A 72,089-nucleotide genomic window follows, 5' to 3' on the forward strand; every position below is an offset into this window, starting at 1 on the left:
TCGACGTCGAGCACACTCCGTTGCGCTTCCGACCAAATCCAAGCCCGGTGAGCACCTGCAGCCTTCCCCGGACCTTTTGGTGCTAGTTTGGTTAGGCTGTAGCCCTGGAGCCTTGGAAACACCACGCGCCAGCAAGCTTCATCGCGCCGAACCGCCGCCGCAGTCGCCCCCGACGCGCAGCGCCTCTCCGTGCCCCGCTCTTGGCCCCAGTGAATTACGCGAGTCACGATCGTTCCTTAGCACCAGACCACAACCCTTTTGGCTCCCTAGAGCACCGGGACGGCCATCTCCGGCCACGCGCCACCGCGAACAGAGTCGCCGGCGGTAGCGCACCGCCGCCCCGCGCGCCCAAAGCCCCAGGACCGTCCGATTTGTTTCGGACGCACGCGATTAGATCTGGAAGCCAACGAATCTGATCCAATAGATCGAGATCTGACGGTCCACGTGCGTGGATACCGGTTCGCCTGTCCTTTTTGCATAAGAGCCCCTGAGTTTGTCCTAAATCAACCCGCGGTCCAGCTGTATAGAAAACTAATTACGGTTTGGCCCTGTTTTATTCACTTAAGCCCCTGAGCTTTTTAAATATCAAACCCGCCGTCCAGCACCTGGTCTTTTGCATGTTAGACCCGGGAACTAAGGTTTATTTATGTTTAGGCCCTTGGTTTTTGCAGAAAACCCCCTGGAACTTAGTTTTTCTCGTAGATAAGCCCCTAGAACTTGTTTTTGGCCTAGATTATGCGTTTTAGCTCCGTTTTGGGCGTTCTTTATATCCACGCGATCGTTGTAACACGTAGAATAGTTTTTAGACTAGATTAGTGTGCTGTTTTTATGTATTGATGTACTGTTTCTTAGTTTTTGTTAGTGTTTGCTTGTATGCTTATTGTTGTGCCTCGTTTTGGCCATGTGTTCGTGAGTAGACGTCGAGCTACCGGAGGAGCCCCAGTACCAGTACCCGGAGCAGCCGTCTTCCGAGCACTTTGAGCAGCAGCAGGAGCAGTACGAGGAAGGCAAGTATAACATGAACACCACCTATCACTTTTAAATACATTTTCATACTGCATTTTAATACTGTATGCCTATAAGGATTTCCTAGCCACTTTATATCCTTTATATATATCCCTTGGGTTGCATATTGGTTAGTTGTGCTAGGTGCCACGCTATAACACATAATGGTCCTTTTTAATTAATTTGATTAATGGTTTACTTGAACTTAATTCTGGGAGTGGCCCTCTGTGTGGATGAGTGGTTCACGTCTCGTTAAAAGATGGTTTTTGTAGAAACATGGTTTAGGGGGCCAGCACGGTGCTTAGTGCTTGGTTGGCCACTCTCCATAAGGGCCGGTTCATAGAGCAACAACCTGGGACAACAGCGCTACCACAAGGCTAGAATGGGATAGACTTGGCTTACTAATTAGGTCTTTTTGGTTTGGAGTAACTTACCTGCGGGGCAAGAGTAGTAAGCTTCAATGGTCCCTGCTCCTCCGGCTGGTCTGTGCTTGGTTTGCGCACCTGTGCTTGTACCCCCGTGAGGTGGGCCCCATCGTCGCTGACCTAACTCTCGCGGTTACGCCTTACCAACGAGATTCTTTGTAACGGCCTTGTAGTGAGTCGCTAGTCATCTCACCTAAGGAAGTGTGATGAACCTCTAGCGTAGCTCACAACTTGTGGGTAAAGATGTGCAACCTCTGCAGAGTGTAAAACTGGTATACTAGCCGTGCTCATGGTTATGAGCGGCTCAGATCCTCCTTTTGATTAGTGGGGTTGTCTCCTTCCGAAGAGGGAGGTGCCTCTCGGGGTTACCTTGGTGGCTTGGTTTCGGTTTGGTTCTCAGTAGTTACTTAATAAATTCTGATTAATTACTATGTAATTGGGTTAATGGTAATTCATCAACTCGTAGTAAATAGCTTAAATAAAATCTTGCCAACACTTAAAAGCTAATGCAGTTGAGTCAGCCAACCTTAGAGCCTCATAGTTTGTGTTATACTTGTTGAGTACAAGTTGTGTACTCACTCTTGCCTCTTCTCTACTTTTTCCTCTTGGATACGCAACTGCTGCTCAGTTCCTGCCGACACGAGGGAGTTTGCTCAGCGCTACCAAGACTACGAGGACTTCTAGGTGTTCGTCTCCCAGTCGACGTCCCTGTGGCGCCCTGCTCAGCTTCGGAGAGCTTTACCGTATTTTGTAGTTCGCTTCCGCTGTATCAGATATTCTTATCATTAATGTAATAAATAACATTCGTATTCGCTTTAATATGTCTTTTTACGTGATATGTGCTATGATATACTGTTCATTCTGTTGTATATACGTGTGACTTGATCCTGGCACGTATATGATTGCTCGGTTTATGTCCTTTTATAAACTGGGTGTTACACTGTAACACCCTAATTTAAATTCCAGTATTTATTAATAAATTTAATTGGCTTTATTTAATTTCTAGGGATTTTTTTTTGTGCTAGTCTTGCATTTAATCCAATTTTTGTTCTAGAAGTAATTAAAATTTATCATAGGTTTTAAATTTTGATGCATTCATGCTGGTGCATACTTTAATTGTTTGAGTGTGGTTGAATTCGAATTTGTATTTGAATTCAACCTTTGTTTGACCTAGATTTGAAATGAGAGAGTAAATAGAATTAGAAAGAGAAAAATAGGAAACCCAAACCCACAACCAAAACCCAACCCAACAGCAACCCAACCCGGCCCTTTCCTTCTCCCGCATGGGTCCAGCCCGAGCCGGCCCAGCCCGCAGTGCCACTCCCCGGCCCGCTAGCGCGCCACCCGGCCTACTCCCGCATCGCCCTCTTGCGCTGCCAGCCCAGCACGCCCGCTCCACAGCCGGGCTCGCTCCGCGCGCGACCCTCCTGAGCCGCCGGCCCCACCTGTCGGCGCCGCGAGCGCCCAGCAGGCCCGCATCGCAGCCGCCCCGCCGCTGACCAGCCGGCCCCGCGTGTCAGCCCCCTCTTCTCCCCTTCCTTCCCTGCTCCGCAACGGCCCCGAGATCACCGACGAGGTCGCCGGGATCCTAATCCCGCGGCGCCCCGCCGCAATCCCCGCCCGGGCCCCTTTAAACACCCCAGGCCGCACCCCTGGAACCCTATCCAACCTAGCGCCGCCTCCATCCAGCTCCGCCGTGCTCCTCCACGCCGGTGAGCCCCTGTTTTGCCTCAATTCGTCACCTCCGGTGACCACCGGACTAATTCGGCTCTGGACCACCCTCGCAGGACCCGCACGGACCCCCTCCGGCAGATCCAGCGCCCGGAGCACCCCCGTACCGGCCCCGCCACCGAGCTCTGCGCCGACCCGCCGCTTGGACACCGCCGACGATCTCCCTGCACGGTCTCCCCGTCCGAATCCCAGCCTTGGTAAGCACCTCTAGGTCTCCGCGTTTCTTTTGCGCTAGATTGTGGAAGCTGTAGACCACCCTGGGGGCCAGAACATCGCACGCCGGCGAGTTCCCGGCGCCCAGGTCCGCCCGCACCTCAGTCTCGCCATGGCGAGGTCACTGCAGTGCGCCATAACCCCACACCGGTCTTGCCTAGTCATGCCTTGGTCACGTGCACACTCCCTGACCCGAGTTTGAGCCCAGCAGGGTGCAACCACGCGCGCGCCGGCGAGCGCCGCCGCACAAAGCCACCGCCGCAGTCGCACCCAACCCTCCAAGCCTCCCCGAACCCCACCAACGCCCCATGTGAATCACGCATGGCCTAGCGAACCTTCCCGACCCGAGCGCTGGTTGATTTGACCCCGGGAAGGCCGATTTTGGCCTACTCCGGTGAGGCGCCGCCATGGGGGCTTCTGCTCCGACGAGCCGTTCCGCCGCCGCGCGCCAAAAGCCCCTTCGTCCGTCCGATCCGAAACCGACGCTCCAGATTAGATCGTAGGCTGATCAAATCCAAACCGCCATATCTGAATCCTGCGGTCGAGATCTGTAGATAACGGTTCGACCCGTTCTTTTTGCATAAGAGCCCCTGAGTTTGTCCTAAATGAACCCGCAGTCCATCCCTTTTCAAAAATATTTGCGGTTTGACACAGAATTTAGCAAACAGCCCCCTGAGCTTTTTAATTATCGAACCCGCGGTCCAGAGTTGTAGTTTTTTGCGTGTTAGACCCTAGGTTTATCCTTTAATTACGTTTTAGCCCTCGGTTTTAGCAGAAAAGCCCCTGGAACTTCAGTTTTCTTACAAATAAGCCCCTGAACCTTGTTTTAGGCCTAGTTTATGCGTTTTAGCTCCGTTTTTAGCATTATTTTTATCCACGCGATCGTTGTAACGCGTAGAATAGTTTTAGACTAGTTTAAGGTGCTGTTTTTATGTATTGATGTACTGTTTCTTAGTTTTTGTTAATGTTTGTTTGTATGCTTATTTTCTTGCATTGTTTTGGCCATGTGTTCGTGAGTAGACGTTGATCCATCTGAGGAGCCCCAGTACCAGTACCCGGAGCAGCCGTCTTCCGAGCACTTTGAGCAGCAGCTAGAGCAGTACGAGGAAGGCAAGTATAACATGAACAACCCATCACTTTTAAATACATTTTCATACTGCATTTTAATACTGTATGCCTTTAAGGATTTCCTAGCCAGTTTATATCCTTTAAATATACCTTTGGGTTGCATTTTGGTTAGTTGTGCTAGGTTGCTGCGCTATAACACCTTGGTCCTTTTTAATTAATTTGATTAATGGTGTACTTGAACTTAATTCTGAGAGTGGCACTCTGTGTGGCTTGAGTGGCTCACTTCTCGTTAAAACTGGTTTTGTTAGAAACATGGTTTAGGGGGCCAGCACGGTGCTTAGTGCTTGGTTGGCTACTCTCCATAAGGACCGGTTCATAGAGCGACAACCTGGGACAACAGCGCTACCACAAGGCTAGAATGGGATAGACTTGGCGTAATAATTAGATCTTTTTGGTTTGGAGTAACTTACCTGCGGGGCAAGAGTAGTAAGCTTCAATGGTCCCTGCTCCTCCGGCTGGTCTGTGCTTGGATTGCGCTCCTGTGCTTGTACCCCCGTGAGGTGGGCCCCATCGTCGCCGACCTAACTCTCGCGGTTACGCCTTACCAACGAGATTCTTTTTAAAGGCCTCGTAGTGAGTCGCTGGCCATCTCACCTAAGGAAGTGTGATGAACAACTGGCGTAGCTCACGACTTGTGGGTAAAGATGTGCAACCTATGCAGAGTGTAAAACTGGTATACTAGCCGTGCTCACGGTTATGAGCGGCCCAGATCCTCCTTTTGATTAGTGGAGTTATCTCCTTCCGACGAGGGAGGTGCTTCTCGGGGTTACCTTGGTGGCTTGGTCTTGGTTTGGTTCTCAGTAGTATCATAATTAATTTTGATTAATTACTATGTAACTGGGTTAATGGTAATACATCAACTCGTAGTAAATAGCTTTAATAAAATTTTGCCAACACTTAAAAGCTAATGCAGTTGAGTCAGCCAGCCTAGAGCCTCATAGTTTGTGTTATACTTGTTGAGTACAAGTTGTGTACTCACCCTTGCCTCTTCTCTACTTTTTCCTCTTGGCTACGCTACTGCTGCTCAGTTCCTGCCGACACGAGGGAGTTCGTCCAGCGCTACCAGGACTACGAGGACTTCTAGGTGCTTCGTCTCCCAGTCGACGTCCCTGTGGCGCCCTGCTTCAGCTTCGGAGAGCTTTATTCGTATTTTTGTACTTCGCTTCCGCTGTATCAGACATTTATGTCATTATTGTAATAAATAACATTCGTATTTGCTTTATTATATCTTTTTAGTGATATGTGCTATGATATACTGTTCATTCTGTTGTATACACGTGTGACTTGATCCTGGCACGTATATGATTGCTCGGTTTATGTTCTTTTATAAACCGGGTGTTACAGAGTGGTATCAGAGCCGTATCGACTGTAGGACGAAGCCTAGATAGAACTGGTCGAGTTTTAGGACTTCTTCTCACCAATCCTTATCTGCTGAAACTATTTTACTATTATACCCCTTGACTTCTTTGACTTTTTACCCTTCTTGCCTTGATTTTTCTCTCTGAAGAATAGTTTCGTAGATTTTGGCCTGAATCAGTCATCTAACCACCATGAGCATAGCTAGGAGACCTTTTTATAATAACACGATAGCACGTTCTGCGACGCGTTGTGTTAGTCGAGTCTATTGCTAAACTCGGCTAAGTTGTGAAAATTGTCTGCTTGTTATTATGCTACATGTTTGATTTGGATTTTTGAATGATTGCATAGCTTAGTAGCTTAATTTTGTTTAAAGAAAATCACTCTGATGTTAAAGTTAACTAATTAATAAAACGAGTTAGATCGTTGGGGGGTAAAACAGTCAACTCTATCCTGTCTACTTTATCATGGCTGAGTCTTTTTCCGCAAAGAGTTATCATATCCATCTGAATTTACTCCTGCAATATCCTTACTCGTGAAATCTTTTGTTCAAATCAGATGGTGAACACCAGGAGCACCGGTTCCGGTTCTGGCCAGCAGCAGGGTCAGAACAACCAGGGTACCGGGATCCCGATGCCTCCGCCCTTGACTCCGGAGCAGTACTTCCAGCTCCAGATGCAGATGATGGCTACCCTGAACAACACCGTTCAGGCTCTTCAGCACGCTCACACTCAGCCTCCGCCTCCTCCACCGCAGCAGCCTCGCGACAGGCGTGCTGAGTTCCTGAGGGGTCACCCGCCGACGTTCTCTCACATGTCCGACCCTCTTCAGGCCGACGACTGGCTCCGTGCAGTGGAGCGTCAGCTGGACATCGCCCAGTGCGATGATCGTGAGCGCGTCTTGTACGCAGCAGGACAGCTGCGAGGGGCAGCTTTGGACTGGTGGGAGTCCCACCCAGTTCACGACCGCGAGGCTCTCACTTGGCTCCAGTTCCGAGAGCGTTTCCGCAGCCACAACGTCCCCGCGGGCATTATGAAGATGAAGCAGAAAGAGTTCCTTGCACTGAAGCAGGTAATCTTAAGTATAATCATTCAGCGGTTTCTTTTGAGCTAATGCCCCCTTGTTCTATCCTTATGAATCTTGAGTTAATCTTCCGATATCTATCTGTCTTTGTGAATTCAGGGGACTATGTCGGTCACGGAGTATCGTGATCGCTTTCTTCAGCTGGCTCGCTACGCCCCTGTCGAGGTTGCGGATGACCGCAAGAAGCAGGAGCACTTCATGGAGGGTCTTGAGGACTACCTCCAGTACGCGCTGCTCAACCTCCGCTTCGACGACTTCAACCATCTGGTTGACAGCGCGCTCAACACTGAGCGCAAGCACTTGGAGATGGAGGACAAGAAGAGGAAGGTTGTCCCCGTTGCTTCCGGCAGCAACACTCGTCCACGACTCCAGCAGCCTCAGCCGTACCAGCAGCAGTACCGGCCTCCTCAGCAGTACCAGCAGAGGCCACCGCAGCAGTACCCGCCTCGACAGCAGCAGGCAGGTCAGGGCCCGAGGTTACCGGCACCTCCGGCTCGTGCTCCACCGGCACCACAGGCTCCACGTCCGGCAGCTCCTACCGGACAGCAGGCTCAGGGACCTCCTCGCACCTGCTTTCACTGCGGCCAGCCGGGGCACTACGCCAACGCTTGCCCCCGGAAGGCGCAGGCGGGACAGCAGGGACGCCCAGCTCAGCCCAGGGCACCACTTCAGGGCAGAGTGAACCACGTGACGGCCGAGTCAGCGGCCGAGGCTCCCAACGTGGTTATTGGTACGTTCATGGTTAATTCATATCCAGCTACAGTGCTTTTTGATACTGGTGCTACGCATTCCTTCATTACTCAGTCTTTTGTCGAGCATCATGGTATTCATACTAGCACATTAAAGAGGTGCCTGTTAGTATCTTCACCGGGAGGACAGTTGAGGTCTCACACTTACTGCCCGAGAGTCAGTGTTTCTTTGAGGGGAGTAGAGTTCTGTACTGATCTGATGGTGCTAGACACCAAGGGCATTGATGTCATTTTGGGAATGGAGACTCTGGCCAAATGGGGAGTTCGGATAGATTGTGCTCAGAGGACAGTCTTGCTATCAGCTTCCAGTGGCCAAGAGGTTGTTATCAGTGCAGTATAGCCTTCTGGATTTCTTCATCAGATGGAGGCTAGACCCACGGACGGTATTCGCGTGGTGTCTGAATTCCCGGATGTCTTTCCGGATGATCTGCCAGGTATGCCGCCTGAACGCGCCATTGAGTTTTGTATTGATCTCTTGCCTGGCACAGCTCCTATTGCAAAGCGGCCCTACCGTATGGCACCTATAGAGCATGAAGAAGTTAAGAAGACTATTGATGAGTTGCTAGCCAAGGGCTATATCCGTCGCAGCTTCTCTCCTTGGGCTTTTCCATTATTGCTGGTAGATAAAAAGGATGGCTCGAAGAGGATGTGTGTGGATTATCGGGAGCTGAATGCAGTTACTATCAAGAACAAGCATCCACTGCCCCGTATTGAGGATCTCTTCGATCTGCTTCGGGGTGCTCGTATATTCTCAAAGATTGATCTTCGTTCGGGATATTTTCAGCTGAGGATCCATCCTGGGGATATTCCGAAGACGGCATTCACCTGCAAGTACGGGCTATATGAGTATACGGTCATGTCCTTCGGCTTGACTAATGCCCCGGCTTACTTCATGCATCTGATGAACATGGTCTTCATGGATTATCTGGATGTCTTCGTGGTGATTTTCATTGATGATATTCTAATCTTCTCCAAGATAGAAGAAGAGCATGAAGAGCATCTGAGGCTCGTGTTGCAGAGGCTGAGAGAGCATCAGCTGTATGCCAAGTTCAGCAAGTGCGAGTTCTGGATTGACGAGGTTCCATTCCTCGGTCATGTTATCTCTCAGGGAGGCATTGCTGTTGATCCGAGCAAGGTGAAGGATGTGCTAGAGTGGGAGACACCACAGACAGTAAAGGAAGTCAGGTCTTTCTTGGGCTTAGCTGGATATTATCGGAGGTTCATTGAGAATTTCTCCAAGATCGCGAAGCCTTTGACTTCTTTGCTAGAGAAGAATGTGGCTTTCATGTGGACTGATGAGCGTCAAAAGGCCTTTGATGAGCTGAAGAAAAGGTTGACTACGGCGCCAGTCCTGACTCTGCCAGACCAGACGAAGAGGTTCACGGTGTATTGTGATGCTTCGAAGGATGGTCTTGGGTGTGTTCTGATGCAGGACGGCAGAGTGATTGCTTATGCTTCACGGCAGTTACGTCGGCATGAGCTGAATTATCCTACTCATGATCTTGAGTTAGCCGCAGTTGTGCATGCTCTGAAGATTTGGAGGCATTACTTGTATGGGCAGCGTTGTGATATCTACACTGATCACAAGAGCCTCAAGTACATTTTCACGCAGAATGAGCTGAACATGCGGCAGAGAAGATGGCTAGAGTTAGTCAAGGATTATGATCTGGAAATTCACTATCATCCGGGCAAGGCCAATGTTGTAGCAGATGCTCTGAGCAGAAGAAGTTATGTCAACATGGCCGTGGCTTTCCAGATGCCTCCAGAGTTATGTGAGGAGTTCGAGCAGTTGAGTCTGGGCTTCTTGCATCATACTCCCAGTGCAGCATTTGAGGCAGTACCGACTCTAGAGTCAGAGATCAGGCAGCATCAGAAAGATGATGAGAAGCTGCAGGAGATCCGTGAGTTGCTCAAGAAGGGCAAGGCTCCTCATTTCAGAGAGGATGATCAGGGTACCTTGTGGTACAAGAACCGGATCTGTGTGCCAGATGTGAAGGATCTTCGGAAGTTGATTCTGAGTGAGGCCCATGATACAGCTTACTCTATTCATCCGGGCAGCACGAAGATGTATTATGATCTGAAGGAACGTTTCTGGTGGTATGGGATGAAGCGTTCAGTGGCAGAGTACGTGGCTATTTGTGACACCTGTCAGCGTGTCAAGGCTGAGCATCAGAGGCCAGCAGGTCTATTGCAGCCTTTGAAGATTCCAGAGTGGAAATGGGAGGAAATCACTATGGACTTCATTGTTGGATTGCCTCGTACTCAGAAAGGGTACAACTCCATTTGGGTAGTAGTGGATCGTCTGACGAAGGTTGCTCACTTCATTCCAGTGAACACTACCTACTCCGGTGCTAGACTTGCAGAGTTGTACATCTCTCGGATTGTCTGCTTGCATGGTGTGCCCAAGAAGATCATATCTGATAGAGGGTCTCAGTTCACTTCTCGGTTCTGGGAGCAGCTCCATGACTCATTAGATACGAAGCTGCGTTTCAGTACGGCTTATCACCCTCAGACAGATGGGCAGACAGAGAGAACCAACCAGGTGTTGGAGGATATGTTGAGAGCTTGTGCTATCCAGTATGGTACTAGTTGGGATAAGTGCCTGTCATATGCTGAGTTCTCTTATAACAACAGCTACCAGGCCAGTCTGAAGAAGTCCCCCTTCGAGGCATTGTATGGCAGAAAGTGCAGGACTCCTCTCTATTGGGATCAGATTGGTGAGAAGCAGCTCTTTGGCCCTGAGATCATAGATGATGCAGAGCAGATGGTTCAGGCTGTGCGAGAAAATCTGAGGATTGCACAGAGCAGACAGAAGAGCTATGCTGATGGCAAACGGAGAGACCTGACTTTCAGTGTCGGTGATTATGTGTATCTGAAGGTGTCTCCGATGCGTGGAATCCGCAGATTTAATGTCAAGGGAAAGTTAGCACCTCGGTATGTGGGGCCATTCAAGGTGCTAGAGCGGAAAGGCGAAGTTGCTTATCGCCTGGAGTTACCTCTCAGCCTCTCAGGAGTTCATGATGTCTTCCATATATCTCAGCTGAAGAGGTGCTTGCGAGTACCCGAGGAGCAGGCACCCCTGGATGGAGTCGATGTGCAGGAAGATCTGACTTATACCGAGCATCCGGTGAAGATTCTGGAGACATCAGAGAGGGTTACTCGGAACAAGCGCATCAAGATGTGCAGAGTTCAGTGGAGTCACCACAGTGAAGCTGAGGCAACTTGGGAGCGAGAAGATGAGTTGAAAAAGACATATCTAGATCTCTTTGCTAGCCAGCCCAGCTAAATCTCGGGGACGAGATTTCTTTAAGGGGGTAGGGTATGTAACACCCTAATTTAAATTCCAGTATTTATTAATAAATTTAATTGGCTTTATTTAATTTCTAGGGATTTTTTTTGTGCTAGTCTTGCATTTAATCCAATTTTTGTTCTAGAAGTAATTAAAATTTATCATAGGTTTTAAATTTTGATGCATTCATGCTAGTGCATACTTTAATTGTTTGAGTGTGGTTGAATTCGAATTTGTATTTGAATTCAACCTTTGTTTGACCTAGATTTGAAATGAGAGAGTAAATAGAATTAGAAAGAGAAAAATAGCAAACCCAAACCCACAACCAAAACCCAACCCAACAGCAACCCAACCCGGCCCTTTCCTTCTCCCGCATGGGTCCAGCCCGAGCCGGCCCAGCCCGCAGTGCCGCTCCCCGGCCCGCCAGCGCGCCACCCGGCCTACTCCCGCATCGCCCTCTTGCGCTGCCAGCCCCGCACTCCCGCTCCACAGCCGGGCGCGCTCCGCGCGCGACCCTCCTGAGCCGCCGGCCCCACCTGTCGGCGCCGCGAGCGCCCAGCAGGCCCGCATCGCAGCCGCCCCGCCGCTGACCAGCCGGCCCCGCGCGTCAGCCCCCTCTTCTCCCCTTCCTTCCCGGCTCCGCAACGGCCCCGAGATCACCGGCGAGGTCGCCGGGATCCTAATCCCGCGGCGCCCCGCCGCAATCCCCGCCCGGGCCCCTTTAAACACCCCAGGCCGCACCCCTGGAACCCTATCCAACCTAGCGCTGCCTCCATCCAGCTCCGCCGTGCTCCTCCACGCCGGTGAGCCCCTGTTTTGCCTCAATTCGTCACCTCCGGTGACCACCGGACTAATTCGGCTCTGGACCACCCTCGCAGGACCCGCACGGACCCCCTCCGGCAGATCCAGCGCCCGGAGCACCCCCGTACCGGCCCCGCCACCGAGCTCTGCGCCGACCCGCCGCTTGGACACCGCCGACGATCTCCCTGCACGGTCTCCCCGTCCGAATCCCAGCCTTGGTAAGCACCTCTAGGTCTCCGCGTTTCTTTTGCGCTAGATTGTGGAAGCTGTAGACCACCCTGGGGGCCAGAACATCGCACGCCGGCGAGTTCCCGGCGCCCAGGTCCGCCCGCACCTCAGTCTCGCCATGGCGAGGTCACTGCAGTGCGCCATAACCCCACACCGGTCTTGCCTAGTCACGCCTTGGTCACGTGCACACTCCCTGACCCGAGTTTGAGCCCAGCAGGGTGCAACCACGCGCGCGCCGGCGAGCGCCGCCGCACAAAGCCACCGCCGCAGTCGCACCCAACCCTCCAAGCCTCCCCGAACCCCACCAACACCCCATGTGAATCACGCATGGCCTAGCGAACCTTCCCGACCCGAGCGCTGGTTGATTTGACCCAGGGAAGGCCGATTTTGGCCTACTCCGGTGAGGCGCCGCCGCGGGGGCTTCTGCTCTGACGAGCCGTTCCGCCGCCGCGCGCCAAAAGCCCCTTCGTCCGTCCGATCCGAAACCGACGCTCCAGATTAGATCGTAGGTTGATCAAATCCAAACCGCCAGATCTGAATCCTGCGGTCGAGATCTGTAGATAACGGTTCGGCCCGTTCTTTTTGCATAAGAGCCCCTGAGTTTGTCCTAAATGAACCCGCAGTCCATCCCTTTTCAATAATATTTGCGGTTTGACACAGAATTTAGCAAACAGCCCCCTGAGCTTTTTAATTATCGAACCCGCGGTCCAGAGTTGTAGTTTTTTGCGCGTTAGACCCTAGGTTTATCCTTTAATTACGTTTTAGCCCTCGGTTTTAGCAGAAAAGCCCCTGGAACTTCAGTTTTCTTACAAATAAGCCCCTGAACCTTGTTTTTGGCCTAGTTTATGCGTTTTAGCTCCGTTTTTAGCGTTCTTTTTATCCACGCGATCGTTGTAACGCGTAGAATAGTTTTAGACTAGTTTAAGGTGCTGTTTTTATGTATTGATGTACTGTTTCTTAGTTTTTGTTAATGTTTGTTTGTATGCTTATTTTCGTGCATTGTTTTGGCCATGTGTTCGTGAGTAGACGTTGATCCATCTGAGGAGCCCCAGTACCAGTACCCGGAGCAGCCGTCTTCCGAGCACTTTGAGCAGCAGCCAGAGCAGTACGAGGAAGGCAAGTATAACATGAACAACCCATCACTTTTAAATACATTTTCATACTGCATTTTAATACTGTATGCCTTTAAGGATTTCCTAGCCAGTTTATATCCTTTAAATATACCTTTGGGTTGCATTTTGGTTAGTTGTGCTAGGTTGCTGCGCTATAACACACCTTGGTCCTTTTTAATTAATTTGATTAATGGTGTACTTGAACTTAATTCTGAGAGTGGCACTCTGTGTGGCTTGAGTGGCTCACTTCTCGTTAAAACTGGTTTTGTTAGAAACATGGTTTAGGGGGCCAGCACGGTGCTTAGTGCTTGGTTGGCTACTCTCCATAAGGACCGGTTCATAGAGCGACAACCTGGGACAACAGCGCTACCACAAGGCTAGAATGGAATAGACTTGGCGTAATAATTAGATCTTTTTGGTTTGGAGTAACTTACCTGCGGGCAAGAGTAGTAAGCTTCAATGGTCCCTGCTCCTCCGGCTGGTCTGTGCTTGGATTGCGCTCCTGTGCTTGTACCCCCGTGAGGTGGGCCCCATCGTCGCCGACCTAACTCTCGCGGTTACGCCTTACCAACGAGATTCTTTTTAAAGGCCTCGTAGTGAGTCGCTGGCCATCTCACCTAAGGAAGTGTGATGAACAACTGGCGTAGCTCACGACTTGTGGGTAAAGATGTGCAACCTATGCAGAGTGTAAAACTGGTATACTAGCCGTGCTCACGGTTATGAGCGGCCCAGATCCTCCTTTTGATTAGTGGAGTTATCTCCTTCCGACGAGGGAGGTGCTTCTCGGGGTTACCTTGGTGGCTTGGTCTTGGTTTGGTTCTCAGTAGTATCATAATTAATTCTGATTAATTACTATGTAACTGGGTTAATGGTAATACATCAACTCGTAGTAAATAGCTTTAATAAAATTTTGCCAACACTTAAAAGCTAATGCAGTTGAGTCAGCCAGCCTAGAGCCTCATAGTTTGTGTTATACTTGTTGAGTACAAGTTGTGTACTCACCCTTGCCTCTTCTCTACTTTTTCCTCTTGGCTACGCTACTGCTGCTCAGTTCCTGCCGACACGAGGGAGTTCCTCCAGCGCTACCAGGACTACGAGGACTTCTAGGTGCTTCGTCTCCCAGTCGACGTCCCTGTGGCGCCCTGCTTCAGCTTCGGAGAGCTTTATTCGTATTTTTGTACTTCGCTTCCGCTGTATCAGACATTTATGTCATTATTGTAATAAATAACATTCGTATTCGCTTTATTATATCTTTTTACGTGATATGTGCTATGATATACTGTTCATTCTGTTGTATATACGTGTGACTTGATCCTGGCACGTATATGATTGCTCGGTTTATGTTCTTTTATAAACCGGGTGTTACATACACCTACTCTTTATTGCTTTTCAGCAAAAGGAAAATCAGAGCCTCACAGAACCCTGCATAGTCTAGTTAGGTGGCCTACGTATACCCGTTGACGGTTAAGTCTTGCTGAGTATTAGAATACTCAGCCTTGCTGTTGAAACCCTTTTTCAGGTATGAGTCTTGAGGATCAGATCGCTAGTTTGTCTTGGCCCTGCTCTTTGCCTCCTGACTGGTCCGTAGAGTGGGATCTGTCTTCGGCCTGCAATGACCCTGACGAGTGATACCTTGCTTGGGCTAGCTTGGTATACTTTTGCGATGTGTTGTAGCCATCATGTTCTCTTTCCGCTGCTTTCCAAACTTTGAACTTAAAGTTATGGCTTGTATAACTGTTTTACTAAGTTTGGTTTTGTAATAATGTCTTGAACTGGTTGTAATCACTTCTGAGCTTGTGTTGTAAAATATGTGGTTGTAATATCTCTGGACTCGCCTTCGTGTGGGGTATGCTTGTTCGATCCGAGAACCGGTGGTTTTATCGGGACGTTACCCAATAGACCAAGAATTGTTCCGTTTGAAGTGCGTTTGAGCCGGTGTTGCCTTTATGGTGATGGCCTGCGCACTTGAGCCGGGATAATTCAGGTGGTTCTGCCATAGTTGTGCCCACGGTGGTTGTTGCGACTTGGTTGAGGCCCAGGAGCTTGGTTTGCCGGTGGCTGGCCACCCCTGGGGTGATGAAAGCTTGCGACTTCCTGGTCCTCCTGGTTTCTTTGATTTTGCTGATCTAGCTGTTGTTGACGATGATGGCCTCCAGAAGTACGGCTTGCTTGAGGTATGACTGTTGCGGTGGCCCTCGACCGGGTGCCATGAAGTGAGGACAACGGGTTTTGTCTTTCGAGTTGTTTGACAGTGTTTTTAGCAAGGTGTATGACACGTTCCATCTCCGGGTTTTGAGGCATCTGCATGAGCCACAGGGTTGCTTCTGTCATTGCGGCGATTGGGGTTCTGAAGACTGGATCCGCGACGTTGTTGAATTCATTATTGGGGTTATGCGGGGGAAGGCGAGCTTGCTCGGCAGCTCGAACCCTGCATTCTCCTTTACATTGATTTCTTGCCCTACGAGCTATGCGAGTAGCTTCATCCTCATCTCATGGAGCGTCTTGTGTCAAATTGTCTTCTGAAATCTGATCCAAAGCTTCATTGGGATCGTGCTGGCTAGGAGCACCTCCGGCTTGTTGGTTGATCACCGAAACCAAACGTTTGGGAGAGAAGCTTTCTAGATCTAATTCGTAATCAGCTAGGACAGTTTGCCCGGAAACCGTTTCCCTCTCGGTTATAAGGGTAGTACCGTGTTGAAATGGGAAATCATCAATGCTGGCAACTTCTCGAAGGTTATCGAGTAGTTCTGTGAGAGTATGACTTTGGCAGGACTTGAGTTGGATTTTTGCCAGCGCATTGGTGATGAAATCCAAGCTGTCTTGAGATGACTCGACTGGATTTGGATATACATCGAAAACAGGTGCCTCCCGGCTAGCGGTGACTGAGTGGTTCTCGACGTAGAGGAGGTGATCCAAGCTATTTTCATAGATAGATCTGATCATCTGTTTGTAAGTAGATGATGCATTGCGCAACCCAAAGATGGGTTGAGCAAGAGGAGTCTCAATCCGAGTAGAATTCAGTTTGAGATCAATCTGAGTCCGAGTAGAACTCGAGTCGCCTTTGAGTTTCATCTCGATCTCCTTGGCAAGGTCGGGAAGCAACATGACGCCATGATCATCTGATCCGGCGAGCTTGTGGGAGCTTTCTGACGTGGTTGCCTTCAGTGTGGGTGGATTGGTTAGGTGGCTGTCAAAGCCGCTCGAACCATTGGCGACGCAGACCCATGAACCGAAGACGAAGGTGGCACCTTGAGGAGGTGCCATGGTGGTGAAAGCAAAAGTGGCCATCGAACTCGCCGATGAACTTGCCGAGTCCCCTACCTGGTGCGCCAGCTGTCGGTGTTTACCACCAAGCCTGCTCAGGGATACCCTCAGAAGTAGGGTTTGTAGGTAGGGATCGACTACTCTGGAACTCGATGGTGCAAGGAACACAAAGATTTAGACAGGTTCGGGCCGCGAGTTGCGTAATACCCTACGTCATGTGTGGTTGTTTGTATTGCCTTAGGTATTGATGATCTTTTGAGGGGGTCCCTGCCCGCCATTATATATCAGGGGGGACAGGGTTACATGGAAAGTCCTAGCCGAGTACGGTTGGAGTCCTACTACAATACAATAGGGTAGTTTCCTTTGTACTGCAGCTAGTTCTACGCCTATTCGGGTAGTTACAAGAGAGATAAGGTACATCCATGAGCTATCCCTTACTCTAGAACATTCTATGCCTATAAGCAGTCCCACTGCCCCGGGTCTGACACCTTGTACCCCTACGGCTCCTGGTCTATATAAAGAAGACGTGGGAAGACCCATAGAGACTTCTTCTTTTGGCAGCATTCCACAAACCCTAATACAACCCCGAACACAGGACGTAGGGTATTACGCTCATCGCAGCCTGAACCTATCTAAGTCCCTGCAACTTCGTGTTACCATCGAGCTCTTGGTCCTGAGATCCCCCTTCTGAAACTCTATCGCCGGGTACACCCCTAGTGGACTGGACGGAATAGCAATCTGACAGTTGGCGCGTCAGGTAGGGGACTCAGGGCTCATACATCGAGTTCAATGGCAGCTAACACCAGCATCGTCTTCTCCACCAGCATCACCGCCCAGATGGAGGCGACAATTGGCTTCTCCTTCACCTTCGGGAGCTTCCCGGACGTCACGGTTCCCAGGTACCCCACCTCTGGCTCCTCAGCCGTCGGGGGCGACGTGTTCGCCGGGGTTAGATCCGATCTGACCCCCAGGCTTCCGTCACATCTCGGATTCCTGAATCCGAGAACTTCGATCTGACGACCACGCTAGTCAGGGTGAACCGTCGCCCTGCCGAATCTGCTAACGATCTGATCTTCCAGATAGATCGCGACGGTAGATCCATCGCTGAGTGTATCCAACTTGGCGAACACGCGCTTCACCACCAAGATGACCCTGACTGAATCCTCCGCGGACTCGGTAGTGTCTCCACCAGGACCAGATCCGATCTGGCCACCCCGAGATCCGTCACACCTTGAGTTCCCGAACCCGAGGCGGACTACGTGATGGTCACCCCTTCCAGGGCGACCCATTGCCCTGCCAGATCTGCAGACGACTTCATCTCTCAGATAGATCGAGTCAGCAGATCCATCGCCGAGTGCATCAGGCTCGGTGAGGGCACGCTTCGACCCGGATCGGGTCCCCTTTGGACTCCGCAACGCCGCTACAACGTACTCGGATAAGATCCGAGTGCGACTCTCCGACCCAGCTACCCTGGGTCAGATCCGATCTGACTCGGCTTCGGGAACGGAACTCGGCTTTCAAGACGCTTCGTTCACCCTCCCACCCAACCGCTCTTCGGCGATAGAGCATCGATGGATCTTCGTCGTCTTCGATGACTCTGTCAGACTTGGGGCAGCGGGACTGCTTATAGGCATAGAATGTTCTAGAGTAAGGGATAGCTCATGGATGTACCTTTTTTCACTTGTAACTACCCGAATAGGTGTAGAACCAGCTGCAGTACAAAAGAAAACTAACCGATTGTGTTGTAGTAGGACTCCAACCGTATCCGGCAAGGACTTTCCATGTAACCCTGTCCCCCCGGATATATAAGGGTGGGCAGGGACCCCCTCAAAAGATCATCAACACCTAAGGCAATACAAAGAACCACACAGGACGTAGGGTATTACGCAACTCGCGGCAAGAACCTGTCTAAATCTTTGTGTTCCTTGCACCATCAAGTTCCAAAGCAGTCGATCCCTACCTCAAACCCTACTGCTAAGTGTATCTCAGAGCAGGCTTGGCAGTAAACACCAACAGCTGGTGCGCCAGGTAGGAGACTCGGCGAGTTCATCGGCGAGTTTGATGGCCACTTTCGCTTTCAGCACCATGGCACCTCCTCAAGGCGCCACCTTCATCTTCGGTTCATGGGTCTGTGTTGCCAACGGTTTGGGCGGCTTTGACAGCCACCTAACCAATCCACCCACACTGAAGGCAACCACGTCGGAAAGCTCCCACAAGCTCACCGGATCAGATGATCATGGCGTCATGCTGCTTCCCGACCTCGCCAAGGAGATCGAGATGAAACTCGAAGGCGACTCGGGTTCTACTCAGACTCAGATTGATCTCAAACCGAATTCTACTCGGATTGAGACTCCTCTTGCTCAACCCGTCTTTGGGTTGTGCAATGCATCATGTACTTACAAATAGATGATCAGATCTATCTATGAAAATAGCTTGGATCACCTCCTTTACGTCGAGAACCACTCAATCACCGCTAGCCGGGAGGCACCTATTTTCGTTGTATATCCAGATCCAGTCGAGTCATCTCAAGACAGCCTGGATTTCATCACTAATGCGCCGGCAAAAATCCAACTCAAGTCCTGCCAAAGTCATACTCTCGCAGAACTACTCGGTAACCTTCGAGAAGTTGCCAGCATTGATGATTTCCCATTTCAACACGGTACTACCCTTATAACCGAGAGGGAAACGGTTTCCGGGCAAACTGTCCTAGCTGATTACGAATTAGATCTAGAAAGCTTCTCTCCCAAACGTTTGGTTTCGGTGATCAACCAACAAGCCGGAGGTGCTCCTAGCCAGCACGATCCCAATGAAGCTTTGGATCAGATTTCAGAAGACAATTTGACACAAGACGCTCCATGAGATGAGGATGAAGCTACTCGCATAGCTCGCAGGGCAAGAAATCAATGTAAAGGAGAATGCAGGGTTCGAGCTGCCGAGCAAGCTCGCCTCCCCCCGCATAACCCCAACAATGAATTCAACAACGTCGCGGATCCAGTCTTCAGAACCCCAATCGCCGCAATGACAGAAGCAACCCTGTGGCTCATGCAGATGCCTCAAAACCCGGAGATGGAACGTGTCATACACCTTGCTAAAAACACTGTCAAACAACTCGAAAGACAAAACCCGTTGTCCTCACTTCATGGCACCCGGTCGAGGGCCACCGCAACAGTCATACCTCAAGCAAGCCGTACTTCTGGAGGCCATCATCGTCAACAACAGCTAGATCAGCAAAATCAAAGAAACCAGGAGGACCAGGAAGTCGCAAGCTTTCATCGCCTCAGGGGTGGCCTGCCACCGGCAAACCAAGCTCCTGGGCCTCAACCAAGTCGCAACAACTACCGCGGGTACAACATGGAAGAAGTAGTTGATTCCATAGTGGACGCACGGGACATCATCAACGCAAGATGCATATCGTAGCTTGCAGACAACTCCGATCGCTTCCAAGCCCTCAGCAGAGTCTTCGACAACATCGAGTACCCGAAGGACTTTAAGCCCACGAACATCCAGAAGTATGACGGCAAGCAAGACCCTGCTCAATAGTTACATTTATACTCGACTGGTATTAGTGTTGCAGGAGGAGACACCAACACCAAGGTCTTCTACTTCCCGATGGCCCTGGATCCCGCACCCCTCACGTGGCTTGAGAGCTTGGCACGCGAGTCCATACACTCATGGGATGATCTCAAGAAAGCCTTCATCGACAACTTCCAAGGGTCGCTACCTTGAGTAGCTACTCGACACGCCTTGTCTATGTGCAAGCAGGAGCAAGGCGAATCGATCAGATCCTACATCAAGCGCTTCTTCGACACAAGAGCCACCATCCCCAACATCGCCGATGATGACGTCATCGACTACTTCCAGGGCGGCACTACCGTCCAGTCTCTATACCGTGACTTGAGCCACAATCGCCCCAAAATGGTAGTAGAGCTACGCGACATGATGCAGCGCTGGGTAGACGAAGAGGAGCAAGAGCGCAGCCACTTCCAACGACGTAACAATGACAACAATGGGAAGCGTCACAACGATCGTGGAGGCCCCAGCAACTAGCGGGATCCTGCGCGTAAGCGCAAGCCTGACAGTACTGTCGGTACCATGGATCGCAGTCCGCGTGGTAAGAAGGGTGAAAAGCCGCAGGACCAGTTCGACAAAATCCTTCATAACAAAAGGTGCCCAATCCATCCCAAGAACAACCACTCGATGTGCGAGTGCACGATCCTGCGCAAATCCTTCCAGTCGACACCTCTAGATGCTCCTAAGAAGAAGCAGAACAAGGATGACGAAGATGACAAGAAAGACCCTGATGGGTTTCAACAGCCACAAAATGTCGCCAATGTCATATTTGGAGGGGATCCCAGCTTCTCCAAGATAGCCTAGAAGCTTCTACTCAGAGAAATCCTTTTAGTTGAGCCATCAATTCAGATGCCATTAAAATACAGCGAGGTCCCTATCACATTCTCCAGGGAGGATCAATGGACCAGCTTCTCTGAACCCGGAATGTTCCCTAGTACTCGACCCAGTCGTCCAAGGGTCCAAACTCACTCGAGTACTCATTGATGGCGGAAGCGGGCTCAACTTGATCTTTGCAAGTACATTGGCTAAGATGGGTCTCAACTACATGAGTCTGCTCACCCCAAGCAAGGCCCCATTCTACGGCATCGTTCCCGGAAATTCTTCTACACTGATCGGCTCGGTTACCCTTTCGGTCATATTCGGTACAGAACAAAACTTCCGGACGGAGTACATCAAGTTCGAAGTAGCCAACTTTGAATCTTCCTACCATGCCATAATGGAAAGACCTGCGCTGGCTAAGTTCATGGCAGTACCACACTATGTGTACCTGCTCCTCAAGATGCCAGGCAACACAAGAGTACTCTCCCTACGAGGAGACCTCCTCAAGTCCTTCGAGTGCGACAAGGAAGCAATAGATCATGCTGCCACAATCCGAGTTCCTAGCCCCGTCAGCGAAATACTTGCTGCCGCTATGGAACTCTCACTCAAGAAGGACTCAACGCCATCCAAGAAATCAAGCCAGTTGTCAGTTAAACCAACCAGTGACATGGGCACCAGGACTATACAGCTACAAGAGGGAGATGACTCCAAAACTGCTATCATCGGAGCTGGCTTGGGCGACAAATAGGAACTCGAGCTCGTCAACTTCCTTAGGGCCAACCGAGACGTATTCGCGTGGAAACCAGCGGATATGCCAGGAGTGCCCAAGGAGTTGATCGAGCAAGCCTTGAAAGTCGACCCCAAAGCCACACCAAAGAAGCAGCGTCTACGGCGTTTCTCCCCAGACAAGTGAGAAGCCATCAAGAAGGAGTTGGCGAAACTACTCGCTGTAGGGTTCATCAAAGAAATCTACCATCCCGAATGAATGGCCAACCCTGTGCTTGTCTAGAAGAAGAACAACAACGAGTGGAGGATGTGTGTCGACTACACTGATCTAAACAAGCATTGCCCAAAGGATCCTTTCGGGCTACCCCTCATTGATCAAGTAATCGACTCCACGGCAGGGTGCATCCTGTTATCCTTCCTCGACTGCTATTCAGGCTATCATTAGATCGCTCTGAAAGAAGAAGACCAAATCAAGACGACATTCATCACTCCTTACGGGGCATACACCTACAAGACCATGTCCTTCGGGTTGGAGAACACTGTGCGACATACCAGCGTGCGATACAGCTATGCATCGTATACCAGCTACACCGCAACGTTGAAGCCTATGTTGACGATGTTGTCGTCAAAACCAAGACCCAGGATCAATTCATCACTGACCTGGTGGAAACCTTCAACAGCCTCCGAAAATTCTGTTGGAAGCTCAACCCAACTAAGTGTGTCTTCGGCGTACCCTCTGGAAAACTACTCGGATTCATTGTCAGCAACCGAGGAATCGAGGCCAACCCAGAGAAGATCAATGCCATCATGGCTATGGACGCCCCAGCTACCATCAAGGCAATCCAGAAGCTCACTGAACCAGTTCTTGTCCAGGCTTGGTGAACGGGGCCTGTTGGCACTCCTTAGCCTAAACGAATTACTCCGCAAGCGCACAGAGACCGATGTAGCTTTCACCTTGGAGTATTCCAGGGTATTGAATCCACGGGGAATGATAAAGCACGTCCAAACCTAGAACTAGTTCAACCGGACCCACCAGGGAAAGAGAGGTAAGTGCGCAGAGGGTCTAACGTCGGTTAGACAACTCATTACCCAGAAGACTTGCAACTAAACTATCTTGATCTGCTTCGGCAGCCTAAGCGAAGAGCTCAGACAGGGGTGAGAAGGGGCCCAACATACTTTTGGCAATCCTACTGCTATGAAAACACACGAACATGGTGGACTACAAAGGACGGACAGGGCTGTCACCACCTACCGCCTACCACTGCGGTACCGTGGGGTGGAACAAAACCCTATGTAACTAACCAAGTCTAGGCACCGCACCTAACACTATCAAGTTACGTACTCCTGCCTACCGGCAAGACAGAAAGCACTCTCAAATAAGTAGAACTTTCTACTTACGCAGACTAGGGATCCCGCAGATCAAAGACAGAAAGTAAACAAGTAACTGAGGTAAAAAGGAAGACTAGCAAGATACTGACGAGAGACGAGGAACTTCACTCCGAAGATGCTTCATTCTTCTGAGGTGGCTTACAAAAGTGGATTAAGGCCGAGAGAACTCGACACCACTCCTTTACTTTGGCTTTCGCCAAGACTCTCACCTCACACTCTCCCTATTCTACTAAGATGGACTACATCTTGCTTGAGCTCTTCTCTTCTCCAAAATGGTGTGTCTTGAATGAGGGGTGGAGGCTCCCTTTTATAGTGCTTCCAAGGCGGTTATCACAAGGTCGCCTACACTTCACGCAAAGAGGTCGGCGTCGTAACTTCCACGCGAAGGTTGGACACATGGCGTGACAAAGTCAGGCCTGCCATCCTCCTATAGGCTGGCCGGCCTAGGATTCATGCCATCTATCCACCGCCTTCGATTCGACGCTCCAGATGCTCCCTAAACTTAGTCCGGGCGGCCTGGCTCTATAAGCCTTTCGGCCCTCTATTGCACTGACACACTCCTCAATGGCTGGGGATCACTCCTGGATGAGTAGTTATCTTGTGCTCTGATTATGGCACAGAATTCCTCCGTTTTGCCTAAGGGTTCAAGCCTTCTGATTCCAACTTGTGCATTTTGAGAAACTACCTATTGGAATGGCTTGATTTTTCCCTCTGTATGATACTGGTAAAATCTCATGCCAAGATTCCACAGAAAGTATGCCGGTCGGCCGGATTCGGGCCTTCTGGTCCAAACAGTGTCCGTTTTGGGTCAATTTTAGATATGTTGTTCCTGAGATCAAATATGCACCAAAACTTGTGGAACTCATTAGTAATAATGGTTATGGTATGGTTATGACCTATATTTCAAGAAATTAGGTGGAGCGTTGTAACACCCGGTTTATAAAAGAACATAAACCGAGCAATCATATACGCGCCAGGATCAAGTCACACGTATATACAACAGAATGAACAGTATATCATAGCACATATCACGTAAAAAGATATAATAAAGCGAATACGAATGTTATTTATTACAATAATGACAAAATGTCTGATACAGCGGAAGCGAAGTACAAAATACGATAAAGCTCTCCAAAGCTGAAGCAGGGCGCCACAGGGACGTCGACTGGGAGACGAAGCACCTAGAAGTCCTCGTAGTCCTGGTAGCGCTGAGCGAACTCCCTCGCGTCGGCAGGAACTGAGCAGCAGTAGCGTAGCCAAGAGGAAAAAGTAGAGAAGAGGCAAGGGTGAGTACACAACTTGTACTCAACAAGTATAACACAAACTATGAGGCTCTAGGCTGGCTGACTCAACTGCATTAGCTTTTAAGTGTTGGCACATTTTTATTAAAACTATTTACTACGAGTTGATGAATTACCATTAACCCAGTTACATAGTAATTAATCAAGATTAACCATGTTTCTACTGAGAACCAAACTGAAACCAAGCCACCAAGGTAACCCCGAGAAGCACCTCCCTCGTCGGAAAGAGATAACTTCACTAATCAAAAGGAGGATCTGGGCCGCTCATAACCGTGAGCACGGCTAGTATACCAGTTTTACACTCTGCAGAGGTTGCACATCTTTACCCACAAGTCGTGAGCTACGCCAGTTGTTCATCACACTTCCTTAGGTGAGATGGCTAGCGACTCACTACGAGGCCTTTAAAAAGAATCTCGTTGGTAAGGCGTAACCGCGAGAGTTAGGTCGGCGACGATGGGGCCCACCTCCAGGGGTACAAGCACAGGAGCGCAATCCAAGCACAGACCAAGCCGGAGGAGCAGGGACCATTGAAGCTTACTACTCTTGCCCCGCAGGTAAGTTACTCCAAACCAAAAAGATCTAGTTATTACGCCAAGTCTATCCCATTCTAGCCTTGTGGTAGCGCTGTTGTCCCAGGTTGTCGCTCTATGAACCGGTCCTTATGGAGAGTGGCCAACCAGGCAGTAAGCACCGTGCTGGCCCCCTAAACCATGTTTCTAACAAAAGCCAATTTTAACGAGAAGTGAGCCACTCAAGCCACACAGAGTGCCACTCTCAGAATTAAGTTCAAGTAAAACATTAATCAATTTAATTAAAAAGGACCAGAGTGTGTTATAGCGCAGCAACCTAGCACAACTAACCAAAATGCAACCCAAAGGTATATATAAAGGATATAAACTGGCTAGGAAATCCTTAAAGGCATACAGTATTAAAATGCAGTATGAAATTGTATTTAAAGATGATAGGTTGTTCATGTTATACTTGCCTTCCTCGTACTGCTCCTGCTGCTGCTCGAACTGCTCGGAAGAAGGCTGCTCCTGGTACTGGTACTGGGGCTCCTCAGATGGATCAACGTCTACTCACGAACACATGGCCAAAACAATGCACGAAAATAAGCATACAAGCAAACACTAACAAAAACTAAGAAACAGTACATCAATACATAAAAACAGCGCACAAAACTACTCTAGAACTATTCTACGCGTTACAACGATCGCATGGATATAAAGAACGCTAAAAACGGAGCTAAAACGCATTTTCTGGGCTAAAAACAAGTCCTAGGGGCTTATTTGTAAGAAAACTGAAGTTTCAGGGGTTTTTCTGCTAAAACCGAGGGCTGAAACGTAAATAAACATTAATTCTGGGGTCTAACTTGCAAAAAGAACTAACCTGGACGGCGGGTTCAAAATCTACAAAGCTCAGGGGCTAAAGTGTTAAATTATGGGCCTGACTGTAATTACTTTTGAAAGGCATAGGACTGCGGGTTGATTACTCAGAACTCGGGGGGCTCTTTAGCAAAAGGGTAAAGCCGAACCGGTATCTACGCTTATGGGCCGTTAGATCGGAATCGGGTGGTTTGGATCTAAACGCGGGGCGATCTAATCCCAGCCACAGGAAACGGATCCGACGGCCAGGACGGCTCGGTCGCGTGGGGGCGGCGCGGCTCGCCGGGAACGCAAGCACCGCGGCGGCGCATCGTCAAAGAAGTCCGAATCCGGCCTTCCCGGGGTGGACTTGAGCGGGGCTTGGGTCTAGAAGCAACTATGAGGCATGCGTAGGACACTGGGGTGCTCAGGCGAGAGGATTCGGGGCTCGGGACGTGGGTGCGGCGGCGCAGGCGGCGAACCTCGCCGGGGCGCGGCGTGCAGGGTCCTCGGGAGCGGGCTAAGGGCTAACCAACGAGCGTAACAAGTTCAGGGGGATTCACTGGTGCTCACCGAGGTGCGGGTCGGCCGGAGCTGCAGTGCTGAAAGGGCGGCGGCGATGACCGGCGATAGCGCAAGATCGGTTTCGCGGAGGGGGTTCGGTGCGGCGGTCCTCCTAGCGTCTGGATCCCACGGGTGGGCTCCTGGAGTTCCTGCGAACGCGTGCAGAGGGTCAGAAGGGCTCTAAGATGGTCGGCGGCGAGCAATTGCTCAAAGAACTGATCAACTGCGGCGGCGGGTCCGTGGCGAAATCCGGCGCGGCGAGGAACGAGAGCGGGAAAAACGGACCTTGGGAGCTTCTTGAAGTCAAGGTGGAGCAGCTGTGGGGTTCTAGAAGGTCTAGAAGGCGGCGGGGTAGCACGGCCGCGGCGGAGCGGGGAACTCTGCCCCGGCGGAGCAAAGGGAGCGTGACGCAGGGGTATGGTGGCGGCGGTGGCGTTGCGAGACGGGACGCAGGGAGCCGCAGCGTCAATTAAAGGAGGCGGACGGGGTTTGGGCGTGCGTGCTCCCTGATGGAAGGTCGGCGACGATCGCGGGCACATCGCGGTGAAAGTGGATCTCGAGCAACTGTCCAGCGTGATCTCGGCTCCGGTGTTGAAACTTCTGGAAGGCGGGACGGGGTGCGTGGAGGCTGGCCGGTGGGTCTGCAAGGTTGGAGCGGTCCACTGGGCAGCGGAGAAGCGGCGCGGGCGAAGTGGAGCAGCGCATCCCGGCGCGGGGCAGACGAGGGAAGGGGACGGTTCTGCCCCGTGGGCCCGAGCTGTCAGCGGCGGAGTGGGAGAAAGCGTTACGCGGGCTGACGCGCGGGATCGGGCCGGGGACGCTAGGCGGAGGCAGGCCGCGGGGCGGACCGGGTCGCGAGCTGGGCCGTGTGGTGCGGGTGGAAGCGGCCCAAGCGGGGAAGAGGCTGGATCGGAAGAAGGAGGGGAGTGGGCCGCGGCAAGGGTTGGGCCGACTTAGGCTGCTGAGATGGGCTGGGCCCATGCGGGAGAAAAAGGGCCACGGGCAAGGGATGGGCTGGACTGGGCTTTCTAGGGAAAGCGGGCCGGGGAAGAGGATTGGACTGGGCTGAGGTGGGTTTGGGCTGGGTTTCTAGATTTGGGTTTGGGTCTTATTCTTTTCTATTTCTAAACCAAACAAAGTTTGAATTCAAAGTTGAGTTTGAATTCAAACCACACTCAAATAGAATTATGCACCAGCATGAATGCAACAAAAATTTAAACCTATGATAAATTTTAATTAATTAAGGAACAAAAATTAGATTAAATGCCAACTAAACACAATAAACCTTAGAAAATTGAATAAAGCCAATTAATTTATTAATAAATACTGAAATTTAAAATTAGGGTGTTACATACCCTACCCCCTTAAAGAAATCTCGTCCCGAGATTTAGCTGGGCTGGCTAGCAAAGAGATCTGGATAGGTCTTCTTCAACTCATCTTCTCGCTCCCAAGTAGCCTCAGCTTCACTGTGATGACTCCACTGAACTCTGCACATCTTAATGCGCTTGTTCCGAGTAACCCTCTCTGACGTCTCCAGAATCTTCACCGGATGCTCAGTATAAGTCAGATCCTCCTGGACATCTACTCCATCCAGGGGTGCCTGCTCCTCGGGTACTCGCAGACACCTCTTCAGCTGAGATATATGGAAGACATCATGAACTCCTGAGAGGCTGAGAGGTAACTCCAGGCGATAAGCAACTTCGCCTTTCCGCTCTAGCACCTTGAATGGCCCCACATAACGAGGTGCTAACTTCCCTTTGACATTAAATCTGCGGATTCCTCTCATCGGAGACACCTTCAGATACACATAATCACCAACACTGAAAGTCAGGTCTCTCCGTTTGCCATCAGCATAGCTCTTCTGCCTGCTCTGTGCAATCCTCAGATTTTCTCGCACAGCCTGAACCATCTGCTCTGCATCATCTATGATCTCAGGGCCAAAGAGCTGCTTCTCACCGATCTGATCCCAATAGAGAGGAGTCCTGCACTTTCTGCCATACAATGCCTCGAATGGGGACTTCTTTAGACTGGCCTGATAGCTGTTGTTATATGAGAACTCGGCAAAAGACAGGCACTTATCCCAACTAGTACCATACTGAATAGCACAAGCTCTCAGCATATCCTCCAACACTTGGTTGGTTCTCTCTGTCTGCCCGTCTGTCTGAGGGTGATAAGCCGTACTGAAACGCAGCTTCGTATCCAACGAATCATGAAGCTGCTCCCAGAACCGAGAAGTGAACTGAGACCCTCTGTCAGATATGATCTTCTTCGGCACACCATGCAAGCAGACAATCCGAGAGATGTACAACTCTGCAAGTCTAGCACCGGAGTAAGTAGTGTTTACTGGAATGAAGTGAGCAACCTTCGTCAGACGATCCACTACTACCCAAATGGAGTTGTACCCTTTCTGAGTACGAGGCAATCCAACAATGAAGTCCATAGTGATTTCCTCCCATTTCCACTCTGGAATCTTCAAAGGCTGTAACAGACCTGCTGGCCTCTGATGCTCAGCCTTGACACGCTGACAGGTGTCACAAATAGCCACGTACTCTGCCACTGAACGCTTCATCCCATACCACCAGAAACGTTCCTTCAGATCATAATACATCTTCGTGCTGCCCGGATGAATAGAGTAAGCTGTATCATGGGCCTCACTCAGAATTAACTTCCGAAGATCATGCACATCAGGCACGCAGATCCGGTTCTTGTACCACAAGGTACCCTGATCATCCTCTCTAAAATGAGGAGCCTTGCCCTTCTTGAGCAACTCACGAATCTCCTGCAGCTTCTCGTCATCTTTCTGATGCTGCCTGATCTCTGACTCTAGAGTCGGTACTGCCTCAAACGCTGCACTCGAAGTATGATGCAAGAAGCCCAGACTCAACTGCTCGAACTCCTCGCATAACTCTGGAGGCATCTGGAAAGCCACGGCCATGTTGACATAACTTCTTCTGCTCAAAGCATCTGCTACAACATTGGCCTTGCCCGGATGATAGTGAATCTCCAGATCATAGTCCTTGACCAACTCTAGCCATCTTCTCTGCCGCATATTCAGCTCATTCTGCGTGAAAATGTACTTGAGGCTCTTGTGATCAGTGTAGATATCACACCGCTGCCCATACAAGTAATGCCTCCAAATCTTCAGAGCATGCACAACTGCGGCTAACTCAAGATCATGAGTAGGATAGTTCAGCTCATGCCGGCGTAACTGCCGTGAAGCATAAGCTATCACTCTGCCCTCCTGCATCAGAACACACCCAAGACCATCCTTCGAAGCATCACAATATACGGTGAACCTCTTCGTCTGGTCTGGCAGAGTCAGGACTGGCGCCGTAGTCAACCTTTTCTTCAACTCATCAAAGGCCATCTGACGCTCATCAGTCCATACAAAAGCCACATTCTTCTCCAGCAAAGAAGTCAAAGGCTTCGCGATCTTGGAGAAATTCTCAATGAACCTCCGATAATATCCTGCTAAGCCCAAGAAAGATCTGACTTCCTTCACTGTCTGCGGTGTCTCCCACTCGAGTACATCCTTCACCTTGCTTGGATCAACAGCAATGCCTCCCTGAGAGATAACATGACCGAGGAATGGAACCTCGTCAATCCAGAACTCGCACTTGCTGAACTTGGCATACAGCTGATGCTCTCTCAATCTCTACAATACGAGTCTCAGATGCTCCTCATGCTCTTCTTCTGTCTTGGAGAAGATCAGAATATCATCAATAAAGATCACCACGAAGACATCTAGATAATCCATGAAGACCATGTTCATCAGATGCATGAAGAAAGCCGGGGCATTAGTCAGGCCGAAGGACATGACCGTATACTCATATAGCCCGTACTTGCAGGTGAATGCCGTCTTCGGAATATCCCCAGGGCGGATCCTCAGCTGAAAATAACCCGAACGAAGATCAATCTTCGAGAATATACGAGCACCTCGAAGCAAATCGAAGAGATCCTCAATACGGGGCAGTGGATGCTTGTTCTTGATAGTAACTGCATTCAGCTCACGATAATCCACACACATCCTCTTCGAGCCATCCTTCTTATCTACTAGCAGCAATGGAAAAGCCCAAGGAGAGAAGCTGCGACGGATATAGCCCTTGGCTAGCAACTCATCAATAGTTTTCTTAACTTCTTCATGCTCTATAGGTGCCATACGGTAGGGCCGCTTTGCAATAGGAGCTGTGCCAGGCAAGAGATCAATACAAAACTCAATGGCGCGTTCAGGCGGCATACCTGGCAGATCATCCGGAAAGACATCCGGGAATTCAGACACCACGCGAATACCGTCCGTGGGTCTAGCCTCCATCTGATGAAGAAATCCCGAAGGCTCTACTGCACTGATAACAACCTCTTGGCCACTGGAAGCTGATAACAAGACTGTCCTCTGAGCACAATCTATACGAACTCCCCATTTGGCCAGAGTCTCCATTCCCAGAATGACATCAATGCCCTTGGTGTCTAGCACCATCAGATCAGTACAGAACTCTACTCCCCTCAAAGAAACACTGACTCTCGGGCAGTAAGTATGAGACCTCAACTGTCCTCCCGGTGAAGATACTAACAGGCACCTCTTTAATGTGCTAGTATGAATACCATGATGCTCGACAAAAGACTGAGTAATGAAGGAATGCGTAGCACCAGTATCAAAAAGCACTGTAGCTGGATATGAATTAACCATGAACGTACCAATAACCACGTTGGGAGCCTCGGCCGCTGACTCGGCCGTCACGTGGTTCACCCTGCCCTGTGCTGGCGCCCTGGGCTGAGCTGGGCGCCCCTGCTGTCCCGCCTGCGCCTTCCGGGGGCAAGCGTTGGCGTAGTGCCCCGGCTGGCCGCAGTGAAAGCAGGTGCGTGGAGGTCCCTGAGCCTGCTGTCCGGTAGGAGCTGCCGGACGTGGAGCCTGCGCTGCCGGTGGAGCAGAACGAGCCGGAGGTGCCGGTAACCTCGGGCCCTGACCTGCCTGCTGCTGTCGAGGCGGGTACTGCTGCGGTGGCCTCTGCTGGTACTGCTGAGGAGGCCGGTACTGCTGCTGGTACGGCTGAGGCTGCTGGAGTCGTGGACGCGTGTTGCTGCCTGAAGCAACGGGGACAACCTTCCTCTTCTTGTCCTCCATCTCCAGGTGCTTACGCTCAATGTTGAGCGCACTGTCAACCAGATGGTTGAAGTCGTCGAAGCGGAGGTTGAGCAGCGCGTACTGGAGGTAGTCCTCAAGACCCTCCATGAAGTGCTCCTGCTTCTTGCGGTCATCCGCAACCTCGGCAGGGGCGTAGCGTGCCAGCTGAAGAAAGCGATCACGATACTCCGTGACCGACATAGTCCCCTGAATTCACAGACAGATAGATATCGAAAGATTAACTCAAGATTCATAGGGATAGGACAAGGGGGCATTAGCTCAAAAGAAACTGCTGAATGATTATATTTAAGATTACCTGCTTCAGTGCAAGGAACTCCTTCTGCTTCATCTTCATAACGCCCGCGGGGACGTTGTGACTGCGGAAACGCTCCCTGAACTGGAGCCAGGTGAGAGCCTCGCGGTCGTGAACTGGGTGGGACTCCCACCAGTCCAAAGCTGCCCCTCGCAGCTGTCCTGCTGCGTACAAGACGCGCTCACGATCATCGTACTGGGCGATGTCCAGCTGACGCTCCACTGCACGGAGCCAGTCGTCAGCCTGAAGAGGGTCGGACGTGTGAGAGAACGTCGGCGGGTGACCCCTCAGGAACTCAGCACGCCTGTCGCGAGGCTGCGGCGGTGGAGGAGGCGGAGGCTGAGTGTGAGCGTGCTGGAGAGCCTGAACAGTGTTGTTCAGGGTAGCCATCATCTGCATCTGGAGCTGGAAGTACTGCTCCGGAGTCAAGGGCGGAGGCATAGGGATTCCGGTACCCTGGTTGTTCTGACCCTGCTGCTGGCCAGAACCGAAACCGGTGCTCCTGGTGTTCACCATCTGATTTGAACAAAAGATTTCACGAGTAAGGATATTGCAAGAATAAATTCAGATGGATATGATAACTCTTTGCGGAAAAAGACTCAGCCATGATAAAGTAGACAGGATAGAGTTGACTGTTTTACCCCCAACGATCTAACTCATTTTATTAATTAGTTAACTTTAACATCTGAGTGATTTTCTTTAAACAAATTTAAACTACTAAGCTATGCAATCATTCAAAAATCCAAATCAAACATGTAGCATAATAACAAGCAGACAATTTTCACGACTTAGCCGAGTTTAGCAAAAGACTCGACTAACACAACGCGTCGCGGAACGTGCTATCGTATTATTATAAAAAGGTCACCTAGCTATGCTCATGGTGGTCAGATGACTGATTCAGGCCAAAAACTACGAAAGCTATTCTTCAGAGAGAAAAATCAAGGCAGAAGGGTAAAAGGTCAAAGAAGTCAAGGGGTATAATAGTAAAATAGTTTCAGCAGACAAGGATTGGTGAGAAGAAGTCCTAAAACTCGACCAGTTCTATCTAGGCTTCGTCCTACAGTCGATATGGCTCTGATACCACTCTGTAACACCCGGTTTATAAAAGAACATAAACCGAGCAATCATATACGCGCCAGGATCAAGTCACACGTATATACAACAGAATGAACAGTATATCATAGCACATATCACGTAAAAAGATATAATAAAGCGAATACGAATGTTATTTATTACAATAATGACAAAATGTCTGATACAGCGGAAGCGAAGTACAAAATACGATAAAGCTCTCCAAAGCTGAAGCAGGGCGCCACAGGGACGTCGACTGGGAGACGAAGCACCTAGAAGTCCTCGTAGTCCTGGTAGCGCTGAGCGAACTCCCTCGCGTCGGCAGGAACTGAGCAGCAGTAGCGTAGCCAAGAGGAAAAAGTAGAGAAGAGGCAAGGGTGAGTACACAACTTGTACTCAACAAGTATAACACAAACTATGAGGCTCTAGGCTGGCTGACTCAACTGCATTAGCTTTTAAGTGTTGGCACATTTTTATTAAAACTATTTACTACGAGTTGATGAATTACCATTAACCCAGTTACATAGTAATTAATCAAGATTAACCATGTTTCTACTGAGAACCAAACTGAAACCAAGCCACCAAGGTAACCCCGAGAAGCACCTCCCTCGTCGGAAAGAGATAACTTCACTAATCAAAAGGAGGATCTGGGCCGCTCATAACCGTGAGCACGGCTAGTATACCAGTTTTACACTCTGCAGAGGTTGCACATCTTTACCCACAAGTCGTGAGCTACGCCAGTTGTTCATCACACTTCCTTAGGTGAGATGGCTAGCGACTCACTACGAGGCCTTTAAAAAGAATCTCGTTGGTAAGGCGTAACCGCGAGAGTTAGGTCGGCGACGATGGGGCCCACCTCCGGGGGTACAAGCACAGGAGCGCAATCCAAGCACAGACCAAGCCGGAGGAGCAGGGACCATTGAAGCTTACTACTCTTGCCCCGCAGGTAAGTTACTCCAAACCAAAAAGATCTAGTTATTACGCCAAGTCTATCCCATTCTAGCCTTGTGGTAGCGCTGTTGTCCCAGGTTATCGCTCTATGAACCGGTCCTTATGGAGAGTGGCCAACCAGGCAGTAAGCACCGTGCTGGCCCCCTAAACCATGTTTCTAACAAAAGCCAATTTTAACGAGAAGTGAGCCACTCAAGCCACACAGAGTGCCACTCTCAGAATTAAGTTCAAGTAAAACATTAATCAATTTAATTAAAAAGGACCAGAGTGTGTTATAGCGCAGCAACCTAGCACAACTAACCAAAATGCAACCCAAAGGTATATATAAAGGATATAAACTGGCTAGGAAATCCTTAAAGGCATACAGTATTAAAATGCAGTATGAAATTGTATTTAAAGATGATAGGTTGTTCATGTTATACTTGCCTTCCTCGTACTGCTCCTGCTGCTGCTCGAACTGCTCGGAAGAAGGCTGCTCCTGGTACTGGTACTGGGGCTCCTCAGATGGATCAACGTCTACTCACGAACACATGGCCAAAACAATGCACGAAAATAAGCATACAAGCAAACACTAACAAAAACTAAGAAACAGTACATCAATACATAAAAACAGCGCACAAAACTACTCTAGAACTATTCTACGCGTTACAACGATCGCATGGATATAAAGAACGCTAAAAACGGAGCTAAAACGCATTTTCTGGGCTAAAAACAAGTCCTAGGGGCTTATTTGTAAGAAAACTGAAGTTTCAGGGGTTTTTCTGCTAAAACCGAGGGCTGAAACGTAAATAAACATTAATTCTGGGGTCTAACTTGCAAAAAGAACTAACCTGGTCGGCGGGTTCAAAATCTACAAAGCTCAGGGGCTAAAGTGTTAAATTATGGGCCTGACTGTAATTACTTTTGAAAGGCATAGGACTGCGGGTTGATTACTCGGAACTCGGGGGGCTCTTTAGCAAAAGGGTAAAGCCGAACCGGTATCTACGCTTATGGGCCGTTAGATCGGAATCGGGTGGTTTGGATCTAAACGCGGGGCGATCTAATCCCAGCCACAGGAAACGGATCCGACGGCCAGGACGGCTCGGTCGCGTGGGGGCGGCGCGGCTCGCCGGGAACGCAAGCACCGCGGCGGCGCATCGTCGGAGAAGTCCGAATCCGGCCTTCCCGGGGTGGACTCGAGCGGGGCTTGGGTCTAGAAGCAACTATGAGGCATGCGTAGGACACTGGGGTGCTCAGGCGAGAGGATTCGGGGCTCGGGACGTGGGTGCGGCGGCGCAGGCGGCGAACCTCGCCGGGGCGCGGCGTGCAGGGTCCTCGGGAGCGGGCTAAGGGCTAACCAACGAGCGTAACAAGTTCAGGGGGATTCACTGGTGCTCACCGAGGTGTGGGTCGGCCGGAGCTGCAGTGCTGAAAGGGCGGCGGCGATGACCGGCGATAGCGCAAGATCGGTTTCGCGGAGGGGGTTCGGTGCGGCGGTCCTCCTAGCGTCTGGATCCCACGGGTGGGCTCCTGGAGTTCCTGCGAACGCGTGCAGAGGGTCAGAAGGGCTCTAAGATGGTCGGCGGCGAGCAATTGCTCGAAGAACTGATCAACTGCGGCGGCGGGTCCGTGGCGAAATCCGGCGCGGCGAGGAACGAGAGCGGGAAAAACGGACCTTGGGGGCTTCTTGAAGTCAAGGTGGAGCAGCTGCGGGGTTCTAGAAGGTCTAGAAGGCGGCGGGGTAGCACGGCCGCGGCGGAGCGGGGAACTCTGCCCCGGCGGAGCAAAGGGAGCGTGACGCAGGGGTGTGGTGGCGGCGGTGGCGTTGCGAGACGGGACGCAGGGAGCCGCAGCGTCAATTAAAGGAGGCGGACGGGGTTTGGGCGTGCGTGCTCCCTGATGGAAGGTCGGCGACGATCGCGGGCGCATCGCGGTGAAAGTGGATCTCGAGCAACTGTCCAGCGTGATCTCGGCTCCGGTGTTGAAACTTCTGGAAGGCGGGACGGGGTGCGTGGAGGCTGGCCGGTGGGTCTGCAAGGTTGGAGCGGTCCACTGGGCAGCGGAGAAGCGGCGCGGGCGAAGTGGAGCAGCGCATCCCGGCGCGGGGCAGACGAGGGAAGGGGACGGTTCTGCCCCGTGGGCCCGAGCTGTCAGCGGCGGAGTGGGAGAAAGCGTTACGCGGGCTGACGCGCGGGATCGGGCCGGGGACGCTAGGCGGAGGCAGGCCGCGGGGCGGACCGGGTCGCGAGCTGGGCCGTGTGGTGCGGGTGGAAGCGGCCCAAGCGGGGAAGAGGCTGGATCGGAAGAAGGAGGGGAGTGGGCCGCGGCAAGGGTTGGGCCGACTTAGGCTGCTGAGATGGGCTGGGCCCATGCGGGAGAAAAAGGGCCACGGGCAAGGGATGGGCTGGACTGGGCTTTCTAGGGAAAGCGGGCCGGGGAAGAGGATTGGACTGGGCTGAGGTGGGTTTGGGCTGGGTTTCTAGATTTGGGTTTGGGTCTTATTCTTTTCTATTTCTAAACCAAACAAAGTTTGAATTCAAAGTTGAGTTTGAATTCAAACCACACTCAAATAGAATTATGCACCAGCATGAATGCAACAAAAATTTAAACCTATGATAAATTTTAATTAATTAAGGAACAAAAATTAGATTAAATGCCAACTAAACACAATAAACCTTAGAAAATTGAATAAAGCCAATTAATTTATTAATAAATACTGAAATTTAAAATTAGGGTGTTACAAGCGTTGGCGGCAAAAATCATCGATATCGACCGCCAACACACCCCCACAGCCAGACTTTGCTCGCCCTGAGCAATAGGGTCGAAAAAGAGCGAAGCCTGGTTTCATGAACTCAAAGAATGCATAAGATTTATTTCTAAGCTTTCCTCATACCTTGGATTCTGGTAGCTAACACCTTCACCTTTGAATATTGATCCTCAGAACAACTCGATGGAGAACATGATTCACTTCCTTTTCTCTGTACTTGGAGGTTTTGCAAGATTTTCAAAAACAGGAGGCATGCTCTCATCTCTTTCAACCCACTCTTAGTCTCTCATTTTGTGTCTGAACCTCACTAAGGTCTTTAGAGAAAACCACTCCTACATTTAGAAAGGCTTTTGTGTGGCTCAAGGTAGGGATGAAATTGCATATCTTCCTCATTTATTTTGCAAGATCAAAGATCTTGTCTTTGAGAGATCATGTCATCTTTAGAACTTGGTCATGTGCATATGTGTGCGAGGGATGAATGTCCTTTTGAGTGGTGTTTGACTTTGGCTTCTCCATCCTTCCCCTTTGTCCTCTTTTTTTTTGCTCGAGTAAGATTGTAGGCTCACTCGCTTTTTTTTCATTTTCTTTTTAGGGGGCTGGAGAGCTTCTAGTGAACCACTTTTGTTGGACTTTATTGATGAACGTGCACAGTGGATGACCAAAGTACTTGATGATCATGTCATTTCTCGAAAGGCAACGATGTTTGATCAAGCTCAAAATGTAAAAAGATAGCTATGTGGGTTCAAATCTATTCATGTATGGCTATGGATAGGACTTGTATGGTTGAAAGTAAATGAGAGTTGCCTCTTTTTTGCCTTTTAAAGAAAAACTCCAAGACTTCGAATTAGAAAGAACATGTCTCTCATTTTGTCATATCATGAGGGTCAATAAACAAAAGTTCAAGTGATCCTATCATGCAAGTTCCAAAGGTAACAAGTACTCACATAAGAAATAAAACTTAGTCACCTTTGGAAGCCATGTGTGAATACATCTCTTCCATGAGTTTCATCCAAATTTTATTTTATTTCATTTAGAACTGAAAATCTGGAAGGAAAAGAAGGGTGGGGTTGCAAACCTCCATGACGAGTTGTACATGTAGATGTTTAGGCACGGGTGTAGTCTGGCTACCTGTCTTGAGTTGCATCAGATTTTGCTCAACTTCACCAAGGAGTTCATCTCAATGATGTTCATGATATTCATCTGCGCACTTGTTGAAAATATCAGAACAGGGGGGTTGGTTGGTACACAAACATGTGTACCAACCAACTAAAGCATAAGCATGATGCATTTTTATTTTAGTTTATTTCAATTTAATTTTTTTTCAAACATAACTGGGCGCTACTAAAACAAAACTTGAAAAATAAACTTGCGCCCTGTTGACGCTTCTTAAAGCGCCAATTTACATACTGCAAGCGCACGGATCGTGTAGATTTTCTCTTAGAGTATTCCCCTAAGGTTTATCAATCCACGGAACAAGTGTATTACTATGCTTAACTAAGCACTAATGATGTTGGTAAAAGATCTATATTGAGTGTATGAGTGTGAAATAGATCTAATCTAACCAATCTAATCTAATCTAGACTAGTGAGCAATGATAGATGTGTGCACAAGATATGAAGAGAATTTGTCCATAGGGTCTAGGATCACTAGAGATGTAATCGCCAAGCAACGAAGAACGGATCTAATCTACTAAAGGTGTGTTCCAAGATCAAAACCTTTCCCTCCCGCATACTGTCACTACACGAGGATAATCAGTAACGAATCAATAAGAACACGATAGTTGATGTAATCTAAGTAAACCATGCAAGAGCAAAGCAAACCCAAAGCCAAGTCGCGAACTATTAGGCATCAAAGCATCATCAACAAGAATCGTGATAGAGCAATCTCATAAAGGATTCGGCAATTACAACTCAAGATCTCCATAATGTAAAGGGTTCAAGGGTAAGAAGATTTAGAATGGTGGACATGTGCAAAGGCATACAAAAAGATTGACTTCAAGGCACAAGCATCGTCCTCGTTGTCGGATTGCACATGGTTGGAATTGAGGATATTGTTCTCAAACAACAAGGTGATATCTCTTTGCACTTCTCTAACCATAGAATCCCTTCATTTGTTCTTTTTTTCCTTCTTGTTATTATTATTATTTTTTCTTTTCCTTCTTTCTCCCGAATTTTTCTTCTCTTTTCTGAACCTTTTCATAGGACACTTTCTATAAAACATAGATAGGCAAATCTCCAAAGTGTCTCCCTAAATTTTTAGAGCCCGAACCGAGACCAGAAAGGCCTAAGCCGGCCGGCTCAGGAGGTGTAGGCCGGCCAGCCTGGGGCTTTCCCAGGTCGGATTCGGTCCATCTTTCGAATACTCCTTCCTTTCTTCATCCCAAAATTATGTTTTGACGTGGGCTTTCCCAGGTCGGATTCGGAATTCTCTTTACTGAATATTGACGTGGCTAGCAATTCAGAGATGAAAAATACGGACACGATCATTGCTCGAAATTAAAAATCCCAAGAGAAAGAAATCCTAACTCAACTCAATGCACACCCAATGGTTATGGTGGAACGAATATAGCTTTTGGATGATAGGATTTTTTCTCTCAACTTGTCAAGAACTTGATCAACCTTATGTTTGTAGGGGTTTTATTATTTTTATGAAATTAAAGTCCTCCAAATCATGCTTTACTCGCAAGCGTAATCAAAACCAAGCGCTAGATCAAAGCTCAAGTGTGGGTATTATCATGAACGAATAATTTACTAAGTTCCACAAATAAGATTTAAATTTCATGACAACGCTCGTGAACAATTGCTTTAAAGAAAATAAAGTAAAACTGAATGCATAAATAAAATTGCACGATCCAACAAAAACAAAGACTCTTTTTATTTTGTTTTCATGACTCAACACTAATTTAAGACTCACTCTCACACATGCGAAAAATAAAGCACACAACTAGACTATGACTCTCACACATGCGGAATTAAAGACACGTACACGACGAACTTTCGAGTAACAAAGACTAACAAAACTCAATCTACGAGCCGTCACACCTTTCCCCCCATGCTTAGATTATGTGGCGTCCTCGTCGCAATGATATAAAAGATGGGTGTGACGCTCGTCGGTGTTCTCAACAGCACCTAGGGCAATTGCATCTAGGGCGCCCTCCTCCTCCTTGCTTTTGTAGATCACCGACCATACCGAATAACTTCCTTATGTTGCGGACAAGGAAGTTGTAGTCTTTTTCGGCCATTGCCAAGATGGGGCTAGGTGTCTTTGGCGTGGGGGTGTCGGGCGTCAAGCCCCTCTCCTCAATCTCCATTGTTGCAATCATGGCTCTTGCGCTCGCTAGACCGGCCATTGTCGAAGTCTCTCACGAGGTGGTGGTGTAGATTGAAAAGTATGAGAGAATAGATCTAACCCGCGCCTCTATTTAAGTCCCGAAAAGACTTGGACGAGAAGTCCAAAATATCTTCGGTTTTGGCATACGAAATCTATAAGGCACAGGTTTGAAATTTCCTTATCTCGCACCTACCAAAAATCGAGACCGATTCGCATACGAGAAAGCTCAGGCCGGCTGGCCTAGGGGTATTGGGCCGGCCGGCCCAGGGGGTTTTTCAGCCCACTGGACTCCAACTTTTTCCAAGGTGCTCACCAATAAATTAGAAGCCTATGTTTTACTCAAAGTTCGTCCAGAATAAAAATAAAACTACGAAAATAAAATCTAAAAGAGAATATTTACAAACTTACCTTGCTTAACGTTGTTAGGCTTGACGTTCCGGTTCCTCCTCCATGGTGTATATGTCGATGTAATGAAGGGGCACGACGTCGGGCTCCAAGAATACCTTTAGTCGCTGTCCATTCACCACATAGTGGTCGCCTTTCACATCCATGATTGTCACCGCTCCCGTGGGTGAAACTGAGTGTACGACATACGGTCCATCCCATTTGCTTTGCAATTTTCCTTTGCCAAAGAGTTTGAATCTTGAATTGTAGAGTAGGACCTTGTCTCCTTCTTTTAATTCCTTGTTTTGTAATCGCTTGTCGTACCACCTCTTCATCCTTTCTTTGTAAATTGATGCACTATTGTACGCTTTCAATCTTAACTCCTCCAATTCGCTTATTTGGATTCTCCTTTTAATTCCAGTGGCTTCCGCATCAAAGTTCATCTCCTTCATTGCCCAATACGCCTTATGTTCTAGCTCAACCGGCAAGTGGCATGTTTTTCCATAAACAAATTGATAAGGAGTCATACCAATCGGGGTTTTGTGTGTCGTACGATATGCCCATAGTGCATCATCTAGTCTCTTCGACCAATCTTTTCCTCCTTTTACCACGGTCTTCTTTAAGATATCCTTCAATTGCTTGTTCGAAGTTTCCGCTTGTCCGTTTGTTTGGGGGTGATAAGCCGTGGACACTCTATGTTCAATTCCCAATTTCTTCAACCATTTACCAAAGTCTTTGCCCGTGAAGTGTGTTCCTCCGTCGCTTATCAATATTCTCGTGACGCCATATCGAGGGAAGATTACCGATTTAATCATGTTTATGGACTCCTCCGTTGATGCCTTCCGACATGGCATAGCTTCAACCCACTTTGAAACATAGTCCACCATCACCAAAATATGCTCAAATCCATGTGAGTTCACAAATGGTCCCATGAAATCGATTCCCCAGACATCAAATAGATCTATTTGCAAGTTGTAGTTCAATGGCATGGCATTCCTTTGCGAGATATTCCCCGTCCTTTGGCATTCCGGACAAGTCGAAACAAATCTTTTCGCATATTCATGCATCTCGGGCCAATAAAATCCACTAGCCCATACCTTAGCTTGAGTTCTTAAGTGCCCATAATGTCCTCCATATCCAGACGAGTGACACTTCCTTAGAACTTCTTCACGTTCCTCCCTTGGTATGCATCTTCTTAGGACTCCATCTTCTCCATATCTATATAAGTATGGTGGATCCCAATAGTATTTTCTTCTTTCTGTGATCACTCTTTTCCTTGCATTCTTGTCCAAGTGATCCAAGGGCATCCCTTTTATTGCCCTTATTATTTCATTCATCCAACTATCTTTGTCGAGAATTCTATATAGGTGATCATCTCTCATTTGATCCTCAATCGGTTCTTTTCCACCATCTCCATGGTTCATCCTTGATAGGTGGTCAGCCACAACATTTTCTGCCCCTTTCTTGTCCCTAATCTCCACATCGAATTCTTGTAGCAATAGGATCCATCGAATCAAGCGTGGTTTAGCATCTTTCTTGGACAAGAGATACTTGATTGCCGCATGGTCGGTATAAACTATCACCTTTGAATTTACTATGTATGATCTGAATTTTTCGAACGCGAATACCACGGCAAGCAATTCTTTCTCCGTTGTTGCATAATTAAATTGGGCTTCATTGAGAGTCTTGCTTGCATAGTAGATAGCATTTACCTTCTCCTCTTTCCTTTGTCCAAGAACGGCTCCTACGGCGTAGTCACTTGCATCACACATGATTTCAAAAGGTAGATTCCAATCCGGAGGTTGCATGATAGGAGCACTTATGAGGGATTGCTTGAGTGTTCGAAATGCGTGAAGACAATCACTATCAAAGATGTATTCCACATCTTTTTGGAGAAGTTGTGTCAATGGCTTGGTGATTTTTGAAAAATCCTTTATGAACCTCCTATAGAATCCGGCATGACCGAGGAAGCTCCTCAAAGATTTGATGTCCGTAGGTGGTGGCAATTTCTCCACGGTTTCTATTTTTGCTCTGTCCACCTCTATCCCTCTCTCGGAGATAACATGACCGAGGACAATTCCTTCTTTCACCATGAAATGACACTTCTCCCAATTAAGCACAAGATCCTTCGGCTCTGGGGTGTGCTCGATGTAGTTCTTTCTTTTGACTCCGAGGAGGCGCAAGGAACGCCTAGGCGCGGGTGGCTTTTTGTCTTGTCATCTCTCTCCTTCGTCTTCGTCGCTGCTGATGACGACGACCACCCTTCGGGCTTGAGCTAGCGTCTTGTTGCACCATTGAAGGCCCTTCCCTCCGACGCTCATCCGTGCTTGGGTATTGAATTTCTTCGGAGAGGCCTTCGCTTCACATCGCTTTGCTTCAACAAGGAGGGGTGTCGCACCGGTTGCCAAGATGGGGCTAGGTGTCTTTGGCGTGGGGGTGTCGGGCGTCAAGCCCCTCTCCTCAATCTCCATTGCTGCAATCATGGCTCTTGCGCTCGCTAGACCGGCCATTGTCGAAGTCTCTCATGAGGTGGTGGTGTAGATTGAAAAGTATGAGAGAATAGATCTAACCCGCGCCTCTATTTAAGTCCCGAAAAGACTTGGACGAGAAGTCCAAAATATCTTCGGTTTTGGCATACGAAATCTATAAGGCACAGGTTTGAAATTTCCTTATCTCGCACCTACCAAAAATCGAGACCGATTCGCATACGAGAAAGCTCAGGCCGGCTGGCCTAGGGGTATTGGGCCGGCCGGCCCAGGGGGTTTTTCAGCCCCCTGGACTCCAACTTTTTCCGAGGTGCTCACCAATAAATTAGAAGCCTATGTTTTACTCAAAGTTCGTCCAGAATAAAAATAAAACTACGAAAATAAAATCTAAAAGAGAATATTTACAAACTTACCTTGCTTAACGTTGTTAGGCTTGACGTTCCGGTTCCTCCTCCATGGTGTATATGTCGATGTAATGAAGGGGCACGACGTCGGGCTCCAAGAATACCTTTAGTCGCTGTCCATTCACCACATATTGGTCGCCTTTCACATCCATGATTGTCACCGCTCCCGTGGGTGAAACTGAGTGTACGACATACGGTCCATCCCATTTGCTTTGCAATTTTCCTTTGCCAAAGAGTTTGAATCTTGAATTGTAGAGTAGGACCTTGTCTCCTTCTTTTAATTCCTTGTTTTGTAATCGCTTGTCGTACCACCTCTTCATCCTTTCTTTGTAAATTGATGCACTATTGTACGCTTTCAATCTTAACTCCTCCAATTCGCTTATTTGGATTCTCCTTTTAATTCCAGTGGCTTCCGCATCAAAGTTCATCTCCTTCATTGCCCAATACGCCTTATGTTCTAGCTCAACCGGCAAGTGGCATGTTTTTCCATAAACAAATTGATAAGGAGTCATACCAATCGGGGTTTTGTGTGTCGTACGATATGCCCATAGTGCATCATCTAGTCTCTTCGACCAATCTTTTCCTCCTTTTACCACGGTCTTCTTTAAGATATCCTTCAATTGCTTGTTCGAAGTTTCCGCTTGTCCGTTTGTTTGGGGGTGATAAGCCGTGGACACTCTATGTTCAATTCCCAATTTCTTCAACCATTTACCAAAGTCTTTGCCCGTGAAGTGTGTTCCTCCGTCGCTTATCAATATTCTCGTGACGCCATATCGAGGGAAGATTACCGATTTAATCATGTTTATGGACTCCTCCGTTGATGCCTTCCGACATGGCATAGCTTCAACCCACTTTGAAACATAGTCCACCATCACCAAAATATGCTCAAATCCATGTGAGTTCACAAATGGTCCCATGAAATCGATTCCCCAGACATCAAATAGATCTATTTGCAAGTTGTAGTTCAATGGCATGGCATTCCTTTGCGAGATATTCCCCGTCCTTTGGCATTCCGGACAAGTCGAAACAAATCTTTTCGCATATTCATGCATCTCGGGCCAATAAAATCCACTAGCCCATACCTTAGCTTGAGTTCTTAAGTGCCCATAATGTCCTCCATATCCAGACGAGTGACACTTCCTTAGAACTTCTTCACGTTCCTCCCTTGGTATGCATCTTCTTAGGACTCCATCTTCTCCATATCTATATAAGTATGGTGGATCCCAATAGTATTTTCTTCTTTCTGTGATCACTCTTTTCCTTGCATTCTTGTCCAAGTGATCCAAGGGCATCCCTTTTATTGCCCTTATTATTTCATTCATCCAACTATCTTTGTCGAGAATTCTATATAGGTGATCATCTCTCATTTGATCCTCAATCGGTTCTTTTCCACCATCTCCATGGTTCATCCTTGATAGGTGGTCAGCCACAACATTTTCTGCCCCTTTCTTGTCCCTAATCTCCACATCGAATTCTTGTAGCAATAGGATCCATCGAATCAAGCGTGGTTTAGCATCTTTCTTGGACAAGAGATACTTGATTGCCGCATGGTCGGTATAAACTATCACCTTTGAATTTACTATGTATGATCTGAATTTTTCGAACGCGAATACCACGGCAAGCAATTCTTTCTCCGTTGTTGCATAATTAAATTGGGCTTCATTGAGAGTCTTGCTTGCATAGTAGATAGCATTTACCTTCTCCTCTTTCCTTTGTCCAAGAACGGCTCCTACGGCGTAGTCACTTGCATCACACATGATTTCAAAAGGTAGATTCCAATCCGGAGGTTGCATGATAGGAGCACTTATGAGGGATTGCTTGAGTGTTCGAAATGCGTGAAGACAATCACTATCAAAGATGTATTCCACATCTTTTTGGAGAAGTTGTGTCAATGGCTTGGTGATTTTTGAAAAATCCTTTATGAACCTCCTATAGAATCCGGCATGACCGAGGAAGCTCCTCAAAGATTTGATGTCCGTAGGTGGTGGCAATTTCTCCACGGTTTCTATTTTTGCTCTGTCCACCTCTATCCCTCTCTCGGAGATAACATGACCGAGGACAATTCCTTCTTTCACCATGAAATGACACTTCTCCCAATTAAGCACAAGATCCTTCGGCTCTGGGGTGTGCTCGATGTAGTTCTTTCTTTTGACTCCGAGGAGGCGCAAGGAACGCCTAGGCGCGGGTGGCTTTTTGTCTTGTCATCTCTCTCCTTCGTCTTCGTCGCTGCTGATGACGACGACCACCCTTCGGGCTTGAGCTAGCGTCTTGTTGCACCATTGAAGGCCCTTCCCTCCGACGCTCATCCGTGCTTGGGTATTGAATTTCTTCGGAGAGGCCTTCGCTTCACATCGCTTTGCTTCAACAAGGAGGAGTGTCGCACCGGTTGCCAAGATGGGGCTAGGTGTCTTTGGCGTGGGGGTGTCGGGCGTCAAGCCCCTCTCCTCAATCTCCATTGCTGCAATCATGGCTCTTGCGCTCGCTAGACCGGCCATTGTCGAAGTCTCTCATGAGGTGGTGGTGTAGATTGAAAAGTATGAGAGAATAGATCTAACCCGCGCCTCTATTTAAGTCCCGAAAAGACTTGGACGAGAAGTCCAAAATATCTTCGGTTTTGGCATACGAAATCTATAAGGCACAGGTTTGAAATTTCCTTATCTCGCACCTACCAAAAATCGAGACCGATTCGCATACGAGAAAGCTCAGGCCGGCTGGCCTAGGGGTATTGGGCCGGCCGGCCCAGGGGGTTTTTCAGCCCCCTGGACTCCAACTTTTTCCGAGGTGCTCACCAATAAATTAGAAGCCTATGTTTTACTCAAAGTTCGTCCAGAATAAAAATAAAACTACGAAAATAAAATCTAAAAGAGAATATTTACAAACTTACCTTGCTTAACGTTGTTAGGCTTGACGTTCCGGTTCCTCCTCCATGGTGTATATGTCGATGTAATGAAGGGGCACGACGTCGGGCTCCAAGAATACCTTTAGTCGCTGTCCATTCACCACATATTGGTCGCCTTTCACATCCATGATTGTCACCGCTCCCGTGGGTGAAACTGAGTGTACGACATACGGTCCATCCCATTTGCTTTGCAATTTTCCTTTGCCAAAGAGTTTGAATCTTGAATTGTAGAGTAGGACCTTGTCTCCTTCTTTTAATTCCTTGTTTTGTAATCGCTTGTCGTACCACCTCTTCATCCTTTCTTTGTAAATTGATGCACTATTGTACGCTTTCAATCTTAACTCCTCCAATTCGCTTATTTGGATTCTCCTTTTAATTCCAGTGGCTTCCGCATCAAAGTTCATCTCCTTCATTGCCCAATACGCCTTATGTTCTAGCTCAACCGGCAAGTGGCATGTTTTTCCATAAACAAATTGATAAGGAGTCATACCAATCGGGGTTTTGTGTGTCGTACGATATGCCCATAGTGCATCATCTAGTCTCTTCGATCAATCTTTTCCTCCTTTTACCACAGTCTTCTTTAAGATATCCTTCAATTGCTTGTTCGAAGTTTCCGCTTGTCCGTTTGTTTGGGGGTGATAAGCCGTGGACACTCTATGTTCAATTCCCAATTTCTTCAAGCATTTACCAAAGTCTTTGCCCGTGAAGTGTGTTCCTCCATCGCTTATCAATATTCTCGGGATGCCATATCGAGGGAAGATTACTGATTTAATCATGTTTATGGACTCCTCCGTTGATGCCTTCCGACATGGCATAGCTTCAACCCACTTTGAAACATAGTCCACCATCACCAAAATATGCTCAAATCCATGTGAGTTCACAAATGGTCCCATGAAATCGATTCCCCAGACATCAAATAGATCTATTTGCAAGTTGTAGTTCAATGGCATGGCATTCCTTTGCGAGATATTCCCCGTCCTTTGGCATTCCGGACAAGTCGAAACAAATCTTTTCGCATCTTCATGCATCTCGGGCCAATAAAATCCACTAGCCCATACCTTAGCTTGAGTTCTTAAGTGCCCATAATGTCCTCCATATCCAGACGAGTGACACTTCCTTAGAACTTCTTCACGTTCCTCCCTTGGTATGTATCTTCTTAGGACTCCATCTTCTCCATATCTATGTAAGTATGGTGGATCCCAATAGTATTTTCTTCTTTCCGTGATCACTCTTTTCCTTGCATTCTTGTCCAAGTGATCCAAGGGCATCCCTTTTATTGCCCTTATTATTTCATTCATCCAACTATCTTTGTCGAGAATTCTATTTAGGTGATCATCTCTCATTTGATCCTCAATCTGTTCTTTTCCATCATCTCCATGGTTCATCCTTGATAGGTGGTCAGCCACAACATTTTCTGCCCCTTTCTTGTCCCTAATCTCCGCATCGAATTCTTGTAGCAATAGGATCCATCGAATCAAGCGTGGTTTAGCATCTTTCTTGGACAAGAGATACTTGATTGCCGCATGGTCGGTATAAACTATCACCTTTGAATTTACTATGTATGATCTGAATTTTTCGAAGGCGAATGAATGGTAGTGGAAAATTATCCTTCCTCGTTGCTTTATTCAATTTTCTATAATCGATGCACATCCTCCATCCCATGACGGTTCTTTGTGGTATCAATTGCTCCTTCTCATTTTTCACAACCGTGAGTCCTCCTTTCTTCGAAACGCAATGCACGGGGCTTACCCATTCACTATGTGGCACGGGGTATATTATTCCGGCATTCAATAATTTGATAACCTCCTTCTTCACCACATCACGCATAGCATGGCTCAACCTTCTTTGATGCTCTACGACCGGCTTGTATTGCACCTCGAGTTGTATACGATGTGTGCAAAAAGCAAGGCTAATACCTTTCAAGTCGTTAATCGAGTAGCCGATCACCTTTTTGTGCTTCTTCAATAAATTCAGCAACTTCTCCATCTCTTCCGGGCTCAATTCGTCACTAATAATCACCGGAAAAGTCTTGCCATCTCCCAAAAATTCATATTTCAATCCCTTGGGGAGTGGTTTCATCTCAACATCGGGCGCACCATCCTCTTCTTGATCTAACTCTCCAATGTCTTCAAATTTTTCTTCCTCCAAATTCCCGTGTTGCGGCTTCAACTCTTCCATTGTTTCCACTAGTTCTCGATCTTGATCATCTTGAGTGTCCCCATTCTCCAAAGCGCATTGGAGAGGATCCCTGAAAGAATCAATGGAACGAATTCTCTCTACCTCTTCGTTATCAAGAGGTAGAGGTGAAGCAAAAGACGGTTTCAAATGAAATTCGAATGAGCGCTTCTCTCCATCTAGATCAAAAGTGACAATCCCTTTTCCAACATCTAGAACAGCATTTACTAATTTGAGAAAGGGTTTTCCAAGGATTATGCCTTCGTGCTTATCATCACTAGCATTAATCACAAAAAAGTCGGTAGGAATTTTTTTACCCGCTATAGCAACATTTAGATTTCTAAGCACTCCTAGCGGTTTGATTAATCTACCATCTCCCATGATCAATTTAATGATTGTGGCATCTAGGTTCGATGTTTCGTTAAAAAGCTCAACATAAACCTTGGAACTCATCACACTAACATGGGCACCAACGTCACATAAAACATTGCAACATTTTGTTCCGTCTATCATGCAATCAACACAAGGTGTGGGTGATGGATTACCTTCGCCTTGATCGCTTCCAATCACATATACTTGGGCTATGTGCACGTAGGGTGATGATTCCGATTTCACTCCCATGATCTTTTTTGACCTCCAGCACTTCGTCCAAGTCAATCTCTTCCTCATTTTCTTCAAAAAGTTTCCGAATAATATCACAGGCCGATTCCTTGCCAAATGTATATCCCGTGTGATTATCCGGCGGGAAGTCTTCCGCTATCACCTTCGCCATTCCTCGTTGATTTGGATGCGGTCTTGCTTTGTCGAACAATCTTCCGAAATCAATTGGTATCCAATCCATTTTCTCAAATTCCCTTAGCGATTTGGTGGTGCCCATGGTTCTTCCTTTCTTTTTCGGGTCATCTTTCGTTGCACTCCAGATCGATGCTTCTTCATCGTGGTTTGTCTCTATGACTTTCCCATGCTTCGGTTGTTCTTCCCTCACTTCCGATGCCTCTTTTCTGAAAATTCCAGCAAGCACCCGTACTTGAGATTCTTCCTCGGAGCTTGCCGAACATCGTTTTTCCCAATCTCTTCGCATGGCCGCACCCTTGCTGATTTTTTGTAGGAGTTGGGCAGCTTCCGTGAGTGTTTTCTCCATGAGATCTCCTCCTGCACACATTTGAACAAACTACATGCACTCGGGGGTTAGGGAAAAGTAAAAGGTATGCAAGAGTACTTCACCGGAAAATCCGAGCTTCGGTCCTTGTTCAATCAATCCATTGAATCTATCACATGCTTGATCTATCCCTTCTTCTTCTCCTTGCGCGAAGTTAATCACTTGCTTCCGAATATGTTGAACCTTGCTTAATAGAAAGAACCGCTCGCAAAATTTCTTCATCAAGTCATCCCAATTTCCTTTTACCTCGAAGGATGCAAGTGCAAACCATCTTCTCGCTTCTTCCACAAGTATGGGAAAAGATTCCATCTAAACCAAGCTAGCGGAACTCCGTCTTGTTGTACCGTATTGCATAGCATTGTGAACCACTTGATATGTCTATATGGGTTGTCTGTCTCATCTCCTCTAAAGGGGGTTGCTGCCGCCATCTTGATGATTTGAGGCTTGATCTCGTACTCGGTGGCTCGCAACACCGAATCTGATTTTTGCATGTCGAAGTCCTCCCATCGCGGGCTTGCATAATCCCTTAGTGATTTTTCTCCTTCCTCCACGTGTTGAATGAGATGGGCCATCTAGACAATCAAAACAAAAACAAGAAAACAAAAATTTTCTAGAGAAAAAGGTTAGGTGTTAGTAACCAACAAAATTAATACAAAGTTAAACATAGCAAAATCGCTTGTTCCCCGGCAACGGCGCCAGAAAAGCTTGTTGACGCTTCTTAAAGTGCCAATTTACGTACCGCAAGCGCACGGATCGTGTAGCTTTTCCTTTAGAGTATTCCCCCAAGGTTTATCAATCCACGGAACAAGTGTATTACTATGCTTAACTAAGCACTAATGATATTGGTAAAAGATCTATATTGAGTGTATGAGTGTGAAATAGATCTAATCTAACCAATCTAATCTAATCTAGACTAGTGAGCAATGATAGATGTGTGCACAAGATATGAAGAGCATTTGTCCATAGGGTCTAGGATCACTAGAGATGTAATCGCCAAGCAACGAAGAACGGATCTAATCTACCAAAGGTGTGTTCCAAGATCAAAACCTTTCCCTCCCGCATACTGTCACTACACGAGGATAATCGGTAACGAATCAACAAGAACACGATAGTTGATGTAATCTAAGTAAACCATGCAAGAGCAAAGCAAACCCAAAGCCAAGTCGCGAACTGTTAGGCATCAAAGCATCATCAACAAGAATCGTGATAGAGCAATCTCATAAAGGATTCGGCAATTACAACTCAAGATCTCCTTGCAACCCCATGAACAAATGAGGACTTTACCCCATGAAGCTAAGCGAAGCGTAGTCGATCATGGTGACGAAATCTCCGGCAAGGGATGGATCCCTTGCTGTCCTCCAACTTGCAGCGGCGCCGAGGGACGATGAGGCCTCCGGTGTCGCCTTTCGCTTGTGTCTAACTCGAATGGATCTCTGAAACTCGTCTCTGGATGCTCTCTCTCTCTGCGATCTGCGATCTCTGCCCTCCTCTTTGACAGCGGCTTTGGGGTATATATAGGCGGTTCTGGTCGGTGGTTTTGGTAAAACACAGATTAGGGTTGACGCAAACTTCGCGCTGAAGAAAATTGAGGCCGATTGGGCCCCGAAATGGGCTAGGCCGTCCGGCCCAAGGGCGCCAGGCCGGCCGGCCTGGGCCCTTTCTGGCCCCTTTCGGTCCCATCTTTCGCGTGTGGCCCTTCTTCTTATTCCTCATCTTAGCCCAGTTGTAACCATGCGTCAAAACATCTCCGAAAATGTCCAATTTCCTGTCAAAATGCAACATGCTCCAAAATCCAGGACAAAATCGAAAACGGTCAAGTTCGGGTGCCAAGTGGCGGGTTAGTACATGAATCATCCCAAAGAATTTACCAAAACAACTCCTAATCATATAGTAAAATGGGTACTTAAGGAGCGCCAACACGCCCTTTATCCTAGACTGTGGTAAGGCACATTTAAGGTCTGGCGATGACCATAGACGAGGACGCTAGCTCGGAAAACTCGTAGACGTCTCTTTCTTTGAGTTCCGGTAGTTTGGGCTCGAGGAACATTTTCAATGATTGAAGATATTCCCGTCATTGTCCTGGAGGGTCTATTGAACTAGGCTCTTTCCACTTACTTTCTAAGCTTACCAGACTGAACAAACGAAGGTGGGAAATAGAGAAGAATACCTTATTTCCCACTTTGAAATGCTTGATCTTGATCTGCTTATCTTGTCATCTTTTCCTCCGCTCCTTGTAGAGCTTTGAGCTGTGCTAGGCCTTCTTCCTCCATTCATCCAATTCAGCCCAATGGATTTGCCTTTTAACCCCGACTGATTGGAGATCCATTCTTCACCTCTTGATTGCCCCATGGGATCTGAACTCAACATCAACTGGTATATGGCAAGTTTTGCCATAGCTCAGCTGGTGCGGTGTCTGTCCTATCGGCATCTTGAAGGCTGTTCGATATGCCCAGTGTGCCTTGGGTATCATGCTATTCCATCCTTTCCCATGGCATTTACTCTCTTCCACAGAATGTTTCTGATCTTCTTGTGAGATGTTTATGCCTGGCCATTGGTCTAGGGGTGGTGTTGTAACACCCGGTTTATAAAAGAACATAAACCGAGCAATCATATACGTGCCAGGATCAAGTCACACGTATATACAACAGAATGAATAGTATATCATAGCACATATCATGAATAAGACATAATAAAGCGAGTACGAATGTTATTTATTACAATAATGACGAAAATGTCTGATACAGCGGAAGCGAAGTACAAATACGATAAAAGAACTCTCCGAAGCTGAGCAGGGCGCCACAGGGACGTCGACTGGGAGATGAACACCTAGAAGTCCTCGTAGTCCTGGTAGCGCTGAGCGAACTCCCTCGTGTCGGCAGGAACTGAGCAGTAGTAGCGTATCCAAGAGGAAAAAGTAGAGAAGAGGCAAGAGTGAGTACACAACTTGTACTCAACAAGTATAACACAAACTATGAGGCTCTAGGTTGGCTGACTGAACTGCATTAGCTTTTAATCTTGACAAGATTTTATTAAAGCTATTTACTACAAGTTGATGATTTACCATTAACCCAGTTATATAGTAATTAATCATAATTAATCATGCTACTACTGAGAACCAAACCAAAACCAAGCCACCAAGGTAACCCCGAGAGGCACCTCCCTCGTCGGAAGGAGACAACCCCACTAATCAAAAGGAGGATCTGGGCCGCTCATGACCGTGAGCACGGCTAGTATACCAGTTTTACACTCTGCAGAGGTTGCACATCTTTACCCACAAGCCGTGAGCTACGCTAGAGATTCATCACACTTTCTTAGGTGAGATGACTAGCGACTCACTACGAGGCCGTTACAAAGAATCTCGTTGGTAAGGTGTAACCGCGAGAGTTAGGTCAGCGACGATGGGGCCCACCTCTAGGGGTACAAGCACAGGTGCGCAAACCAAGCACAGACCAGCCGGAGGAGCAGGGACCATTGAAGCTTACTACTCTTGCCCCGTAGGTAAGTTACTCCAAACCAAAAAGACCTAATTAGTAAGCCAAGTCTATCCCATTCTAGCCTTGTGGTAGCGCTGTTGTCCCAGGTTGTCGCTCTATGAACCGGTCCTTATGGAGAGTGGCCAACCAGGCAGTAAGCACCGTGCTGGCCCCCCTAAACCATGTTTCTACAAAAAACATCTTTTAACGAGACATGAACCACTCATCCACACAGAGGGCAACTCTTAGAATTAAGTTCAAGTAAACCATTAATCAAATTAATTAAAAGGGACCAGAGTGTGTTATAGCGCGGCACCTAGCACAACTAACCATAATGCAACCCAAAGGTATATATAAAGGATATAAAGTAGCTAGGAAGGTCCTTATAGGCATACAGTATTAAAATGCAGTATGTAAATGTATTTAAAAGTGATGGGTTGTTCATGTTATACTTGCCTTCCTCGTACTGCTCCTGCTGCTACTCAAACTGATCTGAAGACGGATGCTACTCCGGGTACTGGTACTGGGGCTCCTCAGATGGATCAGCGTCTACTCACGAACATATGGCCAAAACAGTGCACAACAATAAGCATACACGCAAATACTAACAAAAACTAAGAAACAGTACATCAATACATAAAAACAGCGCACTAAACTAGTCTATAACTATTCTACGCGTTACAACGATCGCGTGGATATAAAGAACGCCTAAAACGGAGCTAAAACGCATATTCTAGGCTAAAAACAAGTTTCAGGGGCTCATTTGTAATAAAAATAGGGTTCCAGGGACTTTTCTGCTAAAACCGAGGGCCTAGACGTAATTAACCATTAAATCTAAGGGCTAACAAGCAAAACTGACGGCTCTGGACGGCGGGTCATATTCTGAGAAAAGCCAGGGGGTTTTGTGCAAAAATCTGGGCCTATCTGGAATTAGTTTTGAACTCAGCTGGACTGCGGGTTAATTTTGCGAAATCCCGAGGGCTCTTTAGCAAAACGGCCAAGGCAAAGCGGTATGCACGGATCTGATCCGTTGGATCACGAACCGGCGGCTAAGGACATAACGTTTTGTGATCTAATCTGTGCCGCAGGAAACGGATCCGACGGCCAGGACAAGCGGAAGCACGGGGCGGCGGCGCTGGTCGCCGAAGCTCTCTGTTTCGCGGTGGCGACCTCGCCGGAGTTCGGCAAAAGGCGCTGCGGGGCTTGATTCAATGCGGGTTCGGGTCAGGGAGCGAGCGTGCGCTACGGCGAGCTCATCCGGGCGAACTAGGGGCGCGTGGGGGCTCTGACGTGGCAGCGAGAGAAGACGCGTGCGGGGGAGAACGCTGCGCCAACAGGTGGGGCCGGGCAGCTGGGCTGAGCGCGGGGTGAACGGGCCGAGCAAGAAAAACGGGAAACGGGCCGCATGCGGGGCAGGCCGCGGTGCGGAGAGAAAAAGGCCGAGCGGCCGGGCCCGACAGAGAGAGGAACGTGGGCGTGGGGCGCTACGCAGCGTGTGGTGAGTGGGCCGAAGCTAGCTGAGCCGAGGGAGAGGGAGCGCGGGAAGCTGGGCTGCGCTGGCTGCCGTGGGCTCGGGCCGAGCGCGGGAGGGCGGGCCGCGGGGAGAGGGGGAAAAAAGGAGTGGGCCACGCCAGGGTTTGAGTAGGCCGGGGTGTCACAGGTGTGGAGTAGCACCCTGGTGGTTTTACTCTCAACTCGCTGAGACACTTCCTGTTGGTTTTGTCTTGTGAAGTGTGAGCCTTCACTACCAGACATGACTCTTGGAAATTCAAAGCAAGGAAATGTGATTTCCAGAACCATCTTCTTTGAATTCTTCGAGTCGGCCGCAATACAGGAAGTGCTTCATCCATTTGGACAAATAGTCCATGGCCTCCAAGATGTACTTGCTCTGACATAGGGAAAGACTCACTAAGTGAACTCCCCATATATCGATTACTTCCAATTGAAGGTTGCTCTTTAGTGGCTAAGCATCAGGAAATTGAAATTCCCGTGTTTCTGACATCTTGGGCACCACACAAATTCTTTAGCGTCTCATAACTTGGTTGGCTAGAATTGTACATTCTGCCAAACCTAAGCATGGATACGGAATACTTGTAGTATCATCCTTATGGTAAGGAGTGGCATGCTCAAGAATCTTGCGGGTCTCACATAGTGGGATGCAGCAGTGGAGTAAACCAATAGCACAGACCTTGAATGGATAGGGGTTCTCCCAAGGGTGGTATTTGCTGAGGTGAATATAGCTTCTTCTTGTCTTCATCTAGAGATATATATATATCCAATCTCCATAAAATTCACTTAATTCTCATACCTTGGGCTGGATACAGTGACCTCCAGAAGAGTATCATCTCTCAAGAAGTCAATCGGTTACTCGAATCCTTGAGAGATGAGCAGCCACATAGTTTTTATCTCTGATTTTGAATTCTTGTAGGAGCAGAATCCATCGGATGAGTCGTGGCATGACTTCCTCCTTGATTAATAGGTGCTTTATAGGTGCTTTAGTGTAGCATGATCAGTGTATACTATCTGTCGGTGTTTACCGCCAAGCTTGCCCAGAGATTGTCAGTGTTTACCGCCAAGCCTGCTCAGGGATACCCTTAGCAGTAAGGTTTGTAGGCAGGGATTGACTGCTCTGGAACTCGATGGTACAAGGAACACAAAGATTTAGACAGGTTCCGGCCGCGAGTTTGCGTAATACCCTACGTCCTGTGTGGTTGTTTGTATTGCCTTTGGTGTTGATGTCTTTCGAGGGGTCCCTGCCCACCCTTATATATCCGGGGGGACAGGTTTACTTGGAAAGTCCTAGCCGAGTATAGTTGGAGTCCTACTACAGCACAATCGGGTAGTTTCCTTTGTACTGCGGCTAATTCTACGCCTATCCGAATAGTTACAAGAGAGGTAAGGTACATCCATGAGCTATCCCTTACTCTAGAACATTTTATGCCTATAAGCAGTCCCGCTGCCCCGGGTTTGACAAGCCCCCGAGCTCTTTGTAGCCGAGTCCTGCAGGCATTGAGTACTTGGCTGGGCGTCTTCGAGTACTTCAAGTATTCAGAACGTCTTCTTGGCCTTCCTTCAGATACGTCGAGTAGTCCTCCAAGCACTTCTGGTTGCTTCGAGGCGGTGAGGTGCTCAAGCCCCAAAATCTTGATCATATATGGTGCGCGAAGTACTCGCGCTCCATATGGAGTAGCCCCCGAGCCTTAGGTTGAATCGCAGAATCAGGCTGAGGGTCACTTCAGACCTTTTCCTTCATTTATTTTCCAAAAAAATTGAAAAATAAATCTCTAATACACATATCCCGCGGCCCCCGAGTCTTGAATTTAAATCTCTCAATTTGGATTTAAGAATCAAAGAAAACTCGTGGCAGAATAACTAATGAAAACTTCCCTGAAAAGGAAAGAATCCATTGATCTCCCAAGTATTCACCAAATTGCCATCAGAGACCATATAAATTCTGTTGGTAACTTCTTAAGGTTTTACCCTTTTAACTCCTGGCCGCCATCAATTTCATATTCACACTTCCCAGTTGCCTGTAACATCCTTAGCCCCTCTCGTAGCCCCCGAGCGTAAACTCGTGACTTTGAGATGGCTCCCAAGAAGGACAAGTCCAAAGTTGAAGACGAAGCAGTTGCAAATCTTTCAACGGGCTGGCGCAAGAGCAAAATGTCTGAATCAGCAGTGCAAGAACTGGAGAATATGGGTCTTCTCCAAAGTCAGGCCGTGATCCAATGGTGCGCAGGCGAAGGAGAGGAATATCCCTTCAAAGGTACCCTTGAAACCGTTGTGTTCCGTGATTTTGTGGAACGCGGCCTTTCACTTTCTGTGTCAGAATTCTTCTATGCTCTTTTGTAATTCTGGGGAATCCAAGCATCATCTGACTCCCCAATCCATCATGCATCTCTCTATTTTTACTCATTTCTATGAAGCATTCCTTGGTATTCTTCCCCATTTCCATCTTTTCCAACACTTTTTCATCCTTGTGCCCATTCCAAATGCCACAAAACCTTCCGTTGTTGGTGGATGTGAACTAGTACTTCGCCCTGAAACCCGGGACGAGTACTTAGCGTATGATCTAGCGGGTAAAGGAACCGAGTGGAAAAAATTCTGGTTTCATGTCGAGAACTTTGAATCTCCACTTCTAGAAAGAGTTCCTGGCGCCCCCCAAGTCCAAGAAAATTGGTCGAGTACAGGACCTGGTGGCAAGCAAGTCGAGTGCATCCTTAAAACCATTGCAAGTTGGAAGAACAAAGGAGTTACTGGTGACCATGTGGTCTTCTCCTTTGTGAGTCGTCGGGTCCAGCCTCTCTAGCTTCGGAAACATCCTACCTTCATGTATGAAGGTAAAAAGGACCCCACCAGACTGTCTCCTGAAGTGATGGCTCATTCTGAGGTAATCAGAAGATGTTGCAAAGTACTCAATAACTTTGACAAATCTTTGAAGCTACCAGTACTCTTCTGGGCAGACAATCCTCCCAAGAAGATTAGAGTAAGTGTTGAGAAATATATCCGAGTACTTGTAGATAAGGCTTTTTTTTAATCTTCTGACGAAATTTTGCCTCTTTTGCAGCAAAATTATAAGACATGATACTGCATGCCTCTGACTTCTAGAGATGTGGCTCCTGATGAAAGCAAAAAGCGAAAGGCAACTCCTGGAGCTTTGTTGCAGAGAAAGATTCCTCGTCTCGATGCTGGCCAGTAAGAATTTGATACTCTTTAATTTTATCCTGTTTGCCTCAGCTTTCTCATTTAGAGTCTTGCTTGGCTAGGATCCAATATCTTCTAGTGCACGAAAAACACCAGATCCAGGACTTCCGTAACTGGATGGAGAGTAGTCCAGAGACAAGTACTCGACCCACCTCCGAGTCTCCAATAATTGGGTTGATTGAGAACTCGACTGCTCTTTCTCCGAATGTGGACATGCCTGAGACATCAAAGGAGCCGGCTCTTGAAATACCCGCATCTGCCCCTTATACAACTGCTCAAGGTACTCCAAGTGCTAGTGAAGTTGGCAGTAATAGAGCTGAAGGGTCGAAGAATCCAACTGTTCGACTAGTACCCTTTCAGTCAATGCCACAATCTACCCAAGAGGAATTGGGTAAAGAGCTCTTTGACAATCCATTGTTATCTGTGGACAATATGAAGAAGCTCGCAGATTCCATGCAATAGTGCTTCAAATATACCAAGGTAAACCTTCTTTTGCTGCTGCTTGGCTATGTCGAGTAGTTGGTGATATCTGACCAATCTTGTATTGTATGTTACAAGACGTTGCCAATCGGTCCTTCTTGAAGTCTCATGCTTTATATAAGACTGTTGATAATTAAAAAACCTTGGAGCAACAGAATGCCCTGATTGCCAAATGACTAGATGAATCCCTAGCTGCTCGAAACAAGCTATACGAAACGAACCGAAAGCATCATCTAGAACTTTGTGACATGAAGCGGCAGATCAAGAGCCTCGAGGAAGAGAAGTTGAAGCTCCAAGGATAGAAGTCGAAGCTTCAAGAACAGTTGCAGATTGCTCAAGCCTATGAGTATTTCAATCTTCTGTCTTGATATTGCTTTTCTAATGATAATCATTGAGACGTCCTTCTAACAGGCTCTTCAAGTGATCATACTCGACTAGTGGTAGCAGATCAGGTCATTGTGGATATGGTAGATTCTGAGGAGGGGTCGTCGAGTAACAAGTCTTTGGTAGAGCGTCTAGAGGAGGCTCCCAAGAAGTTCTTCGACGTCATGACGGCCACCTCCAAGAATTATCTGACCCATATGATAGTAGTTGTTAAGTCCTTCTGGCCTCAGCATAACTTAGCTCACATATCCAAAGGAATAGCTCCTGATTGTTCCGATGAGAAATTTCAGGACTATTGTAAAGAATCAGAAGTGATTGCTGAGGAAATTCTGAAGAACTTGGCAGAGTGACCTGCTTGTAACAATTTTTGTAATCTTCAGCAAGATCTTGTCTTTGTAGATATTGTTCTTATCATGTTAATGTGTCTTCAGAAATATGATCAGATACCTTAGGATAGATACAAACTACTCGATCAATCGGATAGAGTGTTCGTATGGAGTATTCTCTTACAATTAATCAGTTAGGGTGAATCCCGTCGGATTACCCAGATAGACATACTGTAAAGATATCCATAAGCAACTCGAGCAAGTGAGTAGGGTGTCCTGGCTAAGGACTAGAGTAACTTCTAAGATAGATCTATTAGGATGAACCCCGTCGAGTTATCCAGGATGAAACTATCATAAAAATATCTGATGCCTACTCGAGCCAGCGAGTAGGGTGTCTATCATGTAGACTGGAGTAACTACTAAGATTGACCGGTTAGGATGAACCTCGTCGGGTTATCCCAGAAGGACAAAATTTAGTAGTATCCATAACATACTCGAGCGAGCGTGTCGTTTTGCCTTTAACATAAGGCTGGAGTTCCTTATAGTTGACCTGTTAGGATGAACTCCGTCGAGTTACCCAAGATGGACAAACTAATAAAGGTATCCATATACCTTCTCGAGCCAGCGAGCAGGTTGTGTCCTTATATCAAGGACAAGGATGTGGCTTGTGTAGTTATCCGATGGAAAACTGTGTAAGCTATCCTGAACAGGTTATCCAGGTTGATATGAATCTGTAGAGATTACCCTGGTTGGATGAACCTTTTTGTAGGGTAGTGATGATGCTGCCATATTGAAAACTGCCTTTAATGTAGTCGAAAGGTTGATGAAAACATTTGCTTCATTAAAGAGATCAACTGACATCACCATGTTACTTGGATCAAGGATGAAATCTGCGCAAGTGCTCAATATTCCAGGAATTGGGTACCTCGTTGCCATCTGCATCAGAAATTCTGTATGATCCGGGCCTTGTAACCTTAGTTACGATGAAAGGTCCCTCCCATCTGGAATTTAGCTTGTGCAATCTTGTCTCATCTTGAATCCTTCGTAGAACTAGATCTCCAACATTGAAAGATCTTTGCTGGACATTGCGATCATGATAGCGTCTGACTCCTTGAAGATATCTAGCCGATTGGGTCAAAGCATTGATTCTGACTTTCGACTGAATCTAACTCAAGTTGTCGAGCTTCATCTGCCTCTCCTTCTTGATAGGCTTCTACTCTTGGAGATTTCCACATGATATCTGCGGGTAGTATAGCCTCTGACCCATAGGTGAGTGTGGCAGTACCGCCCTAATTAATCCGGCTCAAGTGCGCTAACCATCATCTTAAAGACAATCCCGGCTAACACGCACTTCAAACGGAGTAATTCGGCAGTGCTGTCGGGTAAAGTCCCGAAGAATCCACCTGAGCGTCGATCAAACCCAAAGCTTACATGTAACCCACACGAAGGTGAGTCCAGAGAGTACAACATTTCACAGTTATATTACATTACAGAGTCTTAACTTAATTATTACAAACCAAGTTCGAAATCTCCGAAAGGTACTTGAAGTTCAGATCGAAAGTAGATCAGAGTTTAATGCAGCGGAAGTAAAACGAGTTCTAAACGACGATACATGATGTCATGATGAAGCCCGTACATGACATCACTCGGCATTGCCATCGCTGGCCGGAGTCGTATCCCACTCCACCGACCAACCAGGAGGCAGAGTACACGGCCAAGTCAAACTAGCAATCATGTCCTCAAAAGTATTACCTGAAACAAAAATTGAGCCACAAGCAAGGCTGAGTATACTAATACTCCGCAAGGCTTACCCGACTAGAATATAACTAACCCTCTAACTAGACATGCAAGGCTTTTGGCTTGAGGGGTTTGTCTTTGCCGAAAAGCAGTGAGTCCTTATTTTCTGATTTTAGCTTTCAAGTTCTATTATGATTAACCATTCTACATTAGCATCTATCCTAAAGCATACATGGTGGAAAGCAATTATTTTTCATCAATCAACCAAAATTTCTCATCATCATTGTTCCACTTCTTACTCTATGTGGCAAAAGGGTTAAGCAGTCTCAATATCCGTGAGAGACGGACGATTCGAATCGAATTTATTAACCTGGCCAGGCAGACCTAAGCACACGCATGGGAAATGCAATCACCCACGCGACTTTTCCCCTTTTTCCCCGGGCATGAAACAGGCCCACCGTCCTAGGGTGCCCTGCACCCGTGCGTGACCATAGACCAGACAGTGGGGAGTATGTTCCACGGCCGGTTCCATCAGGTACTTAAGCTTACCGATTACCATATTCTCGGCATGTGGTTAGTACGTTCAAACGCTTAACCACCACTACCACACACCGCGGCCTTATCCATTTTGACTAAACAGACGGGGTATCACAAGTACAACAACCCCGCCCGTAAACCTTATATTGCAGTGTGTAGTAAGCATTCAACTCCTATGAGCTCGCGAGTGACAGGCAATCACTCGACTTCTACCGAACCATTAGCATAGCCAACTAGCGACCTACACATACTAGTGTTCAAGCATAGGTACCTAGGATCATGCAACTAAGGTTCCAAACAATTCCTGCAACTTAAATGTACAAATAAACAGGAATATAAATAGTTGCATAATTTCAAATAGGTAGAACATGCTCCGGGGCTTGCCTTCCTGAGCGTAACTAGCTGTGGGCTCTTCCGAAACTGGGTTGGGGTCTTCAGTAGCTTCAGTTAGATTCACTTGAGCTTCACGCTGCTCACTCTCGGACTCCGGCACCAACTCGTACGTTCCGTCAGGGAGAGTAGTCGAATCTATATGAAATGCATATGCGTGAGTTAATTTAGTGATACGATTTAATCAATTCTTCACTAAAGAGTCGTAATTCAACGTAACTCAAGATGATTTATAAAATATTCTGTTACATTATTTGGGCAACTATTTATAGAGTAATAATCATTATACTGACTCCACAAGTAACTCGGATGGGTTGTCTCTTTTATCCCTATGCAGCAAAAGAAAGATTTTTCTTATTTATTGCTAGGTTAAGCATGTCCTTATCATCAATAAAGTTACACAGAGATTCTAGGTTTGAAATTTTTATGTAAGATACAAATCTAAATAACGTGCCTACTGTGAAATTTTCAGCCCATTTCATGCAGCCTATTAACCACGAAAAATAAAACAAACAGCTACTGCTGGAAACCAAAAATGAATTTTACAGGTCAAACTATGCAAGCACTGGTAATGAAATTTTAACTGAGGTTTTGCTACCTAAAGATGAGCATGCCATCAATTTTTCACAATTAAACAAGCATTGTACAGGGCATGAAAAATAATACAAAGTATAGCTGCATGGATCAAAACTAAATTCTACAGACTGTTATATCAAGTTAAAGTCACTGTAAAAGTTTGAGCTCATGAAACCAAGTTAAACAGTATGTACAAACAAACTAATTTAAACAAGGCATAAAGCAAGATTTAAATAAACCGATAGCTAGGCATGTGAAAAGTCTATGAAACTTTTACACAATGTTATACATCTAACATGTACCCTACTGGCCAAAAATGGCTAACAACTCATGCTTGTAACTTGAGATCTAATATAAAGTATATTTTCTTTGTATTTTAATTGAAGTAAAAACTATTGAGCAAATGAAAAAGTATATGTAACAAAAGTTGTAGATCTATTTTCAAGGAGTCCAGAACAGTTGAGTTTGCATTTTTCTGATTTTTCTACGATTTTTAAACGAATTTACAAGTTCACTGGTAAATCTAGAAAATACAAAAACACAGATTGCAAAGGGGTCCCTGGACTTCTCACAGAACCCCCTGGAAACCTAAAACTATTCGCGCAGGGGTCCCTGGCCGGAGTTGGGGACAGAGCCGGCGGCGGTGGGGGTTTTCCCGGCGAGGAGGGGCTCGCCGGCGGCTGGGATGGGGCCCAGGGGAGAGAGCTCACCGAGCTCTACCTAAGGATGGGTGATGCGGTCGACGGGGGCGGCCGGAGCAGGGTCGGCGGCGGCGCCCAGGGAGCGGCGGCGGCGGCTGCAGCGGACGATGGTGCTCCGGTGTGGGAGGAGGGGCAAGAGCAGGCCGGGGAGCTTCACGGCGCCATGAGGAAGCTAGCTCCGGGGTCGATTGGAGTCGGGGAAGGGCGGGGAAGGGGCTCCGCGGTGAGGGGGTGCTCGGCGGCGGCAATGGCGTGGGCGGCGGCGTTCCGCGGCACTGGGAGGCTCCGGGCGGAGATGGGCGGGCCTGGGAGTTGCCTGGGGTTGGAGTGGAGCCTGCGGGGTGCTCAGTGGGGGTGGAGGGGCGCTGAGCTGGGCCCTCCACGGGAGCCGTGGCTCGGCGGGCGGGAATGGGGGCGCGGCGGCGCTGCGCAGTGGCGCGGCGGCACTGGCCGTTCTAGGCGAAGGGGTGGGGCTTGGGCATGGGGAATGGGGTGTGGGCGAGCGGGCACACGCGCGGCGCGAGCTAAATGGCGAAGTGAGGGCGCGAGGAGGGGACTAGGCGCCCGCGCGGGGGAAGCAGGGCGTCGGCGGCGAGGGTGGCGTGGCGCTCTGCGTGCGCGTTTAAGGCGCCTTGGCGTGGCCGAGCGGCAAGGCAGCCGCGGGGCAGCGACGCAGCGAGGGCGGGGCGATGATGGCGGGGTGGCGTGCGGGCGGCAGGTGCACGGCCGGCCCGTTGGGGTGCCACGGCGGCGTCGCGGCGCGTCGCCGAGCGCGTGTCGCGGCGCGCTCAACGATTGCAGGCGTGACGGGATGGGGGGGGGAGGTCAGCGCCGTGCGGGCGTGCGCACTCGAGCGGGGAGGGGGTCAGCGGCGCGCGGCCAGGCAGCAGGGCAGCGAGCGGGAGCGTGCAGCGGCGCAGCGAGCGGCAGCGGCGCGCTGAGCGCTCGGGGCAGGGGAGGGTCAGCGAGGAAGAGAGAGAGGAGAGAGAAAAAAAAATGAGTGGAGAGAGAGAAAAGAAAGTCCACTGATTGACTTAGCAAAAACTCGAAATTTTCAATTGAAACTCGAAAAATTTTGAACACGAAAGTTGTTCAAAATTAAATTTCCTACAACTTTCCTTTCAGGCAAAACTTCATCTGAGCGATGGTTTGGAAGTTCAAAATTTGAATTCAAGTTTAATGATCCCGCTTGTTTTTCGGGGTTAATTCAAATTTTCATGTTAGAACTTGAAAAACTTTGAACACGAAAGTTGTTTGTTTTGTCCAACTCTACGACTTTCGTTTTGGGCAAGAGTTCATTTGAGCAAAAGGGTGAGGGTTGACTTTTTGGCGTGGTTAAACTGAATTTCGGCTTTGCAGTAATTGCGAAGTTGGGGGAGGGTTTAACGTGTCATCGCATGTTAATTGCCTGTTTTATATAGTGTTAAACACCGGAGGTGTTACAACCTACCCCCCTTAGAAGAATCTCGTCCCGAGATTCAGATAAGCAAACTAAACGAGGAAAAAGATGTACCTCCAGTTGAATTCAGAAAACCGGGGAAATTTTGATTTAGGTAGCTTTCAGTTTCCCAGGTAGCTTCCTCTTCGGTATGGTGACTCCATTGAATCTTGTACATTCTAACTGCTTTTCTTCGAGTGGCCCTTTCCTTTTGATCAAGAACCTTGATAGGATGCTCGACATAAGAGAGATCTGGTTCCACCAATATTTCTGTTTGTTCAATGATCTCGGTGGGAACCCGAACACATTTCTTGAGTTGAGAAACATGGAAGACATCATGTACTGCTGCCAGTCGCGGAGGAAGTCGTAATCTATAGGCCACGGGTCCACAAATCTCAGTGATTTCATAAGGGCCAACATATCGGGGAGCTAATTTGCCCTTCACGCCGAATCTCTGTACACCCTTGGTTGGCGAGACGCGAAGATAGACATGATTACCCACTTCAAATTGCAAAGGGTCTCTCCTTTTATCAAAATAACTCTTTTGCCTAGACTGGGCGGCTTTTAAATTCTCTTGTATTACCCTCACCTTCTCTTCTGCCTCTGTTACGAGATCGGGTCCGAATACCACTCGTTCTCCGACTTGCGACCAACTCAAAGGGGTACGACACCGTCGACCATATAAGGCCTCAAATGGTGCCATTTTCAAACTCTCTTGATAACTATTGTTATATGAGAACTCCGCTAGAGCTAGACATTTGTCCCAACTCTTGTCATAATGAAGGACGCAAGCTCTCAACATGTGTTCCAGGATTTGGTTCACCCTCTCAGTTTGTCCATCAGTTTGGGGGTGATAAGCTGAGCTTCGAATCAATTTTGTCCCAAGAGATGCTTGTAACTGTTCCCAAAAGCGTGCAACGAACTGTGTCCCACGATCAGAAATGATTGTCTTGGGTACCCCATGCAAGCAAACAATACGATCGAGATAGATCTCGGCATACTTCTTGGCAGTGTAAGTAGTATGTACTGGAATAAAATGTGCCGTCTTGGTGAGTCTATCCACGATAACCCAAATGGAATCATGTCTCTGGGATGTGTTGGGTAATCCAACAATGAAGTCCATACTTATGTCTTCCCATTTCCATGACGGGATAGGTAGAGGTTGAAGCAAACCGGCTACTCTCAAGTGGCTGGCTTTTACTCTCTGGCAGGTGTCACATTCCGAGACATATTTAGCAATTTCCCTTTTCATCCTAGTCCACCAGAAATTTTGCCTAAGATCTTGGTACATCTTGGTACTGCCTGGGTGAATAGAAAATTTGGAAAGATGTGCCTCGTCGAGAATTTGCTTCCGAAGATCATGATTTTTCGGAACAACTAAACGACTTTCGAACCATAGGACTCCCTTATGGTCCTGACGAAAACACTTATACTTCCTTTCTCCTTGAGAGAGTTTCTGTTTAATGATCCCAACACCCTTATCATGTAATTGGGCCATAATGATCTAATCATGAAGAGTTGGTTCAATTGCGAGGTGATTTAATGTGCCTTGGGGAATCATTTCCAACTGGAGCTTCCTCATCTCATGACAGAGGGTTTCAGAATAGGATTCCATGGATAGGCAATGGCAATGAGCTTTGCGACTTAATGCATCTGCTACAACATTAGCCTTGCCTGGGTGATAGTGCACCTCAAGATCATAATCCTTGATTAATTCTAGCCACCGTCTTTGTCTCATATTTAGGTCAGCTTGAGTGAAGATATATTTGAGACTTTTATGATCGGTGTAGATATTGCAATGAGTACCCATAAGATAATGCCTCCAGATCTTTAGAGCATGAATGACCGCTGCTAATTCAAGGTCGTGAGTAGGATAATTCTGCTCATGGGGTCGAAGAGCTCGTGACGCATAAGCAATAACTCTATTGTCTTGCATGAGCACACAACCAAGACCAGTACCTGACGCGTCACAATACACGTCAAAGGACTTGGTGTTATCAGGTTGAGCTAAGACAGGTGCTGTAGTCAACTGCTCCCTCAGGGTGTGGAAAGCCTTTTCACATTTTTCATCCCACACAAACTTTACTCCTTTCTTCAATAGTTCGGTCATTGGCTTAGCAATTCTGGAGAAATCCGGAATGAATCGACGATAATATCCGGCTAAACCAAGAAAACTGCGAATCTGATGAACGGAGGTAGGAGGTTTCCAGTCCATCACTTCTTGCACTTTGCTAGGATCCACGGCTATGCCTTCGCTGGAAATAGTGTGGCCCAAGAACTTCACACTATCTAGCCAGAATTCACATTTGGAGAATTTAGCATAGAGCTGATGGTCCCGAAGACGTTGGAGAACAATGCGCAGGTGCTTAGCATGGTCTTCCTCATTCTTGGAATAAATAAGGATGTCATCAATGAAAACTACGACGAACTTGTCGAGCTCAGGCATGAATACCGAGTTCATGAGATACATGAAGTAGGCAGGTGCATTTGTGAGACCAAAAGACATGACTAAATACTCATAGAGTCCATACCGTGTGGAGAATGCGGTTTTAGGAATATCACATGGACGAATTTTAATCTGATGATAGCCGGAGCGAAGATCAATCTTTGAGAAAATCCTAGCTCCAGCCAGTTGATCGAAGAGAACATCAATACGGGGAAGGGGATATTTGTTTTTGATTGTCACCGCATTGAGAGGTCGGTAGTCCACACACAACCTCAAACTATCATCCTTTTTCTTTACAAAGAGGGCTGGACAACCCCAAGGTGATGCACTGGGGCGAATGAAGCCTTTGTCCAGAAGTTCTTGAAGTTGGATTTTTAACTCGGCCAACTCTTTAGGTGGCATTCTATATGGCCTCTTTGAGATAGGGGCCGTACCTGGTTGTAGTTCAATAATAAACTCAATCTCTCTATCTGGTGGCATTCCTGGCAAGTCATCCGGGAACACATCGGTGTACTCGCATACCACAGGAATTTCTTCTAGGTTGGATGTGCTCAGGGCAAATGCACAAGAATTGACACACTCTCGGAAGGGTAAATAGAGAGTAGTGGCTCCATATTTTGGCGAATTTAATTCCACCGTCCTGGCGGGAATATCTATTATAACCCCATGCTGAGTCATCCAATTCATCCCCAAGATGATATCTATACCCTCAAGTGGTAGGAGTATAAGGTCGGTGTTGACGATTAAGCTACCCAACTTGATTGGCACAAGTCGTGTTATTTGGTTTGAAGCAATTTTACCTCCTGGGGTTGATATCATGTATGACCCTTTCGTGTGAATAAAATCCAAACCCACTTTTGCACCAAATTTTGCACCAATGAAACTATGCGAAGCACCAGAATCAAATAATATAACTACAGGCTTGTTGTGGATAGAAAATGTACCCGTCATCACTGGTGCGCCCTCAGGAAGTTCTGCAAGAGTGGTGAAATTGATACGCCCTTGCTTGACCTGAACTGTTTGCCTTCTGCCCTTGTTCTTGTTGTTCTGATTAAAGCCTTGGCCCTGATTTTGTCGCCTGGGTTGCGGGCACTCACGGACGAAATGAGTTGAGCTCCCACAATTGAAACAACGATTTCCCTCACTTGGACGGGCTGGCGGTGGAGCAGTTGGCCTTGGGCCAGTTAACTGAGGAACAGGGAAACGTGCAACACTTTGCTGCAGTGGAGGCCTGATAACCCAACGCCCTGGCTGAGGGGCTTTCTGAGGAATCTGGGGTGCAATATTCTGCACTATGCGATACCTCTGTGGCTGCGCACTAGAGGGTCCAGCTGGCGCTTTCCTCTTTTTCTCAGCACGGTGAGTCATGATACAGTCCTCTTGAGTGAGTGCGAGATTAACCAGCTCATTGTAGGTGTCGACCCTAATGGGGTTTAGTCGTTCCTTGAGCTTGGTGTTTAAGCCTCTACGGAAACGATCACGCTTCTTCACATCTGTGTCAGCATGATAGCCCGCGTACTGACAGAGATTGTTGAAAGCTTGGGCATATTGGAGAACTGTACGTGTCCCTTGAGTAAGAGCCAGGAACTCATTCAGCTTTCTATCCATGAGTCCTTCTGGAATATGGTGACCCTTGAATGCAGCCTTGAATTCATCCCAAGTGGCAACGTGATCAGCTGGGAGCATGCCAAGGTAATTATCCCACCAAAGACGTGCCGAACCGCGAAGCTGTTGCGCGGCAAAGCGAGCCTTGTTTTGCTCTGAGCATGGTGCCAGAAGTAGTGAAAACTTAGATTCAATTGTGCGAATCCAGGCATCCGCATCCAGTGGTTCTTCTGTTTTGTTGAACAGAGGGGGCTGAGTTGCCAAGAAATCTGGATAACCAGCAGCTTGAGGTTGATGAACATTGGGTCCACCCCGTTGCTGTTGCTGTTGTTGTTGTCCCTGGACGAGTTGACGGAGTAACTCGGTTTGGGCGGCCAGATATTCCGCGAAGTTGGGTGGCGGTGGTGGCGGTCGCTGCGAACTGCTACCATTCGCGTCCCCGAAACCCTCAGGGTTGCCACGTGTCGCTCCTACCATCTGGAATGGCAAAATCTCTCATTAGTAGGATGACATATGACAAACCCCAAGAACAGAAGGGTAAGCGCGGAAAAGTAGAACTGAAAGGAGCACGTAACAATAGGGGCAGCATCGCTGTTTGTTACAAGAAAGTTCATAACTTGCACTCTGTTCATCGGAATGCGCCCAAATTTTTACAGCAAATAGATAATTTATCATACTACAACTTTGGTATTCAACTCCAAAGCTGAATCGACAGTTAAGGTGGGCGAAAAATTCAATTTCTCCTGCTCTGTCCAGTCTGTTTTTCCGCCGGCCGAGGTGTAATGTTCGGACCATAAATTTTGACACACAGGTCTAAAAATGCTGAAATTTGGGGAGCACTTAGATCATGAAATTCCCAACCACTTTGGTATTCAACACACAGCCCAGAAATGCAAGGAAACATGGATAAAAATTCAGACAAGTTTCTGCAGCGATAGACTCCACTGCAATTAAACTATTACAGCCATGCATCAAGTTCTTAGCTTCCGCCTAAACGATTAAGATACTTTTACATAGGAGTGGTACTCTTTGACAAAAGCGAGGTACTCAACTCTTAGTTAGCCTATTACATCACCATCCAAAGTTAGGCTACCCTACAGAGGAGTATGCGCGAACGACTACTTAAGACATCATCTAAAAGTCGTCCAGGTTGTTGACGGAAGACTCGCTCCTCACTGGAGAGTGAGCTCCCGAAAGTGGTGGCAGGGGCACTCCAGACATAGTGTCAAGTCCTGAGATACCCTGAACCTCCTGGGGCTCCTCCTCCATGGCCTCGGGCTGGGCCTGCTGAGCCTCCAACATCTCAATGTGATCAAAGGCAGCATGCAACTGAACCTGCTGGGCGGTGAACTGCTGCTCCAAAAGTGCAAAGTCAGCATCTCTGTTGTCCAAGAGAACATCACGCTCCTCAATTAGACCCTCTAGTTCGCCAACATGGGCATCAAGATCCCTGATCTGCTCATTCTTAGCAATCACTATCTCATGGCTGGTCCGTGCAGAAGCAATGATCTGGGTCATGGCCTTGGCCTGTAAAGTCTGCAAGCGGTAGAGTGCATTCATGCACTTCACTGTCATGGAGATAGTCTCTGCAGCTCTGTTCTGCTGAAGGTACCCAGTGTGTCCGACCCGACTAAGCCAGTTAGGGTCATGGGGCTGCTCTGCTGGGAAGAGGCCAATAGGAGCTAGTGTGACAGCTGCATAATTCTTTTCACAAAACTTGTTGAGTGCTGTCATGGCTGCAACTTCCCAAGTGTCAACCAGACGGTGTCCAACTACCTCCAGCTCCAAGGAAGCCCAGTGATCTGGAAAAGGGTGGGGAGCATGAGTCATGCGCACGCGACAGCGCGCAACTCCCATCTCATGGAACTCCTCGCCCACGTAGCGCGGGGGACTGGGATATCCAGCATCGCGCATCACCTCCCAAAGAATGGAGGGAAAACCCTGCCAGTGTGTGCACTCGGAGTGTGCACGCCCATCCTCATCAAACACCAGGAGAGCAGGGGCAGCCATCTGTACAAAAGATGTACACAAGTGAGTGATGGCTAAAACAGATTTTAGGTAGTGCACAAAAACGAGTATAACTGAAAGCATGGAGCTCTAAAAATTCCCAAAATTTACAGGGACATTCCTTAGGTTGTTAGAAACAACTTTGCTAGTCAACTCAAGAGCTAGATCAGAGCCTAAGAAGGTCTTATCCTTATAGTTTGCTTTGCTGTCAGCCCAAAATTTTCAGTGACCAGAGAGCTAGTAAACTGAGTGCTGAGGTCAAACCACTAAGCCTAAAACCACCAAATTTTTACAGAAGCTTGGTGAGTAAATTGGGCATAAGTTTTGTGTTGAACACATCTGCAGAAGACATTTCCAGGACGGCCTAAAAATTCGTGCAACACAGGTGCTCAAAGCTGACAGAAAAACAGGGTGTCAAAGTTTCTAGTGTACCCTATGGTATACAAGTTGGAAAATTCTCAAATTTAAACAGAAGCTAGTAGACAAGTTTTGGAGCAAAATTATCCACTGGCACTTCTACAGATAAAGTCATCTACCATGTTAAATAAATTCATCTTCCAGGATATAGCGGAAAATGACAGATTTCGAGATAGACCTTAAGTGAAAGGAGAGGAACCGTGCTCAGGTGAAACCTTAACATTCCCGACTAACCCATATCTATTTTTATTGGCTTTCATCTTTATGATCATGATGCATGCACGACCTATTCGTCCTTCCAAAGAAAACAATTGCCAAATAGTTTTGGGCTTACGGGGTTAGCACCGGTGGCATGGCACAACTTACGTCTCTCCCTATATATATTTCTAGCCGAGTTCTAACCGTACTTAACTTACGTAAGCGCGGTTAGTGTACCTGCAGAAAATTGACAGATATCTATTCATTGAACCTTTCATGCCAGCACACATGAAAGCGTCCCCATACATTACCGCTCACTATAGAAGCGGCATCCATGCGTCCCACACTGCATGGACAGTGCTCATACGCTACCGTGGCGACGTATTTACGATTTCATTTACTCCCAATATAATCGACCGATGGTCGGTATATTGGCAGCAGCTCAAGTAGGCCACTGCTTGAGCACAGCGTTCGGTTCGCATCACCGACGGGAAGGTCAGACTCTCTCAGTTGACTGAGGATTCTTACCGTCTTACCTTAGCGTCGGTGCGTCGTTACATAATGTAAAGTACTGAATTTAAAGTACAGAAAGTAATGTGCTGGAAGTCAGTTATAAATAAACCATAAGTTAATTAGCCACCTAGCAACTCCCATAATTCTCCCTAGGGCTTTACGTACTATGCACGATCCTTAACGAACCAACGTATTTTCCAAACGTGATTTTGTGGCTAAGTTTTAAGGAAGACTTTCGAACTCTAGTCGTACTCCCGGGTGTGCGCTTTGTTCGGCTCTGATACCAGCTGTGGCAGTACCGCCCTAATTAATCCGGCTCAAGTGCGCTAACCATCATCTTAAAGACAATCCCGGCTAACACGCACTTCAAACGGAGTAATTCGGCAGTGCTGTCGGGTAAAGTCCCGAAGAATCCACCTGAGCGTCGATCAAACCCAAAGCTTACATGTAACCCACACGAAGGTGAGTCCAGAGAGTACAACATTTCACAGTTATATTACATTACAGAGTCTTAACTTAATTATTACAAACCAAGTTCGAAATCTCCGAAAGGTACTTGAAGTTCAGATCGAAAGTAGATCAGAGTTTAATGCAGCGGAAGTAAAACGAGTTCTAAACGACGATACATGATGTCATGATGAAGCCCGTACATGACATCACTCGGCATTGCCATCGCTGGCCGGAGTCGTATCCCACTCCACCGACCAACCAGGAGGCAGAGTACACGGCCAAGTCAAACTAGCAATCATGTCCTCAAAAGTATTACCTGAAACAAAAATTGAGCCACAAGCAAGGCTGAGTATACTAATACTCCGCAAGGCTTACCCGACTAGAATATAACTAACCCTCTAACTAGACATGCAAGGCTTTTGGCTTGAGGGGTTTGTCTTTGCCGAAAAGCAGTGAGTCCTTATTTTCTGATTTTAGCTTTCAAGTTCTATTATGATTAACCATTCTACATTAGCATCTATCCTAAAGCATACATGGTGGAAAGCAATTATTT

At 47.8% G+C, this 72,089-nt stretch overlaps 1 protein-coding gene across 1 annotated transcript; it reads right to left on the bottom strand.

Annotated features, from left to right (window-relative positions):
• Positions 1-22,349: 22,349 nt before the first annotated feature.
• Positions 22,350-43,913, bottom strand: LOC120674780 (the record flags this gene model as incomplete). The annotated part of the gene is made up of 3 exons (XM_039955903.1): positions 22,350-22,406; positions 40,238-41,038; positions 43,113-43,913. Coding segments are annotated over 3 exons (1,659 nt in total), but the record flags the coding sequence as incomplete, so codon positions are not given.
• Between the last annotated feature and the right edge of the window lie 28,176 nt (positions 43,914-72,089).

The sequence above is a fragment of the Panicum virgatum genome, chromosome 5N (assembly GCF_016808335.1).
Source record: "Panicum virgatum strain AP13 chromosome 5N, P.virgatum_v5, whole genome shotgun sequence".
Lineage (NCBI taxonomy): Eukaryota > Viridiplantae > Streptophyta > Magnoliopsida > Poales > Poaceae > Panicum > Panicum virgatum.